At 32.5% G+C, this 72,089-nt stretch overlaps 7 protein-coding genes and 2 pseudogenes across 7 annotated transcripts in view; 5 read left to right on the plus strand and 4 right to left on the minus strand.

The window, feature by feature from the left end:
• Nucleotides 1-6,869: 6,869 nt before the first annotated feature.
• Nucleotides 6,870-9,857, minus strand: LOC123892984 (U-box domain-containing protein 15-like). Its single transcript, XM_045942896.1, has 4 exons — nt 9,540-9,857; nt 9,116-9,232; nt 8,039-8,473; nt 6,870-7,922 (listed from the first exon to the last, which is right to left on the minus strand). The coding sequence occupies exons 1-4, from the start codon at nt 9,855-9,857 to the stop codon at nt 6,870-6,872; spliced, it is 1,923 nt and encodes a 640-aa protein (XP_045798852.1).
• A 1,059-nt stretch (nt 9,858-10,916) lies between these two features.
• On the plus strand, nt 10,917-16,850 carry LOC123893301 (annotated as a pseudogene).
• Nucleotides 16,372-16,925, minus strand: LOC123893302 (annotated as a pseudogene).
• A 741-nt stretch (nt 16,926-17,666) lies between these two features.
• LOC123888401 (guanine nucleotide exchange factor subunit RIC1-like) lies at nt 17,667-29,047 on the minus strand. Its single transcript, XM_045937455.1, has 23 exons — nt 28,370-29,047; nt 27,556-27,663; nt 27,012-27,160; nt 26,173-26,254; nt 25,586-26,001; nt 24,990-25,422; nt 24,684-24,907; nt 24,201-24,396; nt 23,911-24,056; nt 23,588-23,762; nt 23,395-23,448; nt 22,865-23,044; nt 22,194-22,306; nt 21,573-21,749; nt 20,720-20,777; nt 20,519-20,578; nt 20,391-20,432; nt 20,147-20,283; nt 19,926-20,061; nt 19,762-19,839; nt 18,902-19,018; nt 18,295-18,357; nt 17,667-18,191 (listed from the first exon to the last, which is right to left on the minus strand). Exons 1-23 carry the CDS (start codon nt 28,514-28,516, stop codon nt 18,105-18,107), a joined length of 3,378 nt encoding a protein of 1,125 aa, XP_045793411.1. The 5' UTR covers nt 28,517-29,047; the 3' UTR covers nt 17,667-18,104.
• Nucleotides 29,048-32,023: 2,976 nt separating this feature from the next.
• LOC123891843 lies at nt 32,024-32,641 on the plus strand. Its single transcript, XM_045941725.1, has one exon. It carries the CDS (start codon nt 32,024-32,026, stop codon nt 32,639-32,641), a length of 618 nt encoding a protein of 205 aa, XP_045797681.1.
• A 5,391-nt stretch (nt 32,642-38,032) lies between these two features.
• Nucleotides 38,033-45,928, minus strand: LOC123891844. The gene is made up of 2 exons (XM_045941726.1): nt 44,987-45,928; nt 38,033-38,638 (listed from the first exon to the last, which is right to left on the minus strand). Exons 1-2 carry the CDS (start codon nt 45,926-45,928, stop codon nt 38,033-38,035), a joined length of 1,548 nt encoding a protein of 515 aa, XP_045797682.1.
• A 2,495-nt stretch (nt 45,929-48,423) lies between these two features.
• On the plus strand, nt 48,424-58,089 carry LOC123889235. The gene is made up of 14 exons (XM_045938476.1): nt 48,424-48,774; nt 49,697-49,755; nt 50,036-50,153; nt 50,564-50,637; nt 51,237-51,305; nt 51,931-52,524; nt 53,402-53,937; nt 54,164-54,228; nt 55,333-55,412; nt 55,543-55,647; nt 55,856-55,995; nt 56,092-56,220; nt 56,999-57,151; nt 57,249-58,089. The coding sequence occupies exons 1-14, from the start codon at nt 48,621-48,623 to the stop codon at nt 57,385-57,387; spliced, it is 2,415 nt and encodes an 804-aa protein (XP_045794432.1). The 5' UTR covers nt 48,424-48,620; the 3' UTR covers nt 57,388-58,089.
• A 5,493-nt stretch (nt 58,090-63,582) lies between these two features.
• On the plus strand, nt 63,583-66,931 carry LOC123893042 (probable E3 ubiquitin-protein ligase RHB1A). The gene is made up of 5 exons (XM_045942962.1): nt 63,583-63,728; nt 64,642-64,817; nt 65,297-65,657; nt 65,800-65,909; nt 66,496-66,931. The coding sequence occupies exons 2-5, from the start codon at nt 64,755-64,757 to the stop codon at nt 66,508-66,510; spliced, it is 549 nt and encodes a 182-aa protein (XP_045798918.1). The 5' UTR covers nt 63,583-63,728; nt 64,642-64,754; the 3' UTR covers nt 66,511-66,931.
• The window catches only part of LOC123891846 (protein DETOXIFICATION 34-like), a 13,025-nt gene continuing 7,496 nt past the window's right edge, over nt 66,561-72,089 (plus strand). The window contains exons 1-2 of the mRNA XM_045941727.1: nt 66,561-66,606; nt 71,547-71,644. Of these exons, the coding sequence (XP_045797683.1) occupies nt 66,561-66,606; nt 71,547-71,644 (144 nt within the window). The remainder of the gene's footprint in view (nt 66,607-71,546; nt 71,645-72,089) is intronic.

A 72,089-nucleotide genomic window follows, 5' to 3' on the forward strand; every position in this document is an offset into this window, starting at 1 on the left:
TCAATACTACTATAATAATACTAATAATTACTACGTATCCCATCTGATGATCCTATATGAGAAAATTTACTTTTTATAAAAAGTGCTTAATTTAAGGATACCCGGCTTGTCAAAAAGAATTTACTTTACCTCTATTCTGTTACCACATTACAAAAATTTAAAAAGTTAATAATTACTTGTAAAAAAAGAGTTAATAATTACATTAAATTTGTACTTCCTCGGATCATTTTTAAGTGTCGTTTGAGAATAGTGTGCATTATTTATATAATTTACTTTTATCGTAATTTTCAACTAATATATATATATATAAAATAAATATTAGTCTATAAGATTGTGTCAAAAAAATATATTAGCATAAAAGATGTTATTCAATTTGTTCCGACGAGTATTTTCAAAATATAAAATTTTAATAATTTGTCATAAAAGATAATTATATGAGTTTTTTTTTTTTTTCAATTTATACATTAGAAGATAAAATTAGATTTATATCAGTAAAAAAAAATATTAATTGAATTGAATATTCGTAAATAGTAAAAATTATAAACACATGATAAATTTTTTATAGAGATTCAACGGGAATGAATTCTCTCCCATTAATTTTCTCTCCCATTAAATTCTCACCATGCATTTTTTTTTTCAACAAGTTGGTCAACCAATAAAAAGTAATTGAGGGCAAAGATTAACACATAAGAAAATCCAATAAAAATTTAACCGGAGACAACATGCCCAGATTCAACGTATTTAGTGTGAAACTTTACAAAACAACAATAAATAAAGGAAAATTCTAACTAGTGTCCTTGGGACACTGGTTAAGGAGCTAAATAAAGTATGAATGTATTGGAAATTATGTAATCTACTTTTTTTTTATAGGTATGTAATCTACTTTTTATAAGTATAAAAAATATTTTTTTCAATGTAAAAATTACTCATTTTGGTATTAAATAAATAAATGAAGAATTGGCGGCTACAACATTTGTGGGCTGACAAAATAAATCTAAGTGGCAGTGGACCACGCGTGGTTACTGGTCGTAAGCATGGGCCATAGGAATATAATTGTGGGAGTTAGCATGTCGGGATAATGGGAAGAAAATCTAGGTCGGCCCCAACAACACTTTGTTTTTATTATTTTGTCATCATTGACGTGATCAATAACTTTATGTCTTTGATTTGTCTCTCATATTTCTTTCATACAGTTAGGGTCCGTTTGATTTGCTAAAAATAAGGGACTGGACAGGACAACTGTAGTTGTACTGTGTTTGATCGTAAAACTGTTTCAGGAACTGGACAAACTGGGAAGCAATGGACAGGACAAAAATAGAATTTTTTGTACCTCACTAAACCACAGCACAACTTTTTGTCCGCAGTACAAGTTGTCTAAAATGCCAAAATACCATTTTATTAACAAAATATTGTATAAGACAAAAAAATGTTCAATATCCCAAAAATTTGTTCTGTGCTGTTCTGTCATGTGTTGTGCTGTTCTGTCTTGTAATGTTCTGTCCAGTACTTACCCTTTAACAAATCAATCACACCCATACTTTTATTCTTTTTTCTAAAAGTCCATTGTTGTAACAAAAAAATATAAACTTGTTCTACTGTTTTTTTAAAAAAAAATCTAAAAGCCACGAATTGAATCCACGTGAATTTAGCTCGGTTGATACGGACATTACATTTTATATATAAAGATCGGGGTTCGAACTCCCAACACCTCCACTTATGCACCTTTTAACAGTGTGTTTGGTTCAATAGATTTAACAACGAGAGAGAATGAGAAGAGAGAAAGAGAGAGAAATGAGTCATTTCTACCGTTTGGAGTAGCAAAAACACTAAAGAAAGACATAATTGTGGCGGGTCTTACCACCTTTTTATTTCTTCGCTGATCTGGGAAAGAAAATGGCTTTCCAATTGTGCCCTATGTGCTTAAGTTGGTCCAGTGGTCGTGGTACCTTTTGTCTTTTGAGGTAGAAAGAGGTCATTGGTTCAACCAATGTTTTAAAAATCGGATCGAACCGGTCGGCCGGACCGGTCGAACCGCGAACCGGAGGTGTATCGGTCTGGTTCGACATCTAGACTGGGTATGCAATTGAACTAGTGTAAACCGGACAAAATCGGGAAAAACCGGCGAACCGGCTGTTTTGAAAACCGGCGGGTTGACTACTTGACTGTTTTTTTTTCTCTTCATCAGACGAACAGAAACATCAACAAACAAGTCCAGATCCAGACCTAACAAATTCATTATACATAAAATAAAAGTATCAATAAACAAGTCCAGATCCAGATCTAACAAATTCATTATACAAAAAAGTTTAATCCGATTTGTCCGGTTTTTAAAACACTGGGTTCAACCCTCTCTTATGTCATTTTTGCTATTTTTTATTTATTTATTGGGAAGTTGATCAAATAATTTCCAAAAAAAACTTTAGCATCTTATAACAAGCAGTCGAGAGGTTTGTTTAATTATTTATTATTATTATTATTATTATTATTATTATTATTATTATTTACAACAAAAAAAAGTGTTTGTATTTTAAGATTGTGCCATTATTTTGGTTTTATTATCTAAGTAAAACAAAAAAAAAATTAACAATTTCTCTATAAATACAACGTCAAAAAAAATTCTCTATAAATATGGACACATTAAAGGTAGAAAAAAAAAATACAAAAATTGTATTTTTATGAATAAAAATGCAAAGTAATAAATGATAAGTCAATTTTAAAAATTAGAGTGGTGCCTCCGAATTGCTTGTATTTTTTTTTTGTCAAAAAAAAAAATTGCTTGGACCAGGCCCTGATAATTGATGGGTATTATAATTAAAAACTTAAAAAAAAAAAAAATTACATCCCCTTCCACGTGCCCGTCGTCGTATCTCTCCATCAATACTTCTTTCAACGCTCCCAAGCTATGTTGCCCGAGTGTGGGTACGGTACCAGTACCCGGTACGGGGTACGTCATTTTTAGAAAAACTAAGGTACGGGTACATCCCTATAATTTAAATTGTTCGAAACATCAAAATATGAAATTAAAAAGGAATTAGCTCAAAAAAAAGTCAATTATTTTTCTCTCCATCATCACTAAAAAGAACGATCTCTAGTTAGGTTCACCACGAGAAAGACTAACAATTTCAAGAATATCAACTATATATTAAATAAATCTCATTCATCTCTACGAATATCCCACATTTTTGTTGCACTTTCATTATAAGTATTAATATTTCTCTTTCTCGAGAGAAGACGAAGATTGGTATGAATAAAAACTAAATCTTCATCTCTCTTTGAATTGAGTCTATTCATTTTCAATGAATGAGTGAATAATTTCGACGGCTACTTTGTTATTGTTTTTTAGCAATAGTTGTTACTTTTATATTATAAACAAATAAAAAACCTAAATCTTCCTATAAAAAAGCTAATAATAAAAGAAAAAGGAGAAAAAAAAAGTGTTGTTTTGGATTGGTGTACCACGCGCATACCACAGGTGTATCATGCACGTACCCATTGCAAAAACAAAAACGAACTAGGTACGACAGTTGTACCAGGGGAGTACCGTACGCGTACCGTTACCCGGTACTGGTGCTCTATCTAAAATAGAGTACCCATGCAACATAGCTCCCAAGTCAACATTTCATCATCCCTGAATAACGAATTGAAGAAATGAATTATTGAACCTTCCATACAAATCTGGGCCAAACTCACCTTCACTTCCGGTGACATTCCTTGGATGCGAAAACACATCTCAGCTCTCGATATCCACCAAACTGGGTCTTCTCCGTCAAACGAAGGGAGCTCCATCTTCTTGACAGATTGATGGAATTCCGTCATTGCATCCACTAGCGAACCATCAGAAATCTTCTTCTCTGATGCAACTGGTATCCCCGGTGTTGTTCTAACAACAACACTAGCGCTACCTTTATCTATCACCACTGATTTACCCATACACCTTTCCAACATCGCGACGAGACTCGCGTGATTCTCCTTCACCGTATTCTGAACGTCCGTCAACGTCGAACGAACTACAGAGATCTCACCCTCCAGAGCTTCAACCCTTGCTTCCATTTTCGTGAACGATGCAATTGTCACCTTCTGTGAAGGCATTCACTGGTGCCTCCATCGAACAATCCGGCAGGTCAGACCAAATTGATATGTACCAATATCAATATGATATTCAGCAATATAACAGTGAAAACAGAACAAAGAAAATAATAAATAGAGAGCTTTATTAATACTGAAAATGATGGGAACAAGTACAGAAAAAGGGTATTCTCAATCCCTAGACCTGACAAGAGTTGGGCTCTTAATAGGAAGTTAGTACCTCATATCCATTTTACAATAATACAATAATCCAAGATATCCCTTACAATTCCCCCACCTGCTCCTTATATCATGGAAAGGAATAACACGGTGCTCTCCTCACTCTTACGCCTTGTTTAGATAGATTTACAAAAAGAGAGAAATAAATAAAAAATATATAGTAAAAAAATTAGTTATTTATTTCTATAGTTTGAATGAGGAGAGAACTAAGGAAAAAGAAAAATATAATAGTTAGTAATCGTCAAAAATAAATCTCTTCATATTAGGCAAGATTTGTGTGTCAAGAAGTCAAATAAATAATTTTACAACAATACTGTCTCTCAACTAATTTATTTTCTGTGTAAAAAAAAAACTATTTTATTTCCTTGTAAATAAAAGGTAAATTTGTTATTTTCCGATTTTTATTAATTTCTCTTTTCTCACTTTTTATTCATTTAAACCAAATAAAATTTCTAACCAATTTCTCTTTTATCTCTCTTTTCTCTTAGAGCATCCACAATGGAACTCCCCAAATTTGAGTACTTAACTGGGTCTCACGTGTACACATCACTCATTTATTATTTTTTAATAATAGTACCTAATAAGTACTCAATCTCTCCAACTCAGCACCTGTTAAAAAGTTCTAAATCGGTCCCACTAATAACTTTATATCTCATCAATAACACTACATCTTTTTAAGTAGGTCCCACAAAAATATATTATAATCAGGAGAGAGAGGGTACCTATTTAAGAAGTATTACTCCGTCCCAAAATATAAGCAAAAGAAGGTCAACAAAAGTGAATGTATCTGGACTAAATTTTAAACCAAATACATCAACTTTCATTGACCATTTTATGCTTATATTTTGAGATGGAGGGAGTAGTACCTATTAGATACTCAATGAGTTTTGCTCCAATGATAGTACCTAATAAGTACCTACACTACAAGAAAAACGCCAATTATTGGCGGCCAAAAACCGCCAGAAACAGCCAAAAACCGCCAGAAACGGCCAAATTAGTGGCGGATTATTGGCGGCCACGATACGCCAGTAATTAAGGCGACGGTAACACTACTGGCGGCCAAAGCCGTCGAAAACTGAATTGACGAGACTTACTGGCGGCCCAGACCGCCACAAACTTGCAGATTGCGACAGAGCTACTGGCGGCCAGGACCGCCACTAATTTTGCCCAGATTTTGACCATTTAGCGACGGTTTGGACCGCCACTACAGCCTTTTCGAATTTTTAAAAAAATACGTTTTTAATTAATTATTTTGTTTTAAAAAAACCGTTTTTTTAAATATTAATTGCTTTAAAAAAACATTTTAATTTATTTAAATATAAAATTTAATAATTAATTATTTTGTTTTAAAAAAATATTTTTTTTAAATATTAAACACAATTTATCATATCAATATAAACATCAAATATTAAACTTGCATGAATATTAGAGAAATACTTACCAAAATGAAGAAAAACAAGAGTGAAATGATAAAAAGTTGGAGAATTTTTAGAGAGTGAAATGATAAAAGTTGAAATGATAAAGAGTTAAGAATTTTTAGAGAGATGTTGTAGAAATTTTAGATATAGAAAGGATTGTAGGAAATGAGAGTTGTGAAGTGAAGGAATATATATATATAGAGGGGGATGAAATTCGTAAAAATCTGGACTTGGAGCTTATTGGCGGTCAAACGCCGCCACTAAGCCCCAACGGTCATTTTTTTTTTCAAATTCCAACAACTTTGCGGCGGCCCAGGCCGCCATTAATGGCTGGGCAAGTTTCAAGAACATTATCGGCGGTCAAAACCGCCACTAAGTCCTCCAACGGCTACTTTTTTATATTCCCAAGATTTTGTGGCGGCTTAGGCCGCCAGAAAGGTCTGAAGGCGTCAGTTTTTTTTTTTTTATATTCTTGCTTAGGTAGTGGCGGCCTGACCGCCGGTAATTAAAAAGAAAATTACTGACGGCCAGGACCGCCAATAAATTTAAATTTTTTTATTTAAATATTATTTGATTAGTTTGTGGCGATTTTGTTTAATTACTGGGGGCTTAGGCCGCCAGTAAGCTACTGAGGGCCAAAACCGCCAGTAATTTTCGCCGGTAAATGAATATTTTCTTGTAGTGCTAATATGTACTACCATTGGAGATGTTGTTAGTTCTCTATTCACTATTTCTCTCTTCACAATCTCTTTGATAGCCAAACATAGTGTGAGACAGTTCTATCACCTCAATGTAACTAACCGGCCACTATTACCAATTTTACCCTTTCATCTAGAATACACCATCCAAGGCTTGGGTCCACTGGTTACATTGTGAATCAGCAGCTGTTGTGGCAATTCTTCAGTAAGCTGGGGCCTATTATTTCTTTCAGTAATCAAACTTTCATGTACTTTTATAGGATTTCAAATTATGAAAAGAACATTGATTGTAACTAATCATAAATAGGGATGAGATAACAAATTTAATTACACTTTTAACTATATACTTTGTACATGACAAGATGTGAAAGAATTAGTTGAGATAATTTTGTCAGAACAAATAGAAGTGTGCCTATATTAGAGAAGAAACAAATTAATATATAATTAATTAAATTTGCTCACTCTTGCTAATGAGATCTAAAATTGCATTTGCTTTCCTCTGTGCTCTATTTGTACCAGTTTGCTTCATCTGAATTAAATGGTCATAAACTCCAAACTGAAGTGCTGCCAAAGTGAAAGAAGAATTACTTGAACACAACTCAAGAAGAACAGAAGCTGCACATTCCTTATTCTTAGGAGTCCCTTCTCTAATAAAGCCAACAAGAATTTCAATGAAAGATAAGTGTCCAATCTCTTGTCTCCCTTCAGGATTCAACACAAGTAACAACAAAATTGAGAGTGCTTCATCAATCATTCCCAAGTTTGTGTCCTGTAACAGTTCAAGTAAAGGTGTAACAATTCCAGCTCTTATAGCTCTATCTTTATTTGCATTGTTTAATGATAAGCTAAAAAGTGCTGTAGCAGCATCTTTTTTCCCTCTAACTGTTCCATTTTGTAACAAGTTTACCAAAGGTTGAATCCCATTTGATATTCCTACAATCTCTTTATTTTCATCAATCATTGATAAGCTAAATAAAGCTGCTGCTGAGTTTTCTTTAGCTACAATACTTCCATTCTCCAACACTTCTATAATAGCTGGAATAGCACCTTCTTGTGATATAAGTTTCTTGTTATCTTCATCAATTGATAGATTCAAAAGTGCGGTAACAGCATGTTCTTTTATTTTTGAATCTGGATAGGATAGTAGTTGTACTAATGGTGGTATTCCTCCATGCTCGGCGACTAAAACTCTGTTCTCTGGATTTTCTTTTGATAACATGCGGATTCTTTCGACTGCCTTTCTCTGATGTTCTAAGTTGATAGACCCTAGGCTTTCAACCAAAGATGGAATTTCTTCTTGGTTTTCAGTTGAAGAGCCTTCTTGACATGATGAAGTGTAGATTTTTGGAAGTTTGAAGTTGTTGTTCTCACACCATTCAACAATTAAGTTTTTTAAGGCACAGTTTGGTGCTAATTGAAGATGTTCTAGAGGTTGCCTTGTCTTTGGACAGGTTTTATGATTGGATTTGAACCACTTCTCTATGCTTTCCCTTTCATATGTCTTTCATGGAAACACACACACACACACACAATGACAAGAAAAACAGGAAAATGAAGTTTTGTTAGCATCACATTTATAGAAAGAACTGAAATTCTTGGAAAGAACTATGTGATTACCTGTCCACTTGCAACAATAACAGGATCAGTCATGATTTCAAGTGTAATTGGACATAGAAACTCATGAGGGATGACCAAAGAAGTGCTTCTTCCAAGCATCTTATTAGGCATGGCAGGATCACCATCAAGGACGATAGCGGTTTCTTCCATACCTGCAACCCTTTTGAATCTGTTAAGAAGGCCAATTATTTTCTGTGTACTCTCAGCTTGTTGTCCTTTTCTTTCTCTAACAAGGTTTCCAACAGCCACTGTTTCTACCTCAAGATCCTCAAAACTGCGAAGCTCCAACTTTATTGCAAGCCTTTCGACAATAGCACTATCAGCATTACGGTCATGGTCATCGGAGAACACCACCATCATATCCATTGCTAGTTCTATGTCTTGTGTATCAGTTCTTCTCCTTGCCCTCCTGAGTTGCACGTGCATTAGCTCAAGCTGAATTAAGCCAAAGTATATAACATTATCTCAATATGTATATCATATCATTCAAAAGTACCTACCAACATATTCAGTCAACTCAATTTTCATCATTTTATCATCAATTGCAGGGTAATCACGAAAAATCATAACAAATTAAAGATCATGGCGAGGCGATCAAACACTATAGGTACACAAATCTCAATAAGGGAATACCCTAATTTTTAACTAGGAAATGCTAACAAGGAGCCAAAAGTCAAAAGTGAATTGAAATTGTTTAAAAACAGAGCTAATAAAAAAGAGAAGAAAAAAAAGAGAGCAGATTTGGATTTGCTAGAAACAATTTCCATGCATTCACCCAATCTTCACATTTTTATCTGTTGGATCAATATCTACTTGTTTCATCTGATCTCGATTGAACGGTCATTGATGTACTGACTATGTGAATTTCTGATTGTAGCATATACAATTTGCTAGTATGAACTATGAACTTAATTTTTAGTCATGACAAAAATAAGGGTTCCATAGATAATAATTACATATTGAACAAATCCTTTCAACATCAAAGTGTTTATTAAACTCAATTAATTAAAACGTAAGATGGATTAACATAACATACCCTTAATTAATTATATGAATATAATTAAAATTTAGAAATACCTGTTCCTTTACTTCATCAGAAATCCCCAATTCATCACAAGGCACACCATCAAAAGCTTGGCTTAATTTTTCATAAACCTTCTGAAATTTGATCATAACCGCCTCTCCCTCCAATGCCTATAAATCAAAAAAAAAAAAAAAAAATTAAAAATCAAATACAAAGTTATTATTTCTCACACCCTTAAAGAAGTGATCTCATAGAATTGATGAGTTATATTATTTAATCAGAAAATAAAAAAGAGGCATAAAAATTGAGAAAAAGTTGTTTGTTTTTATATCAAAAAAAGGACATTGAATTGAAGCACGAACACGGACACAGACACCACAACAAATGCAGTCTTTTCAATACCAATACACGCCTAATCAGAAGATAGTGTTTGTGTTTCATAAGATATACTAAATGAGTTTGTGGTTATTTATTTACCAGGTGAATTTTGCTTCCTTGGCTGCACAATTTCAACAATTCTTTTGCCAACAAAAGCGCATCCCTTAGGTTTCTCAACCAAACGACACCGTTTTGAGGAACAGGATTTTGAAGATCACGAAGGTCTTCCATAAGAGGTAAAATGTGTTTGAAACGACGAGCAAGAACGTGTGATTCTTTTCTCTGTGTTCTTCGATATTCGCCGACTTGAACCACCGATTCGATGACATGTTGGATATCCGCCACCACTGCAACAGCGTCGCATTCTTCTTCTTCTTCTTGTTCTGCATTTCCCTCCCTCTCCTCTGTTTCTTCCATTGACGATATCACCTGTGTCATGCACCATGCATATCTCTACGTACATTATTTTGTTTTTATCCAAAATCACAAAATCAAAATTAACTATTTGTTGTGTTGTTTTTATTTTTATTTTTTTAATAAAATAAATAGTTTTATTTTTTAATAATAGTTTTATTTTTTTTTTTTATACTTTATCTTTCTCCTCACACTCCTTCCTTTCTTTCACACTAGAAACTACCAAAACCACCTTCCACTTTTTTATTTATTTTTAGAAACAGCAAATTTTATTGATAACTCCCTTGACTATAAGTGGTACTCACAAGGAAAAAGTTAACCAAAACCTGCATACATAAAATGATACAGCAAAACGAAAACAAAAACTAAGCAAATTAAACTACACGCATTGAAACACTTGCAGTCTTTAAAAGCTTTTATTCACTATCAATAAGAGTGCATCAAAACACTGCTTTTGACCTTTTGTCATATATATATATATATATATATATATATATATATATATATATATATATATATATATATATATATATAAGACATATACATTAAGCAAAAGTTACTTTAATTCATTGCATATTTAATGTATCTAGTCTATATTATAAGACATATACATTAAATATACAATGAACTTAAAAAGTTAATTTTTGCTTATATATTCACGGAAGGGGTAATATATGTAACTCACTCGGTCTAGTGGTGTTGGCTTGGGTCATTGGAGTATACTCCTCTCAAGATCTCAGGTTCGATTACCTTTGGTGTCAATTTCGGTGGGCTATACCGAGTTTTCAAAATATATATATATATATATATATATATATATATATATATATATATATATATATATATATATATATATATTGAAACATTAAATAATGAAAAATTGTGACTGAAAGTAGAAGTTTCTTCTAAGTAGCTTCCCCTCTCTTTCCTTGATAGGTCATTGTAAAATAGTCTTTATTTTTTCTTATTCTATGTTAAAGAATATATTACATCATTCTCCTCATAGTCATTTCTTTCATAGAAGAAGATACCAAACCACCTTCCACTCAATTTCTTTTCCAACAAAGCCAACATTATTTTTATCCACATTTTCAGTCCTTAAAAACTTGTATTCACTACTAATAAGCTTAAATCAAAACACTGCTTTTGTTACAAGACGTGGAATAACACTGCACAATACAAGCTACAAGGTTGTAGCAATTGTTGAACAAATGGAAGCCTCTTCTTCTTCTTCTTCTTCTTCTTCTTCTTCTTCTTCTTCTTCTTCTTCTTCTTCTTCTTCTTCTTCTTCTTCTTCTTCTTCTTCTCCTAATTGCAGTTCAAGTTCAACCACAAGGTCATGTAGCTACCATGTGTTTTTGAGTTTTAGAGGAGAAGATACACGCAAAGGATTCACCGATCATTTGTGTGCTTCCCTTGAGAGAAAAGGGATCACAACTTTCAGAGATTCTATGTTTGCTATTACTATTCTCTCACCAGATTATGCTTCTTCCACTTGGTGTTTGGATGAGCTTCAAATGATCATGGAGTGCAGCAGCAATAACAATCTGCAAGTTTTGCCAGTCTTCTATGGTGTGGATCCATCTGATGTAAGACACCAAAGAGGTAGCTTTGAGGAAGCTTTCAGAAAACATCAAGAGAAATTTGGTCAGCACATAAGTGACAGGGTTGATAGATGGAGAGATGCACTGACACAAATTGCCAGTTACTCTGGATGGGATTCCAAGGGCCAGCAAGTCATTTATCTCTTCAATAGACATATTTGTTTTTCGGTTCTTGATCTTAGTGTTGAATTAGTTGACTGATATTCATTTGATTAATGAGATTGGAAAGTTCACTTAAACATTCAGAAAGTTCAATTTTCACATATTAATTATTAAAACCATTTCTGCCTGATATCAAATGTCAAGCATACTCATTTGCATTAGTTTTACTGTGTTAAAAATTCAAAATCATTAAAATAATTTTCATATTTTCATTTTATATGCTTATGGTTTGGTTGTTGGCTGCTTCACTCCTGTCTGAACAGGCATGAGGCATCACTAGTGGAAAACATTTCTCAACACATACATAGAAAGTTGGTTCCTAAATTTCCATCTTGTATAGAGAACCTTGTTGGGATTTCTTCAAAGTTGGAGGAAATGAACAAGCTCATAGGAATGCAGTTGAACGATGTTCGCTTTATAGGCATATGGGGTATGGGTGGCATAGGTAAGTCAACTATTGCTAGAGCTGTCTATGAAGCAATCCAATGTGAATTTCAACTTACTTGCTTTCTTGCAAATGTTGGAGAGTTATCAGAGACAAATGGTTTAGTTCACATACAAAGACAACTTCTTTCTCATCTGAATATAAGTAGGAATGATTTTCATAATTTGTATGATGGGAAAAATACAATACAGAACTCTTTATGCAGAAAAAAGGTTCTCCTTGTTCTTGATGATGTGAATGAATTAAACCAGTTGGAGAATTTGGCCGGGAAACAAGATTGGTTTGGTCCAGGAAGTAGAGTAATAATCACAACTAGAGATAAGCATTTTCTAATGACACATGGAGTACATAAAACTTATGAAGTAGGAATGTTATTCCCAAATGAAGCCCTTAAACTCTTTTGTTTGAAAGCCTTTAAAGGAGATCAACCACAAGAAGGGTATTTGGATTTGTCCAAAGAAGTGGTTGACTATGCTGGTGGTCTTCCATTGGCATTTGAGGTGTTAGGTTCCTATCTCTATGGAAGAAATGCTGATGTTTGGCATAGTGCTATTAAAAAAATAAAAATGGTTTCACACCCTAGAATCCAAGATAAACTGAAAATAAGTTATGAGAGTTTAGATCTCATGGAGAAGGATATTTTTCTCGATATTGCCTGTTTTTTCAATGGATTGGAAAGAGATAAAGTAGAAGATATATTAGAAAGTTGTGGTTATTACCCTCAAATTGGAATTGAAATTTTGATTGAAAGATCTTTGATAAGTGTAGATTCTGTGAGAAATAGACTGCGAATGCATGATTTGCTTCAAGAAATGGGCAGGGATATTGTATTTCAGGAATCTCCAAATGATCCTAGCAAACGTAGCAGGTTGTGGTCTCAAGAGGACATTGATCATGTGTTGACAAAGAACAAGGTAGGTGCTAATTTTTCTCACACTGTTGAATAATTGGTTTTACAGGAAATAAATATAGAGTTAACTGATATGCATTGTCGATGTAAATATCTTTTTCAATGTCAATTAATAACAAATAATTTAATGAGACTTGTGATTTGTGAACTCTAAATATTTTATCCACACAAGGCAATGCAACCATTTATTTGCCTAAGCCTTTGTTTCCCCATTCTATATGATTATGCATTTTGTTATTATGGTTTTGTAGGGAACTGAAGCAATTAACAGCATAGGTATGAAATTAGTTCAACCATATGAAGCACGTTGGAGCACCGAAGCATTTTTTAAGACAAGTCAGCTAAAATTTCTCAGTTTATGTGAGATGCAACTTCCCCTTGGCCTCAATAGCCTTCCTTGTTCATTAAAAGTTCTTCATTGGAGAGATTGTCCTCTGAAAACTCTGCCACTAACAACTCAACTGGATGAAGTTGTTGACATTAAATTATGTCATAGCAAAATTCAACAACTTTGGCAAGGAATAAAGGTAACACACTCTTTCATCAAAATCTATATTTTTTTTTAATCATCAAAATCTATATTAAGTTTCATCACAATGAAATTTAATGCTGATAACTTGTTCGCATTTTACAATATTGAGCAGTTTATGGAAAAGCTGAAGTACTTGGATATGGCTTTTTCCAAGAACCTAAATAGATTGCCTGATTTTTCTGGGGTTCCAAATCTTGAACAATTGATTCTTAAAGGCTGTGAAGGCCTGACTGAGGTTCATCCATCCCTTGTAAACCACAAAAAAGTTGTTTTGATTAATTTAGAAGACTGCAAAAGTCTTAAATCTCTTCCAGGGAAATTAGAAATGAGTTCCCTGGAGAAGTTAATTCTTTCTGGATGCTGTGAATTTAAATTCCTTCCAGAGTTTGGGGAAAGCATGGAAAGTCTATCAATGCTTGTTTTAGAAGGAACTGCTATAAGAAAACTACCTTCATCACTTGGAAGCCTAGTTGGACTTACAAATTTGAACTTAAAGGACTGCAAAAGTATTGTTTTTCTTCCAGATACCATTCATGGATTGAATTCCCTCATAATTCTGAACATTTCTGGATGCTCAAAACTCTCTAGATTGCCAGATGGTTTAAAGGAAATCAAGAGTTTGGAGGAACTGCATGCCAATGATACTGCTATTGATGAACTACCTTCCTCCATTTTTTATCTAGACAGTCTAAAAGTATTATCATTTGCTGGTTGCAAAGGGCCATTGATCAAGTCAATGAACTGGTTTCTTCCCTTCAATTCGATGTTTGGGAGTCGACCAGATTCCACTGGATTCCAGATTTCCAACTTCTGTTTGGAATCTACCCTCTTTGAGATATATAAATCTAAGTTACTGTAATCTTTCTGATGAGTCAATCCCAGATTATTTTCGCCACCTATCATCGTTGAATTCTTTGAATCTAACTGGTAACGATTTTGTTATCATCCCAAGCAGCATTTCTAAACTTTCAAGGCTGAGAGTTCTTACTCTAAACTGTTGCCAAAAGCTTCAATTGTTGCCAGAGCTTCCATCAAGTATGGAAGAGTTGGATGCAAGCAATTGTGGTTCACTGGAAACTACCAAATTTAATCCAGCAAAGCCATGCAGTCTCTTTGCATCACCAATGCAACTGTCTGAATTTGAAAAACATTTTAAGAGCTTTATGCAGGTAATGTATCCTAAATTTATCTCTAAGATTAACTTTGTAATAAAAATAGAAGTATATGGATGTATTATGCATTACTCATAGTACATAAGAATTTCATGTGTGTGTATACTTAAGGATGGCTAAGAGTCTATGACTTGATCTCTCATCTTGTAACACTTATTAAACTTCACAATTATGTGTTTCAGGGATCTTGTCTTCCCTCTGCAAGATTTGACATGCTTATCCCTGGGAATGAAATTCCATCTTGGTTTGTACCTCAAAGAACAGTTTCCTGGGCTAAAATACAGATCCCGAATAATTGTCCTCTAGATGAATGGGTAGGATTTTCTCTTTGTTTCCTATTAAAAAGTTATGCTGACCCTCCTGAACTGTGCCAGCATGAGATTGAATGTTATTTGTTTGCACGTAATGGTAAGCAATTGATCAGCAACAGAAACTTACCTCCTATGAATCCATGCTATCCTCACCTTTATATTCTCTACCTGTCAATTGATCAATTTCGCGACCAAATTCTCAAAGATGATTACTGGAGTGACATTGAATTTGCATTAAAATGTTATTGTTGTCGTTCACTGCAAATAGTGAGGTGTGGTTCCCGTCTGGTATGTAAGCAAGATGTTGAAGATTGGAACAAAGTGAAGAGTCAATTCAATGAGAGTTAAAGATATTCGGAGATCATATAGTTGGCCCTTGACAATAACTTCATTCCTTGAAGAACATGAAGCTGCAAGTAACATGATGTTACATATTTTGAGCAGCAATGCTGCACAAGCACAACCAAACAACCTTGAAGGAGTGTATCAGATGCAAACTCAATCTTAGATATTAAAAGTGTGAGAACAATGGACAAGTAGATTATTAAATTTAACTAGCAACTTAGTGTGCTTTAAGACTAAAGTGCAAACAACCATTTTGGTTCCTAAAAATGTAACTCGCTGTCACATAGCTCCTTGGATGTACGGAAATTGCAAATACATCGCTAGTATCGCATTTGATAGTAATTTTTTGGACTGAGTTAATCAACAAAGAACACATTCGAGGACTATATTTGAGGACCAAAATGACTAATAAAAGACATTTGTGGATCTGTTTGCAATTTTAATACATTCAGGGACTAATGTGACAGCGAGTTATACATTCGAAGACCAAGTAATTGCCTAATGTAAGTTCCTTAGGGTAATTCAAATAGATCTATAACAATTACAGCAAGTATACAAATATAAATATATTACACTATTACTTAGGGAAACATCATACACAGTCTGGCAAGTAAATGCACGAGATTCTTTTTTCTCACAAAAGGGAATGCTTTCGAAAGAAGGGAATATCGGGAGGACAAAGTATATTCCTATTTTATGAGACCATTTAGAGCATAATTGATTGCATTTGTTAGGATATACTGTTATAGTAGCATAGTTAACTAATAACCCATACCTAAACAACTAAATGTGTGCCGCAACAGAAAAAGTGGGTAGTATCACCACATAGTAGCATACAACTAAGACTTCAGGAAGTATTAATATTAAGGAAAGCTACACATTTTATGCATCATCAAACAAAGAGCGAAAACCGTAAAGCACAGTACTGACTCACAGCATGACCCTCAAGTTTGGCAATTACCTGTTTACATTTACAATGAAATGAACTTGATCATGTAAGTATATCTATATTTAGATTTTCACCAGTAGATGGATTTTACTGGTCCTTGGAATCCCATCCGGAGTAACTAGCAACTTGTGTCAATGCATCTCTCCATCTTTCAACCTTGTCACTCTGTTCACCGAATTTCTCTTGATGTTTTATAAAAGAATCCTCAAAGCAACCTCTTTGATGCCTTACATCAGATGGGTCCACACCATAGAAGACTGGCAAAACTTGCAGGTTGTTATTGCTGTTGCACTCCATAATCATTTGAAGCTCATCCAAACACCAAGTGGAAGAAGCATAGTCTGATGAGAGAATAGTAATAGCAAACATAGAATCTTGAATTGCATTGATTAGTTTTTGTGAAATGGCTTCTCCTCTCTCAAGATCTTTGTCATCTCTGAAAGTTGTGATCCCTTTTCTTTCAAGGGAAGTTCACAAATGATCAGTGAATCCTTTGCGTGTATCTTCTCCTCTAAAACTCAAAAACACATGGTAGCTGCATAACCTTGAGCTTGAACTGCAAGGAGAAGAAGATGAGGCTTCCATTTGTTCAACAATTGATTGCTACAATCTTGTAGCTTGTATTATGCAGTGTTATTCTATTTCTTGTAACAAAAGCAGTGTTTTGATGCAAGCTTATTGGTACTGGATAAAAGCTTTTAAAGACAAGCATCAACAATTTATTGGTAGTGAATAAAAGCTTTTAAAGACAAGCTTTTATAGGGTAGATAGTTTCATTATTCTCTGTTTCATAAATTATTTATTTTCTACATTTTTATCCAAGGATGTTCCAAAAGTAGTATTATGTTTACACCTGATACATGTTGGAAGGTGAATAAAGCAGCATCCATGTTAATTTTGCCCTGAAAGTCCTGTCATAAAAGTTTTTCAGGGTACTAAATATTTTCATTAATAAATATAGAATAATTACATATCAATGAAATGCAAACGGGCAATAAGCTGCACAAAATTATAAATATATATTAATTATAACACAAATATTCTACATAATGATTCAAAAAACAAATATACAACATTAAGCTATTACTTGGCATAAGTGTGCAAATTTGATAATCAGTGCAGATTCATCCTTCCTTTTATCAATCATGTAAACATATATTGATATACTTGTATCTTACATTTGTGTATCTGCATTTGAGCAAATATAAAGAAATTCCAAGAGTTTCAACAATACACTCTCCAACATAATATTCATTCATATCGTCATCATCACTTTGAAAATGAGTCCTATAAATAGGGAATAGTGTCTCATGATTTAGTGAAACTCACATTCATGGTAGACATGAAACATGAACAACTCTAGGGAGGAAAAATGAAGTACATATAAAATCCACTCTGAATGTTTTCTTATCAAAAGCATATAACCAATATATACAGATATATTTGTTCATGCTTGTACAAAAATCACATGTTACAAAATATGGATTAAATAGTGAAAAGAATAGTGAAATCCTCAGACATGAACAAGCCTCCCTACAAATATTTCTAACCTCTATCTACAAGTACTATTCCGGATTCATTGGATTAGAACACCACAAATATGGTGTTACCAAGATCATATTTTAATTTAACCAGCACATGAATGTATTTTCTGGTCCCCGCACGATAAAATCCAAGCGAAAGAATGTGTAGTCCTTTCAGTGTGAAATGATCCATCGAACTATGATGTGGACTCTGAAGAGGTTAAAAGCCTCCCAAGCAAACTACTTTGGCAGGAAACCATTGAGGACGACGGAACGGATGTGAAATCTACGTTGCATTCATTTTTCTTCCTCATTTGCAACAGATGAAAGTTTCTCTTCCAGGTCTTCCAATAAATCTTGATATTCAATGAATGCTGGGTGTGACTGTAGTGCATAGAAAACCAGCAGGAACCACAATTTTGTTCATTATTAAGTATACATTCTGCAATCACTATCATTTACATCAGAAAGACTAAACTAGATATACCTGCAGGGTGCTGCTGTAAGCTTTCCATAACCGAAAATCATGACGGAATAAGTCAAAAAGAACCTGTAAAAGCTCACCAGAGCAATATGCTGATCAATAAAGTGAACCCTTTCTTAAAATAGCTAAGATCCATGAGTGACATATATGAAAAAGTATGTCCCTTAGACACATTTGGCCATCTCTTCAAAAGGAAAAAGAGAAAAGTAGGAAAAAGTTTTTATACATATTGTGACATTTCCATCAAGACAGTCTAAAAAGTAAGCACGACTTATTTACTGGAAAATCTCAAGTTAAAATAGTTTCTTGCAGTAACTATGAATTTTTTGAACAATAGCTTTGAGTGTAAGTTAAAATAGATTTTGTATCTAAATTTTTATAGAAACCCTCTTTTTCATCAACTTGATAAACTTATAAATTTAAAAGTTTTAAAGACTTCTTTTTGGCAAGTGAAGAACCATAAAATTGTTTTAATTGAGAAGCTTCAATAAGCTTATTCTCTCATTCCCATCTTTCCCGTATATAATCTTAACACTGCTGTTGTTGGAGTTGTGTCCTGTAATTTCATTTCGCAAAGTCAACTTCTAGTACAAAATGAACCTAAACATACCTCGGAGCGTCTTAAGAGAGTAGCCAGGACAACTATCCATTCCTTAAATTTGACAGAGCACATATGAGCCAGGAGAAAGTCGGCATCCAATCGGCTCTGTAATGTTTCCATTTGAAGCTAATAACACAAAGCAGTGTTAGTTAATGGAGCGAACAAATAAAGCAAGAGAAAAATATTATGATAAATCTACACAAGCTTCTGGCAAATGAACAGAATGCATCATTGCAGTATTCATGATTGGCTTCGGCAGTGAATAATCGGGAGAAACTTTAACTACCCCACATTTCTAAAAAACAACACATGATTCCAAAAGTGTACTTCCGGACAGGACAAAAATCAAAAACTTTTTTCTGAAACATGTACATCCGAAGTGATTTAGGGTGGGAAAAGTTCCTCCCGAATAATCAGTGTTTGCTGAGATCTTAATCATGATATATGGTATATTTCAATGTAACGAGATTTTTTTTTCTCACAAAAAGGAATGCTTTCGAAAGAAGGGAATATCGGGAAGATAAAGTATCCTCCTATTTTATGAGACCATTTAGAGCATAATTGATTGCATTTGTTAGGATATAATGTTATAGTAGCATAGTTAACTAATAAACCCATACCTAAACAACTAAATGTGTACCGCAACAGAAAAAGTGGGTAGTATCACCAGATAGCATACAACTAAGACTTCAGGAAATAAAATATTAAGGAAAGCTACACATTTTATGCATCATCAAACAACCCCCGAAGAGAGGCTGAAAAGAGCGAAAGCAATATATTATTGGGCCAGCGAAATTTACAACCAATGAAATGAAGTATAGGGAACGGTCAGAAAATAAGTTTTGTTTTTGACATGTAAAAATTTAAACCTTTTGGCTTATGAGTTCAAGCCCTGCAGCGAAATTCTCCAGCCTAGCACTGCCATTTCTTTCGCGTTGTAGATATTCCTGTAATTGGTTATCAATGAACAATCTACACACTTTAATATAAAGGAAAATCATCTTGAACAAGTCAATCAGTAAGATCTTCTTACCACTAAATCAAACTGAGTGCCTTTTACAAATGCAACAAGCTTAGAGAGCTCTTTCCCAGCCATCAAGTAACTAGCATGGTTTTCTAAAATATTCTTAACTGAGGTGACATGGGCACTTTGTTCCTTGAATGAGGCGCTGCTCCAAAGAAAATTACTTTTTGGTATGATTGTTAACTATGATGCTAAGACTACAGAAAAACTTCATTAAATTGTACACGAACCTTTTATCCAATGCTTGTTTGCGCTCAGTAGAACGAAAAAGAAAATAGCCTAAAAATCTGGGAGACATTTTATCTGAATTATCTGAATCAGCTGATGCTTGGTCATACTCCCTTCCTGATCTTAACAAGAATCTCACCTAAGGATCCAAAATCAAATATTTATGTAAAAGGTCATGATCTCTTGTTTGATATATATTAATTGACCAGCTAAAGTGAATAAGCTGATAGTGTTTTAAGAAAATACCAGCTCCCCAGCAAGCTCATATAAAGAATCAACGAGTGTTGCCTGCATAAATTTGATAATTGACATCATCGATGTGAATTGAGACTTAAAATGAGGAAATAAAAGGCTTGAAGCAGTGAAACCCAAACCTGTAATAACCGTAAAGCACAGTACTGACTCACAGCAGGACCCTCAAGTTTGGCAATAACCTGTTTACATTTACGACGAAATGAACTTGATCATGTAAGTATATCTATATTTAGATTCTCACCACTAGATGGCTTTCAGATAGATAATCTTTCTACTTTCTACAGATAAAGAACTTATTGAGAAAGGCAAGTGATTCTCACAAGTATATAGCAAGCTGCAGTTCGGTACCATCTACGTTGAAAACATTCCTCAAACAACCTATATAGAAGTAAAAAAAAAATCATTCAGACATTATAATACAGCAACGGAAAAAACATTATACTTCGTATCAAGTGTTAACAAGCCAAAAAGGAAACAAACTTCAGATGACTTTGCAGGGGGGAAACAGCATAGCAATCTTGTTCGCAATAAAGGCAAGACTATACATAAATATTAAACTTTGTACAGATCTTTTCTTTGTTTCTTTAGGTTAAGTCTTAAAACAGAACAATTGAAAAAAGTTGAAATTTCTCAATTATTATACATATCAAATTTTTCTTTTGATCCTATTCATGCAAGAAAATATGTCCCATTCACATCAATGGAAATAAAATATATGAAGCATCAGAAAAAAGATATGAAGCATTTAGTAGCACAAATTGTTGAAATTTAATAACTGAAATGATGCAACATTACTATGATATTCTTGAAAAGCCATACAAAAATGGAATCTCGCATATATGATATTCTTGAAAAGCCGAATGGTATTACCAGTTCACCCATAAAGGATTTTCCAAGCTAATAATATCTCTTCAAATGAATGTCATGGCAACTATGTAAAAGCCATACAAAAATGGAATCTAGCACAAATGCCGAATGGTATTACGAAGTTCACCCATAAAGAATTTTTCCAAGTTAATAATAGCTTCTTCAAATGAATGTCATGTCAACTATGTAAAAAATTGTGTTTTCTTTATTTCTACGTTATTCAAAATTTTGAAAGATTTAAGTGCATTTCCAATATTGATCAATGATGAAATCAAAATGGAAAGTATAGATGTTTGGAAGACATACTCTGTTGATCTTCCAGCAGCAGAGAACAAATCTGCCCAATGACGACCATCTGTTTTTCTTGCAACACTTACAACAACATCTAGGTACTCTGGAAAATTTCGGATAAGATCACAGGTCTTCTCCAAAAGAGTTTTTGAAGGTTTAAGAACTGAGGTCTGGTTCTTATTTACGTTTGGCCTGGAATAGTTGGCATGAAAATCAAACAATCAATACTTAAAAGTAAAAACAATAGGCAATTAAGTTTTGTATCGAGAAATTTCTACACTGATGCTTAAGCAAAGAAAAATGGCAAGAAACTATAACCAGCTACCAGATTGCCTTAGCATCACCGTAATACTGTGTTTCAGATCCCCCTACCCTTTACTTCTTCCAATATTTTCCCAAAATGCCCCCATTTTAAGCCATATCAAGGTAGAACGGAACCCAGTACGCTTTATAGCTGTCCAACTTTAAGAGCAGCCTACCAACACTTATCATGTGCCAAGAGTTTGTTAAATTCCCCTTATAATATTTGGCAGAAACGTTCCTAGTAGTGACGTATCCTCATATGCACAAGCATGGGTTGAAACTCACATATTTGACTCAATGTCTGAAATTATTAACGTTTCCAAATTAAAGTACCTGGATATATCTGCTTCAAATACTGTAAACAGAAGCCACTCTAGACAATGCGAAAAATGAGGCTTTTCTGCTGATAGTTCTGCCAGCCTTAAAGCTTCCTCAATTTTGTCCCTCTGGCAGACACAAATAATACAAAAGAATCCCACATGTTATCACATTTAAGGTTTAGGAAAGCTAAACTAAAAACACACACACAACACAAAGTACGCCTCAACATTACTGGCCCCCAGTGTCATTATGAAAACAAGGACTTGCATTTCACACATCCTCTGTTACCAAAAACAATGACGAATTCAATAAAAGACCACTCCTTATTCATTGCATGACAAAAAAAAATCAACTACACTCATCAATTCCTTAAAGATCACATCATCAACAACGAATGTTAAAATTTCCCTTGCAAGTTCATAGTACTGAAGTTCATAAGATACCCAATAAAAATACATCAGTGACTTCTTTCCTATTGGTATAATATTTTTTTTGACTCTGAATATGCTGCATATATGAAATCTATTGGACCATATATAGCATCCATGCCACACTGATAAGATATCAGTTTTAAGCATTAAATGCAAAAGCAAACAAAGAGATCAACAATGTCTCAGAAATGAAATATGGATTAAGAGTTCAGGCAATTCTAATAATCAATTCAATTTTACTCGATGTATTACCTGAAGAAGATGGCGGAGTAGGCAGTGCAGTATAGTTTGCGCTTGAGGAGATGGCTCAAAACATGGGAACTCTGCACTTGATGGAAATGACATTCTCTGGGAAACACCAACAACTACACCAGCATTCGGAAGAAGTCCCAATGGGTATACTTCACGATCGAACTCCAGCTCCGGATCCAACTAAAAATCAATTAAATACCAAATCAACAAACTAACAGATTCCAGAAAAAGGAATGATTGAATTTATTGAAGTAGCTTCAAATAGTCTAAAATATTCTTTTTATTGACAATTTCTATATGCCTAGCAGATAAGAATACAATTATGCAACAATATGAAGCCTATCAACAATATAAGGACCTAAAGTTGCATGTGATTCTTTTTAATAATATTAACAGAAAGTATTGAAGGAATGAATACAAAATTTAATGCTAAGGAAAGAAAGTTTTATAACAATGAACTAGGAAATAAATTGTGTTATGCTCAATGCAGCCTACAACATCATAAACATCCTCCTAATAAATATCCAGACCTGCAAGAAATCCTCCTGCTTAAAAGAATTAGGACCTGGAGATGGATACCAAACCTGCAACAATGAACTTCCATGTAAAAACTATCAGAGAAGTAAAAAGAAAATGCACTAGAGGGTGGATCAGAAGTCATTTAACCTAATAAAATTTAAGGACGTACATAAGGGAGTTAGAAAGATCTTAACAGCTAATTACCTGCATGCCCCGATGACCATAATCTAACCATGAAACTTCCTCAATCAAATTTGTTTTATCCTCAGACTGGCCACAAGTGACCCAAAAAAGCTCAACTGAATCGGTAAGATTTCTTTCCCGCCCATCATCCAAATCAAGAAGTGAAAGCTCCCCATTTGATCTCAATATCAAACATCTAGAACAAATCATTTTCATGAGTAATAAGATACAAAGAATACAGCATTCATAATTTAAAGATTGTGACATTTTACCTTGGATCATTTCAACTAGAGAAGTGGTAAAATAAACTGGAGAAAGAGATTGCATGTTCAAAATGACATTACCTTGCTGGTTCTCCTGTTAATGAATCTGATGAAGATGAAATGTAATTTTTTGAAATAGGTTCTCGTGGGAGTTGATCGGGAATGAATCGCATTGCTGCAGGATGGCTCTTGGCAGTCATAATTGAAAGTTCTCGTACTGCAGAAAGCTGTTTGTCATGTTATCACTTAAAAATGTATAACAAAAAAGGTTTTATAGAAGAAAATTCGGGAAAATAAATGAGAGCATATAATAAGAGCATCACTGAAAAAACATAAAAAGGAGGAAATGAATTTTATAAGTGTGCATTTACCTGTAAATCTGGATTTCCTGCAGGAGTTAATTCACCAAATAACTTCACATGAAATATATGGACATCAAATGGTCTATATGTAACCAGTATATAATCTTGGTACACATCCATCACGATCGGTTTCGCAAGCAATGATTTTCGACAAAGCAATGAGCTTTGATCAAGGTGATACCTTGGGTAAAAGAGCAATTCATACCTGAGATAAATAAAGAGATCTAAGAGACCATTGAATGTAGAATAAAATGTTATGTATGTTTTGTAATGCTACAGTTAATGATAAAAAAGGTATAGTTTTGGGTTCAATCCGACCTAGACTTTAAAAAGCAAATTAAGTGGGTAAAAAATCTAACATCCTTTAAATTCAGGCTTTTCCAGGCATGTACACTGTTAAACAAGAATCAGCTAAAAGATATATTTTTGACAAACACTGAAATTTGCAAATACCAACCACATGAAATACATAGGCAAATAAAAGCATCTCACGTGTTGGAAGAATCAATATAGTTGCAGACAACGACAATCTTTCCCAGCCATAGCAAGCCCTTACACTGAATCTTTTGTTCCTGGGTAACATCTCCAAATACTCTCCATCTTTTCAGTCGTATATCATACAATATCAAACCATGAAGACCAGCAACAGCTAAGTACATTCCATCTTGACTAGCTGCCACATGTTGAACAGGCCAGTTTTGGGAAATATAAGAAACCTGTGCAAATTTTTAAACTTTAGAAGTGATGTTCATTCATTTAAGACTACAATGTTCAAAGTTTGACAATCAAACACGTAACTGGAAGCTTAAGATGCAGCATTTTAAGCTCGTCAATTTCTTCTGACTGCACAATGAGCAACCGGTCTTCCCCATAAATCACTTGCCGGATGAATGCAGTGCTAGAAACACCTCTGCTAAGACAGCATTTTCCAAAAGAGAATGAAAGAATTCTCTCTGAAGATCTCTCCTCGATAGCATAAAGTCGATATCCGTGTTCATCCCACTGCATCAGTGAGGTACCACCCATCAATGGCTCATACTTACAATCGTGGTTTGGCTTAGCAATTGGAGAAGATACAGAACTTAAACCTATTTGTCGGATTGTTGACATCAAACGACACCCAGAAACAGACCAAACTGTAAGCCCCCTTAATTTCCACCCAACTGCAAAAGCAGAATTATCAGGTGTCCATGCAATGCAACTAACAGGGCCAGTGTCTTCCATTGAATATCTGCAAAAAGTAGCATACTTCATGACATAGAACCGAAGTCCATCAACATAACAATTGAGACAATCTGCTGCAGAAAATTTGAGCATCAAGCTTGGAGAAGTAAATGACAAAACGCTTCAATTTGTCACCAATTAGCCAGACACATATATTTAATAAAACTTACCCCCAGTCATACAAAGAAACCGAGCGTATAAGCACTGTTGATTCGGCCAAATCATACAACTCCACTATTCCTCTTCTGGTACCAACAGCAAGAATTTCCTGCTCAAGAGCTACCGAAGCACATACAGCATCCCCACAAGCCAACCTCTTTTCTGCTTTAATACCGTCAACTTGCTTTAAACCTTTCTTACTTATGGAACATGAGACAAGTTGCCCATCAGAATACAAGACAAATAGCAACCTCAATGGAAGGCAAAGTTCCAGCTGTTTGATTTCAGAATTTCTGGGAAATATGTGATTGGACATAGGAACTTTTGGGAGGCCTTTAGGAGAAAGACCATTCTCTAAAGAATGTGGTAAATGAGAATCGTCAAAGCTATCAGGAGGATGTGGATCAAATTGAAAAGCTCCATAAAACTGTGTAGGAGATCATAAAATGGTAGAAATATTGTTATACATCAAAATAAAAGAGAATGCTGTAAACTTCTGTAAATAAGTAACCAATTGACCACAGAAAAGAAGTAAATTAGGAGGCAATGTCGAAAAGAAAAACAAAAACAAAAAACTAGCGCTCTATGTTTAAATTACCTCCCCCTTCCAAGACATACTGTACAAAGTTCCATCGGAAAGTCCAAGCAGCATGTGCCTGTTATCACTAACAATATTGCTCCTGGCAAAACAGTAGCATAAAGAGTAGCGTCAATATCACACAGCAAATGGCTTCAACTATTGACTATAATATACAGAGTGAACTATATCATATAATTTTAGATAATGCCAATGGGTTAAAAAAATCATGTAGACACTCAATTGTCACAATAATTAATGTACTATATAATGATAAATATCGATAACACAATGTACAACGTTAGCATCTTGGCACATAACCAAATGAATGTAGACTTCGGAGCTTATATATAATTTCTTCGACTTATCAGCAATCTTCGACTTACGTGTAGTGTTTTGGTTTATAAATTCTGTTTTCACATAACAGTTAAAGGTTTTGGGTAGTTTATCTATAACATGTTATCAAAACTTCTATGAACAACTAAGAGTTCAATCCTTTCCACCCTCATTCCGCTAATTAAAAGTTTCCTTTCAGCACAAGGTAGGCAGGTATAAGCATTGTCCATGCTTTGAGCTCTAAGGACGCTTGCGTGAGGGGGCATGTTGGAGATATATAACATAAAAATTCATGTCTTCATCTAAAAGCAAGGATAGTTGATTCATGACAGTAACCAAGAAATCAACATATCTTTCATCAAATGAATATATTATCTTGTGTATACCATACTTCTTATTACAAAATGCTAATCCACTATAGGACTCCAATTCATATTCCACAAATACCAATAGTAGCTTTGTTCAATTGCACTAATTCACTTGGACAAAGGAAGTTATAAAATCAATACAACCAAGACACTTACACTGACAAATCCTTTGTTGCGAAAGGAACTTGCTCAGTGAGAAGAAGAGATATAGTAGCTAGGCACAACGCTGAAGGTTGTTTCCCACCAATGTGTATTTTTTTGTCCAAGAATTGGACCTTGAAAATGTGAAGATACGAAGAAGATGTCTGCAAATAGAAAATATAGATGAATTAGGAATAAAGATACTTAAAACACAGTATCAACTTCAAGTAATGAGTTAATTGAGCATGACCAAACTAAAGGCACAATATGAAATTGAAAGTAGAATATCTTACAAATAACAGGATATAATTATAAACATAATAAACTAATATTTTGTCAGAGTTTAGAAATATCGAAGTAAAATGTTTCAACAGTCCTAAATGTGCACATAACAAAGCTAATTTGAATCAAAAAAAACATCTAAGAATAATTTGAATGGAGTAATCAAGCACGCCTACAAACTCAAGTATATTAAAAATGTTACCGGAAGAATCAGAATACAAAGAAGTTGGTTTCCATCTGATAGAACACATTGTAAATCACACATCATTACACTTACAAGAATAGCAATTAATTTAGCATCAGGACTCCACACAGCCTGCAAGTTTTCTCCTTCTCTCTGCAATGAATCTGAATCCCTCTTGTACTTCCCCAATCTCACTCTATGCTGAATGAACCAACACAAAAATCAAAAAACACTGTTAAGCCCTGTTTAAATCAATTAGAGATCCAATGTTATGATTTGCTACTTGTCGTATCAATTATGTTTAATTAGCATAAATTGTAATTGATATCTATTTCTATTATAATTACAAACAAGGTAACCAAGTGTTTAATGAGCTCCCTAAGGACGAACCATTCAGGAAAACTCGAGTTTAATTCTTGGTCAGATTTTACTTATCTACCGTCCAAATTCCAGATTACTAGGGAGTTTGTTTCCCCCCGGGAAACCGGAGGGTTAACACCAAAAAGAAAATACAAGACACACAAACATTACACGTAAATACAAATTCTACAAGCCCAAAATATATAGCCACATTACATCAAATGCACCCCCATCAAAACCATTTCAATATTTTCCAAGTAAACAAATTATAAGAACCCGTTACACACAAATTCAAATACAAACTCCAAAATCCCACATTATAAAAACTCTACTCCTCATCAAAATCAAGCTCACATTTTCCACCGCAAAAGAAAACATACATTTTCATACACATACACAAACTCCTACAATTGAATTGAATATAGATACAAATTATTCCCAATACCCACATCACAGGAACTCAAACCCATTTCAAAATTGTCCTAAAAAACATAAATTTAAACAAAAAAACAAAAATTGAAAAAATGAACGGATCCAATCCAAGTACCTGGGAAGAGCTCCATAGTTCAAAGTGAGTGGGGGAAACAATTAACAAGAAACGATTGATGAGTTTGAAATAAACAATCTTCTGTTCAGAAGGACACAGTCCTTGCTCTAAAGGGATGACCTGAGGCCATCCATATGTCATATACATCTTCTTCTTTTTCTTGTTAGATTTGTTTGAGATTACTGCAATTGATCGATCATAGATCTAGAAGAATATGCAAAGGATGATTAGATGTGAGGGAAGAAGATTGATGAAAATGTTAGATTGAGGATTGGTCCGAGATTTGGATTTGGGAATTGGGATTGAGAATTGGGAAGAACCAAGTTCAACTACAAGGCCCCAACCAAAAACAACAACATCACACTGGAAATTAAAATTAAAATTTTGTTTGTGCAAAATAAATTAATAATAAAAAAAATCAGAGTAAGTTCTTAAAACATATTTATATTTTGAGTAAACAAATGTAAATGTATATCATTAAGTAAAAAAATAATAATAATCTAGATCATATTTTTTATCAAAAAAAAAATGTAGATCATATTATTAGATCAAAAAATGTGTTCATATTTTGAGTTTATATATTTATTTAAATTTTTCGATTGGCAAAGTCAGGACACTTGTTCAAGGGGTGCAAAGTGCAAACTTATATAAATTATCAATTTTTATGTCAAATAGTTTAATAGTTTAGTGGCTGGAATCACTTCTATAAGTGTGAAAAGCAGAAACAAAACAAATAATGATGTACTCTGATCATTAAAATTAAGTTATAAGCTACCTGATAGTGATAAGATAGGTGATGGCTGAAAAATTAGCTAATTGAAATTAAAGTGTTTGGTAAAATTAACTTTTAAATTTGTTGATAAATATAAAGTGGTTGAATCGTTAATTTTACCAAACACTTCAATTATCTTATCAGCTATAAGCTATCGGCCATCAGTCACCCGCTATTTTTACCAAACAGAGCCATAGCGAATAGTTTATAAGCTAACTTTTAACTTATGGCAAAAAAGCTAGCCGATTGAATTTGTAGTGTTTGGTAAAATTAACGATTGAACTAACTTAGTGTTTGGTAAGTGTGAAATGACATAAAAAAATATATGTTTAATTAATATTTAATTTTTTTCTAGTAAGATGGCAAGGATAAAATTGGAAGAAAAAATGGCAAGTTATAAGCTCATAAGCTACTTGAAATAGCATTTGGAAAATAAGCTACAAACTAGTAAAATAGTTATAAGCTCTTTTTGAAAAACATTTACCAAAGGGAGGTCGACACTTAGGCACTATTTGGTAAGTTTAATAAGCTAGCTTATAGCTTATTGAACTAGCTTATAAGCTTGTTTGAAAAAAATGTGAAGTGTTTGGTAAGGAGCATCTCTAACTAGCTTATAGCGTTTTTTGATATGCTATTTCAAGTAGCGTATGAGCTTATAGCTTATAGCTTTTTCATTTTATTCCATATTTACCCTCATTATTAATTTTTTTAAAATTATAATAACTACCCACTAACACTTACCAAAAAAAAACTACCCACTAATAATGTATTTTTATGTCATTTTGTACTTACAACAGCTAAATTTGTCAAACACTTTAATTTTATTCTACTAGCTTTTCAGCTATAAGCTATCAGCCATCAGCTATCAGCTATAAGCTAGCTTTTCAGCTATAAGCTAGCTTATAGCTTATTTTTACCAAACAGAGCCTTAGCCCCGCAGATGTTCTTGTGTATGGTTGGATAGGTGAGAAGCATGTTTGTTTGTGTGGACTTTATTGGAATTTTCCCACCTGTGGGACTGAGGACAATGGATTTTATTATGGGACAAGCGGCCTTCAAAGTTGCTTCAAGCAAAGTTGGCAAACATGAAAAAGCGTGTTTTGACAATCAACATGTTTTTATATCATTCGCGTTTGACACTTTTGGTTTCCATGTGAAATTATCAAACATGTCTAATTTTATCATATGACTTTATAAGGGAAATGGATTCCATGTGAATCTAAATCATCCATTTTGTTTATGTCTTTTATTTATTTGACGAACTTTGAATCTGAACTAGGGGTGATCGTATCCGAACCAATCCAAAAGTAAAACCGCAAATCGAACCAAACCAAACCGAAAACCGCAAAAACCGCATTTGGTTTGGATGTATTTGGATGGCTTTCTTACTGAACCGCAAACCGCAAAACCGCAAACCGCAAAAACCGCAAAAACCGCGGATAACCGCAAAAACCGCATTAAGTTACTATTATATATTTATATTCCAATATCGTAAAAGAAAATATATTTATATTCCAATATACATGCCCAATTACCAAGTCAGTCGACCAAATTAATCGAACTTCAAGTTGTTTTTATTTTTTGTACTGAAATTTTATTTTGGTGTTGTAATGTTATTTTAAATAAACAAATTTTATCGGTACCGTGATGTTATTTTGAAAATTCAATTTTTTTATATATTTAAAATTGTAAGTTACTATAATGTTATTTTGGATAAATAATTTTTGTTGGTACTACAATGTTATTTTGGAACTTCAATTTTTTATTTTTTTTTATGCTTAAAATTGTTCGGTACAATCGTTATGTTTTAAACCGCACCAACCGAACCGATCCAAACCGCATTGGTTTGGTTTGGTTTGGTTTAGATGACTTTTTAAAAATCAACCGAACCAAACCGAACCGCATGCATTTTTATCTCGCGGTTAGGATGATTTTTATGCTCAAAACCGAACCAAACCGCACCGCGATCACCCCTAATCTGAACCATCAAAACAATGTGACTGCATGACTGCAGGATATATGTGATTGTAGGGAATCCAAATCCCTTTATAAGCTATAAGTTCAAAATCTAATCCTACCAAACAGAACCACAATCTACTTGAAAAATTCATCCTTATTAGAAACCATTGTCGTAAAATTTGTCTTTGAAGTTTCAAACCTAATCATTCTCATCTTTTTTTTGAAGTTTTTTTTTTGGTAGATTATTATTTTGAAGTTTTATCCTATATAATTAATATATATTTTTGGTCAAGTTATCTAGTAGCTTAAATTTTATCTTTTAAGATGAATAAATGAATGTACCAAAATTCTCAATTTCTACATCACTACACCAAAAAATGGCTGCCAAAAATCTTTGTTATCTATAAGAACTCCATCTATCAATCCACCACACAAGGTATATATATTAGTTATTGTATCCATTATCATTGGCTTGTATGAGAAGCCCCATGAAGGAGTGGTTTTGGACTGGAACTTGGAGCGTTTGGGCCATGCATATTGGACCTTGACCCAGTCTAACACAAAATTTATATTAAAGTGTAAAATGAATAATATCCATCAATATATTTAAAGTTGGTTATTATAGGTAAATTTTTTTATAAACCAAAATGAATATATTAAAAAAAAGTTAAGTATAATTGCTTCAAACAAAACAAGTTTACAGGAATCTAAAATAGCCAAAAACACCCAATAAAGCATAGCCTGAGTGTTACCTTAGTCGCATCCCTAAACATGTTAGGGGGTGCAACCACCACACATTCAAAGAATAACAAAAGTCGTTCGTGCGGGTCTTTAACCACCATCAAACAAAAAATTTGACCTTAGCAAGTAGCACTCGTCACCATTTTCTGGGAGAACACCATGTTATTTATTTCTTTTCAAATATGCCAACAACACTGGCATGGCTAAAGTCTTGTTATTTTAGTCTTCTAGAGACAAGGCAGGCGGAGTATGTCGAAGAAAATGTTCTAGAAGTCATCAAAAGGTTATGGAAAACGGATGTTCCTTCCAAAATTAATGTTTTTGGCTGGCGGCTTTTGCTAAACAAACTTCCAACAAGGACGGCTCTTAACCGTAGAGGTATTCTGACTAATTCTCATGATTTACCGTGTGTTTGTTGTTTCAAGCAACTTGAGGATAGCGCACACCTATTTTTTTCATGTTCCTTTAGTAAGGAAGTTTGGAGCAATGTTCTTAATTGGTTAGGGAAGACTTTACCATTGGGAGCTGAAGGATGGTATCATTTTATTCTATTTGGTGATCAGTTTAATGTGAAAGACAAAGGACGCGTCCGTTATTTGGTTTGGTTGGCAACCACTTGGAACATATGGAAGCTCCGTAATCTAGTTATTTTCAAAGGAGTAATTCCGGATGCATTGTCGGTTGTGGATGCAATCAAACTTTTTTCTTGGGTGTGGTTTACTAATCCTTATGGTCGTAAAGCTTGTTATCCATTTTCTAGTTGGTGTTTAGATTCTTTATCTTGTATTCAAAACTCATGATTTTTTGTGTTTTATTGTAAGAGTTTGAATACCCTTATACTCCCTATAATATATTTTGCTTATAAAAAAAAAATCCAAATAAGTAATTTTGTTCGAAATAACAAAAATTACATTTTAAATTTATCTAAATTAAGTATATCAATTATTCTACAAATGTATAAAAAATAATTTTTACACATTTATATTCAAAATTATTTACATGTCCCATGATTTTCTTCTTACATTATATTGTTTCATTGCACCGGCCGGCCGGCCACTTAACCCCTCACAACATCTTCAATTAGTCTTTCTCCATTACCCACATCACAGGCAGTTACTTTATCACCTCATTTTTCATCACCATTATATATATCCATTCCCCAACACCACACCAAAACCTTCCCTTTCATATCATTTCTCTCTCTCTCTCTCTCTCTCTCTCTCTCTCTCTCTCTCTCTCTAAAATGGGATTCCCCGTAGGGTACCCTGAAGTATCCGTCTCCAACCTCTTCCTCTACACACTCCCTCTCCTTGCCTTTCTAAGATCCATAGCCATAACCTTCCTTTCTCTCCTCCATCTCTCCGACATTCTCGACACCGATTTCTCCGTCATATCTTCATCTGAATCTCACCTCCACCGTCCTACTCTCTCTGCAATCCTCATCCGTCAATTCCTACCTGTAATCAATTTCAGTGTCATCGCCGGAGACTCGCCGCCAGCAGCGGGGTGTGCGGTGTGTTTAAACGAATTCGTCGGAGAAGAAGAGATTAGGTGTATGGCGAACTGTAGACATATTTTTCATCGGACGTGTGTTGACCGTTGGATTGATCATGATCAGAAGACGTGTCCACTTTGTAGAACTCATTTCGTACCTTATCATAAAATGGAAGATTATAATCAACGGTTGTGGGCTGCTTCTGCATCTGATGATGATGATTATGATGTTTCTCTTTTTTCTCTACATGATGACCACATTGCTACTTCTTCATTCTGAGTTCTTTTTTTAACCTTTTTCTTTCTCCTTATATTTTTTTGGAGTCTTTCTTTCTTTTTTCGGGTGGTGAATTTGTATATAAATTAAACCAAAAATATAATTTTTTGGATAAAAAGAGAGAAATTATAATTTTAGATCAAAGTATTGGAACCTTGACTCTTCGTACTTACCAATTGAGTTATTATTTGCAGATATATTAACATGTACTTTCATCTGTCTTAAAATAAATGTTACCATTTGACTATATTTTTCTTCTGCTAGTATAATATATTAAAACAAATATTAATATATATAATAAAATGTTAGATTTGTCTCAATGACGACTTTCTTAATTATTAAATTTAAATAATCTTTAATAGTATATAATAATTAAAAATATTAACAATCAAAATTATATATTAGTATATGCTCGACGGTCAATATAATATTTATTTTGTGGCGGATGGAGGATGATTTTATTTAGCTTATGTTTGAGTGACTATGAAGCTTGAGGATTTCATAAAAGGGTCTTGCTAATATGTGTCGGCACATGTTAAGAATCTAAAATTAGTTTAGGCACTGTTTGGTAAGTCCAATAAGTTAGCTTATAACTTATTGAACTAGCTTATAAGCTTGTTTGAAAAAAATGTGAAGTGTTTGGTAACGAGCTTCTCTAACTAGCTTATAGCGTTTTTTGAGATGCTATTTCAAGTAGCGTATGAGTTTATAACTTATAGCTTTTTCATTTTATTCCATATTTACCTCATTAATTTTATTTATTTATTTTTTTAAAATTATAACAACTACCCACTAACACTTACCCAAAAAAAAAAAATACCCACTAACCATGTATTTTTATGTCATTTTGTACTTACAACAGCTAAATTTGCCAAACACTTTAATTTTATTCCACTACTTCATCACCTATCAGCTATAAGCTAGCTTATCAGCTAGCTTATAGTTATAAGCTAGCTTATCAGCTAGCTTATAGTTATAAGCTAGCTTATCAGCTAGCTTATAGCTTATTTTTACCAAACAGAGCCTTAATATTTTTTTTTTTAATCAAAGAGTTAGTAAATTATAAAGAATAGAAAGGAGAAAAAATTAACCATTAAATTAAGAAAAAATAAGAGAAAACATGAGAAAAAATTTGAGAAATCCAAATATGTGTCATCATATATAATGAACATTCACTATGGTTAATATCCACTATGCCAAGTGTCACTTCTTCAATGACAATAAAGTATTAGGAACATTGTTTATAGGAGGTATTCTTCTATAAACACAAAAGTATTAGACACAAACTTAGGCACACACATCAATTAAAAAAATTAAAAGAAAAATAAAATTGTTACATCAATAAATATCAATTTAATTATTTTATCTTTAATTTTTAATTTTAATTTTGAGTGTGCCTAAACTAAATTTATTTAGGCTTGTGCCCTTAATAAAATTTCCCTGTTTATAGAGCAATTCTCCGGAGACACAAACATAAATAGTATTATTTGTTAGGCACATTTAAATGAAACATAAAAAAAATAATGAAAAAATATTAATTTTTTTATAAGAAATCCATCACTTAACTACTAGCATTACTGATGCTCTAAAAAAAGACCAAACTATACTTCAAAAATAAATTAAGGGGACCATAAAGATATTTTAAGCAATTTTTTTTCTTCTTTTGAAGTACATGTCTGAACTGCATAAGATTGTACCAAAAAAAAAAAAACTAGCTCTAAAGTATATGTACATGTTTATTTTGCTGGTCATCCCAATTCAATCAATTGAAATACGGAACTTTCACAAAAATAAATAAATTGAAATACGGAACAATATGAACTGTTACGGTTCATGTACCTTTTCCACCGTCCAGATAGTCTAAATTAGAGCAGTACTGTTGAAGAAGATTCGTGTATAATTTGGTAGTAAGTTGGTCATTAGTCACACCACCGGTAGGTACCTCGACTTTTTAAAATCTTAAATTAAAATTTGAAATAGTACAATACAGTACTTGGTTTATGAAAGTAGTTATTGTATTAAGGAGGGTGTATTGGATTGAGATTTCATGGGATTTTAAAAGACTTTTTTATGACAAAAAAATCTTGAGGTATTCAATCAAGACTTTTACAAAAGTTAAATAAATCTTGTGGTATTCAATTAAGACAAACATGATTTTTTTTTCAGGGCAATAAAATCCGTTGGTATTCAATTGAGATTTGGTACTACTTTTAAAATGTCTACTGGTATTCAAAAGTCTACCGATTTTGATGGATTCTTCTATGGAATGGATTTTGAGAGACTTTTTAGTTGAAAATACACTTGATAGACTTTTTCAACAATCTCACCAAAAGCCTTGAGACTTTTTTGAAATCTCCAAGACTTTTTATTTTCATCATCACTGTATCAATTTTTTTTTTCTTTATTTTTTCATAGTTCATCATCACTGCACTCTCCTTCTTCTTTTCTTTGTTCACTTGTTCAAGAATCTCACCAAAAGACTTGAGACTTTTTCAAACTCTCCAAGATTTTTTACTTTCATCATCATTATATCAGTTGTTCTTCTTCTTCTTCTTCTTCTTCTTCTATCAAATATGTTTTTTTGCAAAAAAATATTTTAACAAATTCTACATCTTTTTTACAAACTTTTGATTCAATACAACTTTTTACGGCAAATTTTTTTTCGTTACCTTCATCTGCTTCTTTTCCCATCAATGGTGATAATGGTTTTTATTTGTGATTAGAACATATACGTGAAAAAAATGTAAGGCTTTTTTTTTTTGTTTAAAAATTTGGATTCCCAAAAAAATATAATTTCTTTTATTAAAATTTATTGATTCTTTTAAAATTTGCCTAATATACAAAAGTTTCTTAATATATAAAGTATTATGAAATCTTGATTGTAAAAAGTTTTTTGAAAAAAATCTCTCAAAATCCATTCAAATCATGTGTTAAAAATCTTGATTGTAAAAAAGTCTCTGTAAAAAAGTCTTTAAAATCTCACAAAATCAATATAGTCCAACAAAATCTCATAAAATCATCAAGACTTTTTTTGCCAAAATTGTCTCATGAAATCCCAATCCAATACACCCCCCTAAATCGGTTTTTTTATTATAAGCAAACTTTGTATTAATGAGGAGTATAAGGAGAAGTTCAAAAAAAAAAAAAATTAGTATAAGGAGTATTCAAATCCTTATAAATACAATAAAATCTCTTAATTGTTCAGGAAACATACTAAGGGATTCACAGACCAATCATAATAAAAATAATTACAAAATTTTCTCGAACACCCAATAAACCATAACCATGAAATGAATTTGATTTGATCAACCAATTAAACGTGGTTAGCAATAGCTCCCCGAAACACAATGTTATTACGAAGTCTCCAAATGCACCAAATTGTAGCAAGTCAAATCAAGTGTCTTACCTTTACTCCCTTTTTGTCTTTCAAAATGTCTCCAAAAAAATTAAAATGCTTCCACATTTCACCCTCGTAACTATACTCATAGCCCAACCAACGGGAAATGGAGCTCCACACATGTCTAGTGAAATGGCAATTGTAAAAGGGATGTTTGCAATCCTCTAAATCAGTAAAACAAAAAACACATGTTACATTTCATGAGAATTGTTTAATATACCTCTATATGCTAACAGTGGAGTCTCCGAGTTTTAGGGGCTCTGTGCAAAATATAAAAATGGCCCCTTAATAAAAAAAAATTCTTTTTAAAAAAAAAAATTGTCGATTTAAATTGTATATAATACAAAAAAAAAAAATCACTCTTGTTCTTGTAAACATATAAATTACCAATATTAAATCAAATGGGACAAAGAATACAAAACAATTATCTTTGTATATAACGTCAAAAAGGAACATCATAATCTAAGATTAAATTTTATGCAAAGATTAAAATGGACTAGAACTATATTTATGAGTATAAATAACTAATCTATCGATACTCATATGATATTTTATGAACATTAACAATATATAGCTATTACTTTAGGGCCTAAAAATTAATCAATTAATACACCTCTGATATTTTGTAGGTATAAATAATATATAACTAATATTATAGGACCTCAATTTTGAGTTGAGGCCTTCAAAATTTTGAGGCTTGATACCGTCGCACATGCCGCACATGTGTGCAGGCCGCCTCTGTATGCTAAATACACCTCGATCATAGGTCAGCCCCTATCCAATTTTCTTTCCAAAAGCCAATTCTTTTCCCATCTCCTAGAATGCTACTGACATGTTTTGGAAACCAAACCCCGCCTTCTATTTCGCCCACCTTCACCATATCCCTCCACCAAAACGAATCCTTACCACTAGGAAATACACCACCCCGACTCAACAAATTACCGAAATGATTCCCATAACGAAATTTCAATAAATCATATCACATCACTTCCGTATCCACCACACACCTCCACTTCCACTTGCTCATAAAGATTGGTTAAAAGTTTTCAAATTTTTCACCCCTAAGCCACCCTTATCTTTTGGTAAACAAATATGTTCCCATCTAACCCAACATAATTTTTTTTCATCCATTCCTCCACCCCACATAAAATTGCGTTGTAGTTTTATAAGATCATTGATAACTCCTTTAGGAGCCTTAAAAAAGGAAAAGAAATAAAGCGGCAAACTAGAAAGGACCGAATTTATCAAAGTAACTCTACCTCCAATTGATAGATGACGTCCATTCCAACAACTTAGTCTTTTTCTCATCGACTCTACTACCGGCTTCCACGTGATCAACCTTCTCGGATTGGCTCCCAACGGCAATCCCAAAAATTTAAAAGGAACTGTTTCTGCCCTACAAAGCAAAAAGTTGGCTGCAGCCTCCAAGAAATACTCATCAACATTGATCCCATAAAGCTTACTCTCCACAAAGTTGATCTTCATTCCGGAAACTAGTTCAAAGCCTCTTAAAATTGATTTGATAGTCCATACATTAGCCCACGATCTTTCACCTACTAACACTGTGTCGTCTGCAAACTGAAGAATTGGAAAGTGAATTGTATTAAATCGATTTAGATTAATCCTTAACTACAAATACACATCGATCATAGTTCAGCTTTAAATATTACTTTAGTAATGGATATTTTTTTATGCAAAACTTTGATTCTTAAATATAATAAATTAATCACTTCAAAATTATTTAATAGAGTAATAGCTTAAAAAAATAGTACTTGTTTGTTGAGATTGAGATGGTAGTATATGTTTGAATCAATGTGAAAGCAAATAAATTTATATATAAGATGGAGTATAAATTGGAATCTAGTTGTTTAGTTGACTAAAGAGACCAAGTAAGGCCTGCACTCTACAGGCTTAGAGTAAGAGAGCCATATGTTATAGAGGACCATGATGATGACGATGCAAACATATTACCTACCTTCAAGAATAGACTATCACGACGACAAATATAAGTTTTATACCAAAAAAAAAAGGTTATATGCATTCTTATTTTATCATTTTGTAACAACACTACAAAAAATATTGGGAACTTGCGACAGATCAGTAGCGGTCGTTTGATAAAAAGTTGCGGCCATTCAACTCAAACCGTCATGACTTCTTAAATAATCCGCGACTTATTTTACTCTTATTCCCTCTTTTTTTCTTAAATCCCTAACTCTCGCAGATCCTCTCACATTCAGATTCATCTTCAACTTCGCTCAAACTCAGATTCGTCTTCTTCAAACTCATATTTCATCTTCGTTTCAGATTCATCTTCGTCTTTAGATTGTTCTTCTTTGAGATACTCGTGCGTTCAACCTAAGCTTCAAATTCGTTCAACCTTCAATCAAGCTTCGAGATTAGGTATTTGAAATTAGTTTATATAATTTGGTAATTAGGTATTTGGTTTATTGTATGTTTTGATTCATTTGTTTGAAGAAATTGGTAATTAGGTGTGAATTATTTGTCAAACAACTTGATTCCAAAATTAGTAACAATGTCATTCAAACAACTAGTAGTAACAATGCCGCAGTTGGTAAAAACTTAATTAAGCGCTTATTGATAAAATCTATGGTATAATAAGTGATTATGTACTAACTATTTTTCATGTTTAAAGTGAAATTATGACTGAACTATTTTTCATTTATGTTATAAGTTGTTTTTATAAGCTATTATGGAGCATTTAGTGAAATAAGTTGAAAACAAATTCTGGACCTGTCATAAGCTAATCATATAAGCTGATACACGTAAGTCCAAATAAGTTGTTTATAAGTCAAACCGTACAAATTGTGAATCAATATAAAAAAGGCCATTAATTTTTTTTATAAAAAAGGAAGCTGCGACAGTTTCAAACCGTCGGTAAATCAATATTAAACATACTGGTGACGGTTCTAAACTGCCGCAAAAGGTGCAAAAATTCGCCAACACCTTCGATTTCCTGACGGTTTAAACTATTGTTGCGACGGTTTACAACTAACGGTAAACACATTGCGATGGTTTGTGCGGAGTTCCTAAAATCGTCGCTATATAGTACTAGCGACGCCAGGATTCACGACCTTTCACCAACCGTCGTAATATTATCTTACAAAGATGAAAACCTCAAACGAACTCAAGAATATGTGAAAATCACTTATTTAAATAAAAACGTAATTAAAAAAAAAAGATTAAGTCTAATGGATGAACAAGAAGAAAAAACAGGAAAATTAGGTTTTCTTTTTCTTTAAAGCGGCTCTTTTATAAATCGATTTCTCCATAAAAAGTTGAAGAACATAATTCTAAATTTTATGTCCAAATTTTTTATCACTTAAATTAATTATTTATATTCTACCAAAAATAAAAATAAAAATTAATTAACTTTTTAAAATTTCACTAGCAAGTGGCCACATGACCCTTTTATATATGTGGTGGTCCATGTGGAAGGAAAAATAAAAAGTTAAATATATTTTTTGTTCCTACAAAATTATCGTATTTTATTTTTAGTCCTTATAAAAAAAAAGTGACATGGTTAAGTCCCTACTAAAATTTTAAGTATGCAGTTTTAGTCTCCGTTAATTTTCAAAATTTTAAAAATTGTTTAATCATCATTAAATTTTTTATTTTTGAATAATTGTTTTCACATATTTATAGCACTATAAAGAGTTTCTTTTTAAAATTTTAGAATTTTTTAAAATGAGAAGAATTAATTATAAATTTTTTAAATTTCAAAAGATAAAGGTGACAAAAATCTCGACATAGAAATTAATTTTTAAACACGTCTACGAAATAATCATTTAAAAATACACAATGATTTAACCGTAAGAATTAAAACTACGTGCATAATAATTTTTTACGGATTAAAATATGTTAATTAAAATATGATAAGCCACTAAATTTAATCTAATGATAAAAATTTGGGTAGTATATATGAGGTCATCGGATCGATCCTCGTTACCAGCATTGTAAAAAAAAATAATAATAATAATTTTGTAGGGACCAAACAAAGCTCGTTCACATTGTTGTTGAGTTGCCACAGCCCACACGTTTAGTAGATGATTGGCATTTGCTTTCAATTGTTTTGCGTTACTTTGAAAAATGTTGATATGTCTTTTTCCACTTTTCCTATTTTTTCTAAGTAAAATACTTGCATGATATTCACAAGGCTAAAAGCGTATATAAGTAAGATCAGATGATCTAAAAATTCAAGCTTAAATTTCATCTTATCTAAAATTTAAGTTTGAATTTTTTTATATATAAAAAATTAAAATTAAAATTGTCAAATCTTGATCGGACGGTCCAGATGCTAAGGAATCAATATGAAACTAATAAATAAGTTAAAAGACTAATTTTTAATACTAATTACTTAAGGGAGCAATATAAAACTAATAAATATGCTAAGAAACCAAATTTTCAATTTAGCCTTTAATTTATAGGAACTTTTATGTATAAAAAAATTAAACAAAAAATGTTAATTCATTTGTTTTTTTTCCAGTATGTTAATTCATTTGTTAGCTAGAGTATCACTGTCTTTTACTAGTCACCAAAAGTTTAATTACATATCATCATGTATTGCGAATATTTTGATGAATAAAATGAGTTAATTTTTTTATGGTCAAAAATAAATAAATTGCCAAAATGTTATGTTATGTAAGCCATAAAATAAAAATGACCATCCTTTAAAAAAAAAAGACTAATTTATTAAATTAGTCCAAGTGTTAAAGTTTTAGTTTTCTTAATCATATGTCATCAATGATTTAATTTATAGGTACTACTTTTTATGTATAAACAAAATAAAAAAAATGGACTTTTTGGTGGGCAAATAAAAAAATGGATTAACAATTTATTTCAATATAAATATCCAGCACCTAAGTGAATATCTTTGAAACAGAAAATGGGGTTCCCTGGAGAATACCCTGAAGTCCATGTCCCTAACATATTCATTTACATTCTCTCATTCATTGCCTTCTTAAGATCCATCGCTATCTTGTTCATTTCCATCCTTGACAACTATTTCTCCTCCGCCTCTTCACCGGAATCACAGCTTCACCGTCCCACTCTCTCTGAAATCCTCATCAGTGAATTTCTCCCTGTCGTCAGTTTCAGTGACCTCGACGGAGACTCGCCGGCGGCGGCTGTGGGGTGTGCGTTGTGTTTAAACGATTTCGCCGGAGAAGAAGAGATCAGGTGTATGGCGAATTGTAGACACATATTTCACCGGACGTGTGTGGACCGTTGGATTAATCGTGATCAGAAGACGTGTCCACTTTGTAGGACCCACTTTGTACCTTATCATAAAATGGAAGACTATAATCAACGCGTATGTATTGCTTCTCAATCTCAAGAATAGATGATCATGTTTCACTTTTTTGTTTCTCAACGCTAGCAAACATCTACTATGTTGTTGAAAACTAATTTTAAATTACGAACAAACTATTTTTGTTCATTATTTTACTTTGTATGACTAATTACTTAATGATAAATGTTTTTATTTTGTGTATGTATTTTATAATAAATTTAAATTAATATATTTTAGTTGTTGTCATTTTTATTTTTTAATTCAAATTGTTGTCATTTAGAAGATATTAAAAAAAAATTAAATTTAATGATTATGTCAAACATGAGTCTCGTATATGAATTGGACATCTCAACAAATGATACCGAAGTGGTATGATCATTACATGAGTCTCGTATATGAATTGGACATCTCAACAAATGATACCAAACTGTTATGATTATTGGAGCAAAATATATATGAATTGTATAAATATTACATAGTATTATAGGATCACTTGTTAATAATGAGTAATACTTATGATATGCAAAATAGTATCACCATCGTAAATGACAAGAAATTTTGGAATAAGTCAAGTTAGTACAACTTATAACAAATGGCCAAGTGGGCTTAAAAAAAATGTATAACAAGTGGGATGACAAACTATAGCAAATTAATTAGAAAGACAATGATAGATTAAAAGGCAATTGGGATAAAGGAGGACACAAAGGTATTAGGACATTATTGCATGGTAATTTACTAGGGTAAATTAGAAATTGAGTCAATCAAGCACAAAAGGGTTTTTTAGCGCTAACAAAATAAATACTTGCATATTTGGTATCTAATGTTTATTTTATGTTTTAAGTTGGTCTTTTATGTTTTAAATGTTTCAAGTTGGTCCCTCAAGTTTCAAAAATTTGAATTAGTAAGTCCCTATTTAATCATCTTTATAGGACTAACTAATTCAAATTTTAGAAACTTAAGGGACCAACTTGAAACTTTTAAAAACTTGATTGACCAACTTGAAACTTTTAAAATATAAGGGACCAATTTGAAACAAAATAAACATAAAAGACCAACTTAAAACCTAAAATAAACATAATGGACCAAATGTGCAATTAAGTTGGCCCACCAAAGAGGAAAACTATGTCTTCAATTAGGCCCATCAAAGTGTTTTTGATTGAGATCTTCTTTTTGCCGCCCTACCTTTTTCGCGCGCTCTACGCGATTCCATTTTTGCTTTTGTGCTACTTAAGTAGTGAATGTTATAAAAATGAAGAATTTTAGAAAAATGTCACCCGCTAGTTACTTAAGTAGTTGACATTATAAAAAACAAATATGGTAGGGTGTTTTTGGGGTGTATCTATTACTTTAAGTAACAAACATGAATATTTTGATAAATTCGTAGCGCGAGAAAAGGGGTAGGGTGGCAAAAAAAATCTCTTTTTGCTTTTGTGTAAGCTAAATGAAGATAATTTTTGGCCTAATCGTTGTATTGTATCTTTGATTTGATTCCTCATTGTACCGATAACTATTTGATCAATGAAATAAGTTAAGTTTGTTGTTAATAAAAAAAAGAAAATAATTCCAAATAATGATTTTCAAGATCCTTTGATACACCCATACTAGTATTAAACTATAAACCGCTCTAACATACACCAAACAAACTTAACTTAGCGCTTATAACAATCTCAAAGGAGTAATCCCATGCATTACACAATTATTACCACTTACGAGTGAAAGAACAAGACAGAGTTAGTGAGTCAAATACAAAGAACACTCAAATTCAACAACTGCCACTGAATTGCCTAGAGCAAGCAGCTGCAGTGATACCAATGTGAGTATGAGATACACGCATTTTTTCCTCAGCGGAAATCATTATTTTTAGTCCATTGATGAACCTATATTGTCAACTACAGAGAACATTGTCTGTCTTGGCAATTTCATCAGTGGGAGCAATTGCTGCTGGTGCAATTTATGGCAAGAAAATATGTAGCAAGAAAAAAAGATATTCAGATAAATCTCATCAACTGTCTAAAATTAAGACTTAAGGAGTACTTCTGGATGATGACGATGACAACGATGATGATGAAAAAGACAATGGAAATCATAGCATGATATCTGAAAGGGTTCACGGTGATACATATTTTGTCTTTCGAACTACATAAGCTTGTCTTGCCTCAAATATGATGCGCTTCCGTAGACGTTCTTTTTAGCATTAGAAATAACCTTTGAACAATTAAGCCTAGTTGAATTAATTGAAAACTGTTTCTTTCATGACAAATGAAAGCCAGAAGAAAACCAAACATACAAGACCAAGAAGCCTAAATTGGCCACCCAAGCGTCACTATTGATATAAATGGTGGGTGGCCCAAGTCGATAGACTTTGGTACCAGTACTGATGCATAAGATCATCGGTCACCAAAAAAACATTTCATCTATATATACCTAAACCTCACATTACTGTAGGTATTATTCTTAAACTACAAATACCAATAGACCATAAAGACATCCTGATATGAATGTAACAAGATTGAAAATGCCGCAATTCTTATCATATAATGTAACTTATTAGTTATATAACAAAACTTATATCCTCAGATACTTTCACAAAACTGAAGTAGCTCCATAAGAGTCTTTGTTTGCAGTCCAAGGTATTTGATCTTCCTTTACCATGCCCCAGGAGTAGGTACCTTGTCCACATAAGTAAAATTCCTTGTCCTTCCACCACCTCCTCCTCCTTGGTTTCTTCTTCCTCGATTCATCTGATACTCATTACCATGACGATATCCAGGGTTCTTAGACCATGACATGTTTTCTCTCTTTTTGTAATATCCATTCCAATTTCCCCAATTTCTGTTCCCACCATTTCTTCCTTGTTGGTACTTGTTACACAAGTCACCGCCATATTGCTCCCTCTGGTTCCATCCCTGAGAAATGTTGTGACCATTTTGCCATCCATATTCTTTTGCATGCTCATCAACAGGAGAACGATACCGTTCCCAAGAGTTTGTTTCATTATTTTCATGTTGGTTTGATTCCCATCCATTAGCCGCATTATTTGAAACAACTATGCGGCTCAAAGATGGGAATTGATCCTGAGAAACATTTTGACTATTTTTCCAGTCATATTCTTCTTTTTCTTCTTCGTCCCCCCATCCCGGACCTGAAAAGGATTGATCAAAGAGTAAAGAAATCCCAAGAATCACAGCATCCTCACCTTTTTCTTCCTTGTTTTGGCATACCTCTTCTTCTCTTTCCAACTCCAGAAAAAGTTTGTGATCAACACTTGCATTCCAATCTACATTGTCAATATAAATGTTAGGATCAGGCAACGGTATATCGTAGGGAAAGCCGTTGATCTCAGCCCAAAACCTGTATTTTGCTTTGTCAAATGCCTCTTTGACAGCAGAGTCATCCCAATTTACCACATTGTCATACAGATACATATACCTCTTGCCTTCTATCAGCTTTCGCCATGAGACTGAACCAATCGATGCGCAAAACTTCTTTTCCCACAAAGGTACTGACGAAAACTTATCATCCACAGGTGGTTTTCTGTTGTAAGATGAGAATTGCAAGTGATCATGAAACACTTGATAATCACTCATCCCTTGTTTTTTCCAATTACCCATTTCAAGAAGCAAAAATGAGAGACACGTAAGAGGTTATTGGGTAACTTTTATCGCAAACAGAGCAGAAGCAGGATTGGAAAACTATCAAAGTATTATTACTTTTATGTAAATTATTAAATGAAAATAATTGCAAAAAATGATTTAAATGATTATGTTTGATAGTGTTATTGAAAGTACTCGGATATGTTAAGCTTATACAGTAGCATAAACGGTAAGTAGTTTATACAATTGCCACAAAAGCAATAGTAGAAAATGAAACATTTTAAAGATCCTTTGGTAGCAATCCGATTTGGAATCAGATTTCTCACTGTTATAGCAGGTGCTGTAATTGATTTTGACCGATCAATCTCCGATTGACGGCTGAGATCATTTTACTTTGTAAAACTGTATTTTAAATATGAACCGTCCAATCTCAAATCAACGGTCAAAATTGATTACCATGTGAAACTGCGTCATTATTTGACAGTGGTAAACCCGGATCCCAATGATTTCTTTTAAATAACAATAATTTTTTTTGACTAAATAACTTTTTGTATAAGCTAAAATTAGACTTTGCATCTTGAATTTATTACTTCCTTAGTCCCCAAAAGTCCCTATCGACATTTTCATGCATATTAGGAAAAGTAGATAGTGTTATTAATATGTATTTTTCGTGTATTATAATTATTATATTGTCTTTTATGAAAAAATGTACTTATAGTTGATTTTTCATATTTCAATGCAAATTAGTAGTGAAAATGAATTGAACACGTACTTGAAACCAAGAGTATGTGGTTCGACTCACACGGAAGGCAAAAACCCTAATAGAGAAGTAGAGTAGAGAAGATCATGAGGTGACAACCTACTAAACACGTAGAAAATGGACCCCAACTGTAAATATCATATTAATGTGAGTCTTGTGACAATAATAAATATCATATATAAACACATTTATATATGTATTGTGTGATAATATAGTTAAGATAATATAGTTAATAATAATATATAAAGTACTTAAATATACATTTATAGATGTCAAAAAAAAAAAAAGCATTTATAGATGTTATTTTAATAAAATTTTCGGAGATGGATTTTTAGGGCGGTGGATAAAATCTCGTCCACATCTCCAAACCTCTCTCAAGAGACTTTTTCCTCTATCTCCATCCCCACAAGAAAAAAAATTCTCATCTTTAGTTCATAAACGGAGTAATTTCACTTGCATATCCATTTACCGATCAAATTAACATCTAAATTGACTCTATTAATAATAATAAAAAAATAATGTAGTGATAGTATCTCTGTCACTTTTATTTTTTGACATATAGTATCTCTCTCACTTTAATATAGAGAAAGAAAAGAAATACGTATATATATTGCTTTGTTTTTTCTAAAAAATAAATATATATTTTACTATAAAATACTTGAGGTTGGTACCATTCCATCTTTGCAGTGCTACCGAACTTTTATTTTCAGAAGGTGATAACTGATAATGACTTTTGTTGATTTTCTTTCATCATAATTCATAAGTAACTACATCACGACAATATGATTTTTGTCAAAAAAAAAAAGGTAACTACATTACTACAGTATGAATTTTATATTAACATATAATCAAATTGAAAAAGTTATTTAAAGACCAAAAAAAAAGTATTGGAAAAGTCAACATAAGGCCTTTTAAATTAAAATGATATGCTACATAAGGTCTTATGGCTTTTGTGTTTAAATTTGCTAGTATCCTAAAAAAGAAATAAATATAAATATTTTTACAAACATTGTTTGAGGCTTTGAGCCATAAAATCATCTCTATTTTAAACTGAATTAGCATTACAATAAGTCATTAAATTTGATTCAATGGTGAGAAATTTAAATAATATACTAAAAATTTTAAGTTCGTGCTCCATTGTAACAAAAACTTAGCGCTATAATCTTATATTAAATTTTTCTACATAGAAAAATTATTTTCCCCCTCTTATATATATATTTTTTTTTTGAAGAAGCCCCCTCTCATATTATTAACATTATCATTAGTCTTAGTCCACAATCTGATGTTATTGGTAGAAAATAAAATAATCTTGGAGGTGTACCTCACTAGACTAGAGTCAACCCAAAATGATTCTTGACTCTTGAGAGCTCCAAACAAAACATCCATTCATCTTCCTAACATAGATTTCGTGGATTTTGTTTTTGCTTATGTTTTTATTTTATTTATTTATATGGAAAATACTAAATTCACGGGAGACTAATTAAGCATATCAATATAAAAATTTTATCTTATAATATATTAAAGACATAAAAAGTCATACTCACTCTGATCCTATATAAACATTTTACTTTTAGATTTATTATATAATTAATGTATTTAAACTATATTATTATATAAATACATCAATTCTACGATAAATTTAAAAAGTTAACTTTTTTCTTATACTTCCTCTAGTCCTTGTTTATCGTCCGGATACATTAATTTTACTCTTACAGACAAGGAGTATATAAGACGGAAAGGGAGTATTGCTATTACTGACATTGACCTTAGTTAATGACTCAAATCATCAATTTATACTACATTTGTTTCCCACATTGTCAGTGACAAACATTTTTTCAGTTTAATTATTTAATTAATTACTAGTAATTAATCCAGTAATCCCATTTGCTTCACTCACTCCTCAACAATTCATCGCTATGATCTGAGTCCTGTCTCAAAATTGACAGAAAGATGACTTTTTTCAATTTGATTCTCAGTGTTATGCTTCTCTTTATCCTACTCTCTTCAAATGGCGAACCCATTACTAAAGGTGAAACCTTTATTGTTTCAAGCTTCAGTTACCCTCACACTAGGCTCAGACCCTTTGATCTGCGTTATATCAGAGGTTTGTAACCCCAATTCCCAATCACCCTTTTCTTTTTACTCATTATTATTATTTGCTTTATTATTGCTATTATTGTTGTTGTCTTGTGAAGAACCATTAGTGTGAATTTTAATTGGTTGCAATTCAATTTGATCTTACTTGCTTCATCTGTTGAGTTTGTGCACGAGGATTATAGAATTTGTCTGTTCTTATGTACTCCCTCCGGCCACATGTATCTGACCTATAATATAGCCGAGATACATGAGTTATTCAATGAACTTTTTTTATTTTTATTTTTAGCAAAATTGGTTAGCATGGCATCATAGTATAGTAATTCATCGACATCCCACCAACTATGTTGACACCTCAACGAACCTAAAAAGTAAACTTTTGCTTATAATTGTGGCCGGAAGGAGTATTAGGGGGAATCTAAGAGACTGGCTACAGTATAGTGCTGTTTTTGTTGATGTTGTGCATGTGATTATTATTATCTGGCCATGAATTCTGTTTTTAATGTTAATTATTCTTTTATAGGAATTTCTGAGATGAATAAACAGGTTACTTTGCTATAGTTTACTATTGCTGTCACTAATCATAACACTGTAAGAACCTTAGAACCATATATTGACTTGAAACGTAGGATGCAATCTTATTTGATTGGTGTTTGTTTGATGTGTTAATTTGTTACATTTAACTAATATGATTAGAATCATTATATATGCAAGAAAGGGATAATAATCAGCTTTGTGTTTTAAAAAAATCAATGGGAAACAAATGTCAGATTGTATCTTAATAATCAGCTTTTGTGATTCGGCTGCGATTATGAGTACTTTTATTATGAAAAATTGTTAAAGATACGTTTTCACAAAAAAAAACCCTCATTTTAAGACTTTTGGAGTTGTGGATAATCTTACTTGTCTCTTAATGTTTTCTATTGCTTCAGTTGACTTGCCACCATGGTTTTCTGCAATGTCTATTGCACTGAACTCAGATGTAGACCTTGTAAGTATATCATATTCTTCTATTTTCATATCACTTGTTTTAAAATTCCTCATATTACATAAGGTATACATGCAAATGATATAGTTCTCTACCTCTTTGAGAAAAAAGTATTGTTCATACTTCATACGTCCTTTTAAAAATTCCTTCCCTTATGTAAGCATTAAAACTGTTTTTGTCGATTATGCTACATAAAAATTCCATGGCATGCCAATCAGGATGTTATCTTTCTGTACTCTATTAGCCACCTTTTTGTCATACTTCATATATACATTGTTTTCAGGATGTGTCTAGAATTGAAAGGGTTCCGATGAGCACACTGCCAATAATATGCTTTAGAGATGGAGGTCCTCCACAGCCAGATGCCTTAAACATAACATTGAAAGACTCAGCCGTCTCAGGTAGGAGAACAAATATGCACAGACGCTATGAAATAGTAGCCATGCTATTCTATATCTGTGTTGGACTTGTATTTATGTTGGATACCACTCGAAAATTATTGTTTTATCATAATTGTTTTTTTATTTTTTATTTTTATGTTACTACATGTGGGAATACCACAAAAATTGGATAACTAGTAGCATTTTATGATGTCTGCAGTGCCACACACTAACTTTAGAGTATCCACTCATTCCCCTAATTTAATATTTGTGCTTTCAATAATTTATACAATACTGTTTTTAATGTTTGCCGTCTAAGATTCTTATCCATCATCCGCTTGTTCTCCTTCTCATTATTATCTATCTCCCTTCTTTACAATAAAGAAGAGGCAAGATTTATTTTTTAACCTTTTGTCCCCCATTTTCTTCAGGGATAAATGGTTTAGATGTGGAGCAGTGCTTTCCTATGCAGAAAAATATCACTATGAAACTGACAAACAACCAGGTATTGTTTTTTAGGTCTTTTTTGTACTTGAAGGTTGAAGTGTTATCTTTTACTCAGTGTTGTTAAATAGAGGTTATAACAGCGCTATAACGCTATAACATACCAGAATTTGGACAAATCACTATTGTTCCGCTATATGTTTAGTACAAAGTGTTGTCAAATGGTGGCTATAGTGACGCAGGTGCAGACGCTACAGCATATCAGATTTTGAACAAACTGTTATTTTCTGCAATCCGCTATAGTCAACGTTGTTTTTTATTTGTTTATACTGGCATTGTTTCATCTAGCTCAATGTCTTCTTATGCTTATAATGACATAGATAAATTTTATATCTTTAAGCCTATTAGACGTGAACTTCGTGAAGCATAAACAAAGCAAAAGTCCATGCTGCCGCGTGTTGAAGTTCAACTTTAGTTATAAAGAATGGAGACAGGATGATTAAAACTCCTACCTACTTGGTCATAGGGGTTCATGTCAAGGGCAAACCTGGTTTTATATAACTAACATCTATGTTGCTTGGGGATCAGTTAATTTCAAGTAATTTTTGTTTTGATCTTTTGTAATTTCTTGGACGGAAAACATAACAAATTATTGTTCAGATATCTCCAGGTGTTTGGTTCATTGGTCTTTTCAATGGTATTGGACCTACAAGGACACAGTCAAAGATGGTAAGCTTTATTATGCAAGTGTTATATTTACCCAAAATAATTCTGAATTTTCCTAGTATGCATCACTTATTGGAACAATTTATTATCTGTGTTCTGTCTTTTAATGCATTTGTATGCCAGAATGGCTGCCTTTGTGTTGGTGTAGTTATTACTTAGGGTTAGATACTTTTTTCGTCCCTACAAAAATAGAGAATTTTGATTTTAGTCCCTAAAAATAAAAATGGGACGTTTTCATCCTCACATAATTTTGTTTTATTTTTGGATATTCATAATACTAGGACTAGGATTTTCAGCAAATTATTTCTAGTCAACAAACCAGTGTATGCTCCTTGGGGTATAATTATTTCTATTCTTCAATATGAGCTTATGCTTTCATAAGTGGTTTTCCTTGTCTTATATACAGAGGGCTTGGCATTTGAACCAAATTCATTGTGCCATTGAGATAAGAAACTGTTCGGCATATCTATTTTCAAACATCGTTTCTATATGCTACTCACCCACTTTCACTTAAAGCTAGTAGAAATAGTTAATTTTGAAAACTTAGAAAGCGGAGTAATCGCCATAAGAGACTGCTATTTCTAGAAATGTATGTAGCTTATAAATAATAATATTTCCACCTCCGCAGATTATCCGAGGTCCAGCATACTCCTTCGCTGCCAATATAACTGTGGAAGCATGTACAAATTCAATGATGATGGGAGATTTCTGTAATAGTCCTGTTTATCCATTTTCATGCACAACTTCTGATGTCAATAATGCTTTGAAAGCTACGACGGTGATCAAGCCAGTGTTGGAAAATTTGATGACCTGCAAAAGTAATTTTAAAACTTCCTGTGCTCATGAAGGTGTACCAAACGTCTTCTCCTTGGATATAATAAATGTGGCAGAAGCATTTACTGTTACAGCAAGTGATATCAAATTCAATATTACGCCTTCAAACAATACATCTGGTGCAAATGATGTTAGTTTAATGTGTTTTGTTCGCCATGGTTCAATGCCTTCAGTGACTTCGTATGATTACTCCAGTGATTTAAATAAAGTGCCGTTGGTTATTCATTCACCATTAATTGGTCGTTGGTACATTACTATCGTACCAATCAATCTTATAAAGATGCAGGATAGTAATGTAACAGTTTGCTATTCAGTCAAATCTCACGTGCTTCAATGCCCACTTGGGAAGACAGGACCAAATTGTACAATGGATATCTACATGCTTCAGGTAGCACTCTTTTCAAGATTTATTCTGCCTATATTTTTTCTTTAAGGTGTCACGTTAAAAATTTATTTATAATATTATGGAATGGACTCTAAAATTTCTAAATGTGATAATCCTTGGACTACAAAATAACATTTAAGATTACAAGTAGAATGGGTAGAATCAGGATATGATCAGATGTAGTCTTGTCTTGTGCAGTACAAAATAGAACATAAGATATTAGAGTATCAGTATTAACTTTCTGTCTGAAAATTATAGACGCTAATAACATCTAAAGAATGCAACTCAGCAGATCATCGGCAATAGTGCATTTCTTGACTCCTTTGTTGGGCTAAACTGAGATTCTTTTTAATATATTTGAGATTTGAACTATTTTATGCCAATGCTGAAAAATAAGGCTTAAAGAAATTGTTCAAGTTATTAATATTACTCAGATATTAAAGTCTGGCTGTTTTTTACTAAGTGCTGTGTGTGTGTAATACTCCCTCTGATCCAAAATTATATGAAGGAAAAGAAAAATCAAAACCAATGAAGTTATTTATTGATGTAACCTTTTGAATATTTTTCCAAATATACCCTCATAAAAAATTATGAGACATTTAAATACAAAGGTTTTAAATGAGGCTAAAAAAGTTATTTAAGCAATAAATACATCTTAGAAGTTGTAATTTTTTCTTATAGATAAGACTTAAAAAATCTTCAAAAACTCTCTTATAACTAGGACCAGAAGAGGTAGTAGGATTCTAGAATATTATTTTTTCTTTATTTGTTGGCATTGATTTAATAGCACCCTGGGGTAAAATCAGTATGGCATCTTGATGCTAGAAGGTATTTACACACTGGAATAAATTATTCACAAAACAAGAATGGTTTTCTGCAGACATATGTACGGAGAGGTCCAACTCCCTTTGAATCATACTATTTACCGGTCGGTGCTGGAACATCTTATGCTTCTGCCAATTTCCCTCTTGAACCACTTTTGAGTAACTCGTCATACAATGGAGAACCTGGTAACATTTGGACTTACTTACTTTTAGACATTCCTCGTGGTGCAGCCGGAGGAAATATTCACGTACAACTATCCTCGGATGTGAAGATCGATTATGAAGTTTACGCTAGATTTGGTGGATTACCATCACTTATTAGCCGGGACTATTATTATGCTAACAAGACAATGAGAAGCAATACATCTATGTTTTTCATGCTATACGATTCAAGTGATGACAAGATCAATTTCTATATTATGTATGCTAGAGAAGGAACATGGGGTTTTGGTCTTAGACATCTCAATACCAGCATCGTTCCTGCTAAAGGCCCAACTGTCATGTCTCTTTCGCTTGAACGGTGCCCTAAACATTGTTCCTCTCACGGGGACTGTAAATTTTCTTTTGATGCAAGTGGCTTGACATCATACAGGTTTATTTTAAACCCTTTGCTTGTTCATAATTTATCAATTATGTTTGCATTTCATCGGTTTCCCTTCCTGTAAATTGCTAGACAAGAGCCGTAAGGTAACATTTGATAGACAAGAAAATAACAGAACATGAGTGTTTTTTTGGAGATAAGATTATATATGTTTTCCATTTGTTCCCCTATGTATTAAGGAATTCACTATTTTAAGTGTTTACTTTGTTGTCCTCAGCTTTTGTTCTTGTGATCGAAACCATGGAGGCATCGACTGTAGCGTTGAAATTGTAACACATCAAGGTGCTTGTTCATTTTTTAGATTGATGAAGTTAGTGATTTTATTGCCTTGTAGTGTTTAATATTTACTCATATAACAAACCAATTTTATTATTCTTGTTGTGTAACTTATTAGGCAAAATTGTCTTTTGGTCCTTTATTATTGTCGTTTTTTTTTTGTCTAGTTAGTCCTTTATGCTCTTAAATGTTTACACCGATAGACCTAAGCTTACTTTAAAAAAACTTTTCAAATTCAAACACAATTCTCCAAGTTTTCTCAAAGGAATCATTTAAGAAATCATGTAATTATTGATGGGTTTTGATCGCAATGATCATAAGGATAGAAACCTCTCAATTTATAGAAAATAGTTCAACTAGAAAGGATTTTTAGTGAGACATTACAGGGTTCTTGAAATTAAGCACAAGATTCATTCTCTTAATTCAGGTCATGAAAACTCAATATATTCTTGGTAGCAGAATTTAAAAAATCATTGGCAAAAAATATTGAAAGGGCAGTTAGATCCAACCGTGTAAACATTTACAAACATAAAGGATTAATTTGACCCAACAAAGATAAAAGACTAAAGTGATAAAATAAATTAAGATAAAGGACCAAAAGTGCAACTTTTCCTATGTATCTTTTATGGATGTAGGTATGTCCAAGTCATGCACGAACTTTTTTCACCATTGGATCAATAAGTCTCACCATTGGAACAATATGTCACATCACATCTCATTTGATCCAATGGTGAAAACAGCTTGTGCATGGTGCAAGAATTGTCTCACTTGTGCACATTAGACAAAGCCCGTATGTATTATTAGTTTGTTCGATTATTTGTCCACTATTATACATTTGTAGTAATTAATTTTACAAATGCATATGTGTGTGTGTGTGTTTATTAGCTATTTAGTAATTACTTAATAACTCGTACTTATAAGTTAAATTCAACCCTTCAAGAGAGTTTGAAAATTTAATTCTAGATATATACAGTTAATATCCAAAGATGCTGCACTCCTCTTTGTCTATTCATTTGTCAAATATATGTATTTGCTATTGAATATGTATTCACAATATGGCATGGAAGACATATTTTTATTCTCAAATCTAGTTACTGAATATTGGTGCAGGGCACGTACGACAATCTTTTTTTCTCATTGTCTCCAATGCTGCGGCCATACTTCCTGCCTATTGGGCCCTTCGGCAGAAGGTGGTTCTTTTTCTTTACCTTTTTTACTCTTGGTAACTCTTTTTTTTTTTGACAAATACTCTTGGTAACTCTTATCATCTGGTTATGTAGATTTTTGTATGCAAAATCCACAATATCTTTTATTATGCAGGCATTAGCAGAATGGGTTTTATTCACATCCAGTGGAATTGCTAGCGGACTATATCATGCTTGTGACGTAGGTGCCTGGTGTGCATTGAGCTTTAATGTCTTGCAGGTTTGAGCTTTCCCCCTGTATTATCTCTTTCTGAAAATATATAAAAAGCGAAGATTTTGGAACTAAATGTTTTATAAGTGGTGTAGCTATTACAAGCTTCAACAATCATTTGTAATTTGCTTGTCAATTGGAATTTGTGTTCTTAAAAGCATGAATTATATATTTTTGCTTCTGGGAATTTACAATAGCTACATATCAATGTTTTCAGTTCATGGATTTCTGGCTCTCTTTCATGGCTGTGATTAGCACTTTTCTTTATCTAGCTACCATTGATGAAGTATTGAAGAGAGCAATCCACACAGCTGTAGCTATCCTTACTGCCCTAATGGCCGTAACAAATGCAACTCGGTAAATGAACTAATAGACTCAATATGAACAGACATATACTCACACCATAAAAAATGTTATAGTCTTGTTCATATTTATTCATGGTGAATTATGCAGGTCTTCGAATGTTGTTCTTGTGATGGTGATTGGTGCTCTTGGTCTCCTTATTGGATGGGTTATAGAGATGTCAACAAAGTATAGGTCCCTTTCCTTTTCAGTTAGATTCTCCTTTGATTTCTCTCATAGGTAAGTTCTCTATATGAATGGTAAATTTGTTTTGAGTACAACATTATATTATATTGGTTTACATCCAATCCAACATAGTAGCAATCGATGGCACTGCTTTATTTTCATACTTTGTATTCTTCATTCACGGCCTATTCGTGTTTAGCCATTGTTGTCAATCAACTCTCACCCCCTCCGACCCCCACAAGTTTAGTGGCTGATCACAGCATGATCTATCTTAATACTTATGATAATGGTTAGAGCTGAAAAGTAAGCAATGCTAGCTTTAATTTTAATAAAAATAAAAAGTTTAAAGGAACAAGGAATGTGGTATTGGAAGTTGAAGATTAAATAGTTGAATGGTTTCCTTCCTTACTACCTTAAATCTCATCTGGGTTAATCCTGTCAACCACCAAGTGTCTTCAAGAGTAATTGTCAAATGCTGAGTGATGGTGTTGAGTATGGTTCATAGTTGTTACAGATAAGTGGGCGGGGTAATGTTGTAAATCTAGACCGTAGTATTTAAATGCAAGTTGTACATTGTAAACTCTAAGCTTGAAATAATAGAAAAGAGTTGCAGCTGTTCTGCAGTCGGAGATGTGGACACAATTAGCCAAACTTCGTTATCAAACATTATGTGGTCATTGCTTGCTTTTTTTTGTATCTTTATTCTTTTGAACCGGGGTTGCTGTTCTAACAAAAAAATTTGCTTATGTTAAACTACAATGTGCTCGAAGATGGTCTTGGAACACTGCTGGGTTCCTTAATATAACTTATAAGCGATGAATTTTACTTGCAGTTTGCACGTGATAAAGCGATGGCTATGTAATCTTGTTGGGTCACTTCTAAGACGGTACCACTGGCCTTTTGCCTTAGCTGGTTTTTCTGCACTGTCAATGGCAATAGTGAGCTGGACACTCGAAACCAGTGAAAGTTACTGGTTTTGGCATAGGTATTACTACAGTATTACTATTGTTATTTCCCTCTCTTAATTTTTACTTTATTACTTTATCTCTCATGTTGCTTTCTTTTGAAATGTTTTTTTACAGCTTTTGGCATATTACAATATACACATCTTCTTTCTTCTTCCTTTGTTCAAAAGCAAATATTGTGGATAGTGAGAATCAACTACCCGCAAATGGAAACTATGAACTGACCCATCAGGATTCACTTCCAAGAAATGGTTAAAAATAGAACAATAATATATATGGAATAGGTTGGTGTAAAAAGGGGGACAGAGGTGAATAATTTTTGGTTTTTAGATTTCTTGTGTTTAAGGCGAGTTCATGCGAAGGTTGCACAAAAATGTGTGACCACCGGTACTGGATACGAATTTGTGTATGTTCGGTTTATTTATGGTTGAGAAACCGTGAAGGTACATTTACTCTCAAAGTATCTATGGAGTTCATCAAAGAAAAGACGTACATTCGCAATGGAAATCGATGTATAGTGCCTCTGCTGACTTGGATAAGAAGTCATCCTAGGAGTCATTTGTGAGGCTGATAAGAGTGATGAAGCAAAGCAGTCTCTTGTAAATTCTTTTCAGCATAAGGTTTGTTTATGCCATTCTTTATAGAATATTTTACCCTCACAAGAATCAAATTAGGGATAATTTTTGGTCATGGGATAAAGAGGATTATCTTATGTAAGCTGTAACTATAGTTTAGAACAAGACTTACCTTTGAACTGTATCATATTAAGAGAGAAGAGATAGTGTAGTGTGATAAAAGGTACTCCTCCCCCATAATGTATATTATCTACTTCAGAAGTTTTTACAACTTACTCAAGATGGCTATTTTATAACAATGTAAACAATGAAGGACATTAATAAGGTTGACATGAAAACATCAAATAAAGATGTCTACTAAGTGAGAGTGATGTTACTAGTAACAATGATGTGCTGTTAGTTTTTTTTTTTTTACAATCGAGCTGAAGATCGAACTAGGATCTCATGCATACTATCCAAGTCTTTCACCACTTGACCAAATCTAGTAACTTAATGATAAAGGTACACCGTGGCCCAGCTTTTTTTAGGTGTAAAAACTATTTTAACCATAAAGCTAGAAATAATAACTTTAAAACTAAAATTAAAGTTGTTTGGTAAATCTTATTTTTTTTTTTAAAAAAAAGGTTAAAATTTGTTTTTATTTATTATTATAATAAGGTTAAAAAATATGTTTGACAATATATTATAATTTGTCTTAAAACATAGAAGCTGTTTTCTTCTTACTAAAGTTTTTAAAAATTGTTGTTTGGCATAACTTCTACAAGAAGAGGAAAAAAGCTAGGTCAAACGATAACAAAGTGTTGTTATTGTGTGGAATGTAGTTAAATAAATAACCAAACATTAATGTCAATGCATCATACAAATTTTTATTTTATTCTATTTTAGGGTATTTGGATGAGTTTGTTTAGAGTTTATTTTTGTCCATTATAAAAAAAAAGTTTATTTTTGTCCCTATCTTGCAAAATAAATATCTATATCAATATTTAAAAGATGTTTCCAAAATAATTTTTGAAATATCCTTAAATTATTTCTTTTTAATAATTATTTTTTAATTGACCTTATAAAATAGTAATGTTTTGGATAATTCCAAAACATTCTTATTACACTAATTTCTTTGAGGTAATTAAGATTTATTTAAGGGGTTGTCCTCTCCCAACAAATGCTTCTTCATACGTACATGTTGGGATCGAATTCATGACCAAATGGTTAAGGGTTCCATGTATCTACCACTTTTGCCACACTATGTTGGTAATAGTGTGGTAGCTTTACACTTGCACTTTATTATTTATTTAAGGGTAAAGAAGTGAATAATTTTAGGTTCAAATTCATATCACTGCAAATTAATATTTCTGACAACTACTAACTGAGTTTTATTTATGGAATGATAAAATTATTAATACCTCCAATCTTAAATGTAAGAAAAAAGTTAGTTCAATAAAAGTTAATAAAAGTTGATGCATCTAATTTAAGACATTAATTAGGAATCTTCAATCCAATAATAACAGGGTTGAGCGAAAAGCTAGCTTATAGCTGGTAGCTTATAGTTGAAAAACTAATAGAATAAAATTAAATTGTTTGACAAATTTAGCTATTGTAAGTACAAAATAACATAAAAGTATATAATTAGTGGGTAGTTTTATTTTTTTGGTAAGTGTTAGTGGGTTAGTTTTTATAATTTTTTAAAAATAATAATAAAAAAATTAATAAGGGTAAATATGTAATAAAATGTAAAAAGCTAAAAGCTATAAGCTCATACGCTACTTGAAATCAATGAGATGAGGGGCCGAATGGGCCGGGCTTTTTTAATAACAAACAATACATATAAAATAAAATCACTATAGTTTTTTTTTTACAAACATTGTATCACCTAAAACAAAATAAAATTTTGTGATAAAATAAATGAAAATGCTAACATGTTAAAAATCAGATATGGTAATTTTGACTAAAAAATCGTGTAATCAATTTTTTAAAATTACAAAAAAAAAATGCTCTTATCAATACAAAATTTCTATCTTTAAATTCATTATCATTAGCAAAACTCTAAAATAGAATAGACAAACATATGGTATTAGATTAGATACTGTATAAAAAGAAGTAGCTAGAAAATATGATGTGTCATTAGCAACCCATAGACATTAAACGATCATCTATTTGAACCACTAGTATACAAAAAGACAACAACTAAAACACTCACTCTCTCCATTCACTTATAGGATATACATACACATATGCCCAACTTAACAACTTATAGATTATAATATATATATAGGGGGCTGCTAACTTAGACCCAACTACTTAGACCCAGTTGGGTCTAAGTTAGCAAGGTGCACCTTTTCAGTTGGACAAAAATACTCATTTTTTTAATTTTTGAAAGAATAGAGCAACAAGGGCATTTCTGTAATTTACCCAATAATACACGCGCCCCCAATTTCTTTTCCCACCCCCCAGGACACGTGGCAGCGTGTGATTGCACAAAATCCGCGCGCGTGCATCACACGCGCCGACAGGAGCGCGTGGGTGAAGGATGACCCTGGAGAGAGAAAACTTTTTGAAATGGCAGGACACGTGTCGCTGTCTGATTGGCTGGGCGTGATTTTTTTCCATTTAATACTTTGAACTCAATTATTTCGTTGTAAATTAATTTTTTATTTTTTATACCAAAATTCATAATTTTTTTTTCTCTACAAATAGAGACTTGGTTCGTTTGATTTGGACACAGAAAAAAAAACCCAATTTTTCACTACCTTAATCTCATTTTTCACTACCTTACATCAACTCACTGAAACCATTCTACCAGGAAAATGGTTTCAGAGTACAAATCTCTGAAACCATTCTACCAGCTAAATGGTTTCAGAAGCAAATAACTAATAATCAACTTACTGAAACCATTCTACCAGCAAAATGGTTTCAGATTACAACTCTCTGAAACCATTGTACCAGATAAATGGTTTCAGAAGCAAACACAATTAATAAATTACTCACTGAAACCATTCTACCAGTAAAATGGTTTCAGAATACAACTATGTGCAACCATTCTACAAGCTAAATGGTTTCAAAAGCAAATAATTAATAATCAACTTACTGAAACCATTCTACCAGCAAAATGGTTTCAGATTACAACTCTCTGAAACCATTGTACCAGATAAATGGTTTCAGAAGCAAACACAATTAATAAATTACTCATTGAAACCATTCTACCAGTAAAATGGTTTCAGAATACAACTATGTGCAACCATTCTACCAGTAAAATGGTTTCAGAAGCAAACATTAGTTTTTAATTACCGTTTTATCTCATTTAATTAACTAAAAATAGTTTCAGGTCTCCAAAAATTTCATAAAATATACCAAAAGTTCCAGAATATTATCTACTATTTTCCTGGTATAATGGTTTCAGTGAGTTGGTTGAGTGGTGCGTGTTAAATTACAACACACAAGTAACGTATTTAGTAGACAAAAAATGAGATTAAGGTAGTGAAAAATTGCGTTTTTTTTTCGGTGTCCAAATCAAACGAACCAAGTCTCTATTTGTAGACAAAAAAAAATTATGAATTTTGGTATAAAAATAAAAAAATAAAAAATTAATTTACAATGAAATAATTGAGTTCAAAGTATTAAATGAACAAAAATGACGCCCAGCCAACCATTGTGTGACACGTGTCCTACTTTTAAAAAGCAAATTTTTCTCTCTCCAGGTTGTAATCCAGTGTGGTGGAATCTGATGGATCAGGATGATCTGGGCTGTCTGATTGATCAGACAGTCTTGATGAGATCAGATCTTGGCTGTCTGATGGAAATCAACGGTCTGTAACCATGGTCCTTCGGTACGCGCGCGACACTGGATCCGCGTCTGTTAATGGTTACAGAAGGTTGGGCGCGTGTACTGTTGGGTAAAATTACAGAAATGCCCCTATTGCTCTATTCTTTCAAAAATTAAAAGAATGGGTATTTTGGTCCAATTGAAAAGGTGCACCTTGCTAACTTAGACCTAACTAGGGTCTAAGTTAGAAAACCCCATATATATATATATATATATATATATATATATATATATATATATATATATATATAACATAGTATACATATTTAGGGAGGGATTGGAGCAGCTGCTTGTCCCCCCTCCAGTCCGTCCCTGGTTACCAAACACTCCCATTTTTATCAAACAAACTTATAAGCTAGTCCAATTTATAGCTTATTGGACTTACCAAACACACTTAAAATCAAAAGTTTTAAGTAGAAAATTTTCTTTTTTAAAATTTCAAGGCACAAATACATAACTTTCAATATTATATTACCATTTTTATTTCCTTAACTATTGCTCCTTTGATGCATTGTTTATTATTTTCCTATTTTTTATAGCATGAACTACTAGTATCAATTAGAAGATTTTGAATTTGTTGTAATATGTATTCCCTCCCGTTTCACATGTAAACAAAATTTGAACGAAGACATTGAGCCCAGGTAATTAATAAACTTTCCCTAATATGAATTGTTTGGGAGAACTTGAATTCAATTCCTAATACATTTTTTTTTTACTTATTAGATTTATGAAAAAAAAATAATGTATTTAATTAATAATATAAACTCGATATATTTATTTCTAATGAATCTAAAATGTCAAATTTTATTTATACGTAAAATCAGAGAGAATATTCCACGTCCACTTCTTTGTCATTGACCTCTTCTAGCAGCCCTGGCCCAAAGGCTTAAGTTTTTTTTTTGACAACTTCCAAAGGCTTTAAATTAGAAACAGTTTGATTTGACTTTCAATTTTTGTGGTAATTTCTTAACTGGCATGGAAGAAAAGCGAGGTAAAAATAAAATACAAAGGCAGCACAGAGAATATCATGCACCATTAATGTTCACCTTAGTGGAGAACCTAAAATATAATAGGAGAATATTTTTGACAAAGTATGAGGAATCAAAGTCATAATAATAGGATTAAAGTGTTACGTAATGGAGAAAAAAAATTGAAAGATGAGTCATAAAATTTCCTAAAAGCTTCACACTACACGTCTAAGCAAATCATATTTTTTTAAGTTAATTATATAAGTAAATTGGTTTTAAAAAAGCCTAACCACCTAAGTCATTTTCATGCATTATTATTTTGATATACACGTTGGAAGAAGACAAAATAAACAGAAATACAATACAACCCTACATCCTCCAATATTTTTTTTTGGTTACCTACATCCTCCAATTAAGAAGCAAGACATTTTTAAACATTATTGATTCATTATATTGAAAATTAATGCATTCTTATCATCTCCTATAACTCAACACCTATTAATATTAAATAAAAAATGAATGAATATAATAAACATCATCAAATTAAATTTTACTTTTAATAATATTCTTCTTATTCTATAATACTAATTTTAAAATATACATTTATTACATTTTTAAAAAATAGTTTAAGAATTTAAAGGATACACACAAACAAAATTAGTGTAAAGTAGTTTTACACAGACATCTAATAACATAGTAGTAATTTTTCATTGGATATCAATGTAAAATTGTTTTACATCGACGACATATACCAAATTTTCCTTAGTTATATCTTAATTAAATATATCAAATTTTTCTTTTTTAATAATTTTTTTGTCAAGTATCTTAATAGCAAGACTCACACATTTAAATTTAGAGAAAGATGAAATTCGGGGTTCGAATCCGACCACTTCAATATTTTTTTAATATTTTTTTAAGACGAGATATTAAATCCTACTTGACAAAATATCTTTACACCACTCACCTTTTATTTAATTATCGTTATCCATAATAAATTTTAATGTAACACTAATTATGTGTACATTATGTTTTTGTGTTTATTGAACTAAAATTGTGAAGAATGAAAATTTTACAATATTATATTTTTAATTTTTATAATAATAATAATAATAATAATATAAAGAAAGAAAGATACAAAGTCATAGCCATAACCATAGCCACCTTCAAGCAACCAAATTCCACAACAAACCAACAATTTCCCACCTTTCTCTTCATCTCTTCTATTGCTTCCATAAAGGTATGTTTTTTGTGTTCTCCATTTTTGCAACTGTTATAGCTTTATCAGTTTTCATGGATTGTAACTGGTCACCAACATGTGTTTTTTTGCCACCCTTTTGAGCCTTGCACATAGGGTTTTGTGCTGTGAATTTGATTGTGTTGGTTTTGGCTTCATGACCCAATTTTTGTTCTCTCAAAAGGGTTTTTGTTTTTGGTTGTTGGGGTGTTTTGGGTCAAAGTGTTTTCCTCTGTTTTGCTTTGTCTTGTAGTGGTGAGTTAGGGTGGCTCTTGTTCTTTCTCTAGTTTGATGTTGTTGGTTTTGTTGATTTTTTCTGTTTGTAAAGTTTCATTTTTGTGGAAATTAAATTGCTAACTAGTATTATTTAAATAACTGGGATGTTAATGATTTTTGTTGTTGAAATTTAGTCATCATAGATATGAATTAAGGCATTTTGTGTCTATTGCAACTTCTATAATCTATAAATTATGTGACTTTGCTATGTTCTTATTAATAATTTGATTCAAATATATGAAACACTAACACTTCGACACCAGTAATAATTGAGAAAGACGAATAGTTAGTTGAATGAAACTACCCGTGGTGTCAGACACTGACGCATGTCGGACATTGGATACATCTTTAATTTGAAGTGTCAATGTTTCATTGATTGAAATCCTTTGATTGTCTAATTTGGTAATGATTTTTTGAGACAAATAACATTGTAGGGATGACTGATATAGAAAGGATGTTTAAATAATTGAATCAAGGTGAAGTTCAAAGCAGTGAATAATAATGAAGTTTCTCAAACCCAAATTTACCTAGGAATTAATTAACTCTTTTTCCTGATTTTTTCCTCTAATATAAAAACATGTAGATATTCAAGTTTGTTTCTTATGTGAAATTGTGAATTAATCATCAATGTTATTTTTAGGCCTGTGATAGAAGAATGGACAAATAAAACCTGGTGGCCTTTGATCTGATCCCCTTTCTTATGTAAATTAATCGTCAGAGTTTTGATTAAGTAACAAAAAGAACTGGTAGAAAATGGGAGGTTGCTGTTGTTCCGCCAGAAAACATCATTTGCAAGGAACACCAGTGTATTACTATGTAAGTAATCTCACTCCATTATTTTCATTTTCACCTTTCTATTCTTTTAATCATTATCATTAGCATGATTGTATGAGGAACTATTTCGACTATTGTATATTTGTATTAAAAGCATTACAGTGGTTGCTATCAATGATCGACTACGTTAACAAGATGAAGAATGACGACAGATTGTATTTTTTGTTTTAGATCATATTTTAGGGCCTGTTTAGATGACTTATTTGAGCCTGTCTAATGGCATAATCATTTGTGAGAGGTTTGTGAAAACTTATGAAAACAACTTATGACATGTATATAAGATGTTTACGGAGTGTTTCCATAAACTCCCCAAGACAACTTATGAAAATAGTTTGACTTTTCTTTATCTTTTGTTATATGATAAGTGTTTGTGCTATAAGTCTGTAAGCGCTTAATTAAGACTGTTTATTTAAAATTTGTTATGTGCTTATGTTTTAAAACCTGAAAAACTCCGATTTCAGTGCCCACCAACTTTTGAAGAGCGCGAGTCTTTAACCTCTAATGACGGTACCGCTGCTGGATATCTGGTTGGGTTGAACCTAGAAGCATCCATACCTGATACTTTCCGCTCACCTCCTGTTCCACTTCCTTACGACATTGTCTTCGGAGGTTCTGCGTCAACTGATTCTGAGTCTGGCAGAGAAACAGTTAGTGTTAGTAGTTTTGAAACTTCAATTACACACGATGATATTGAAGAATCGGATTGTAAAGCTCAAACCAAATGTGCACCTATATCTCCAAGGAAGGTAGAACTATCAAAATCAAATGGAACTGAAGTTTTGGTAACCGAAGAAGAGGATGTCTGCCCAATTTGTCTTGAAGGTACAGTTGCTCGTGTAATTAAAAGATGAATATCAAGTGTTAGAGTTTTATTTTTATGTTTCAGTCTGTTACACAAGGAGGAGTAAGTTTTCTCTCCTAGTATATTGAACAAATTCATTGAGATTTTTCATTTTTAATGCAGAATATGATGACGAGAATCCTAAAAATCTGACAAAATGTGAACATCATTTTCATCTATCTTGCATTCTTGAGTGGATGGAAAGAAGTGACTCCTGTCCTATATGTGACCAGGTTTGGCTTTTACATTAATTCCATATTAACTTATAATAAGAATCTGTTTAGATTGACTTATTTGAGTTTACGGTATAAACACTTGTGAGACTGGGATATCGTATAGAAACAGCTTATGACACGTGCATAAGCCTCTTTCAGCTAATTTTCATAAGCTCTTCAAGATAGCTTATGAAAGAAGCTTATAGCTTATATATGAAAATAGTTTCACTTTATTTAATCTTTTGTTATATAAATAGCTTATACATAAGCACTTATATGATAAAAGGTTATGCTATAAAAACTTAATTTAGTTGTTTGTCCAAATAGAACCTAACTGGAAAAGGGGAGCCTTAGACTCTAGAGCACAATAATCTTGCTAAGTGCTAACTGCACTCCTATGTGGAATGTTCACCAAATATAATGTAGGGAAGAGGGACTAAAACAATTAGAACACATTAATCTTCCCTATATCCATATACCCTTTTGTCCTAACTAACTAACTAACTAACTAACTGACAAACTAACTACACTTACCATATTATCTTTTAACTTGATTATGCTGAGTTTTAATGAAATGTTTATAAATTTTCCTTTGATATTACAGGAGATGATATTTTGACCAGAAAATGAATTAGTTTGATTGTTTTGAAATCAAAGTTTGGTAGATATATGGAAGATAGATGGTGTTCAATGTCTGATTACTGCTTAGATGATGGTAGCTGCAGATTCATATTCAATTCGTGATACATCGACAAATCATTATTTTAGTAAGGTTCAATTATTGGTATATCTCTGAGAAGAAGAATGAAAATTTGAAAGAATGTTATACCATATAGCTTATTCTCTAGATGCCACAATTCATGCTCAGAGATGGCCTTTTACCCTTTTCCTTGTTTTGATTTTCTGCTTTTCATTTTTTTTCCCAAAAGTTTATCAATAATTTTTTTTTGTTTGGGGGTGGAAATGGGAGTGGTGGGAGTATACTGTACTTGTAAATACTATAATGCTTTATGCTTTATATATCTTAGACATTTCAAGAATATGATGAAGTTCATCAAACTAGTAGCTATTTCTTATTTCTATCTTCTAAAAGGGCCTGCGCCAGTGGTTACGACTCCTCCACGCCGTCTTTACTCTTTAGACTTGTCTACAACCACTTGTTCTTGCTCTTGCAGGTTTTGATGGCGATGTAATTCGGCCATTGTGGCCTAGATGATGTTAAGTGTGTTAGAATCAAAGATACAAACTAAGAGAATAACAAAGGAGGCAACTAGGGTTACATAATATTAGAATTGCATTAGCTTGATAAAATAGAGTTACAAGAGATTATATAGCAAAACTTAATGGACTATAAACCTAATGGACCAATAATATAAAGCCCAACAACTTATTATCTTAACACCTACCCTCAAACTCACGATGCGTTCACAAGAAGCATTGTGAGTTTGTCAAATAAAACAAAATATGAAAAACATACTAAATAATATAAAACTCAAAACATTTTATCTTAATACTACCCCTCAAGCTAAAACTTACTAAGCTTTTAAGCTTGTTACAAGTTAACCCAGAAAATAAATCAACCAACTACTAGCGTAACCAACCGAGCTAATAACTAACCAAATGAGAGAAACAACCAAAGTGAGCAATCATCTGAGAGACAAGTAGCCTCCAAAGAGAGAAACCATCCGATAGAATAACCAATCTCAAACCAATCCAACATCCAATTCATTCTAAGCTTACCAAATCCAAACCAATCCAACATATCCAAACTTTACCAAATCAAATTGTTCCAATCCAAACTACTAAATCACCAAACAGAAGAATTGGTCAATAGAAAGAGAAGCAACCAAAAATAGAAGAACAGACAAAGGGGAGCAATCCAACAGAAGAGAATTCATCGGAGAGAAGCAATCAGACATAAGAAAATCAGCAGGGAGAAGCAATCAAACAGAATCCAGACAAAAACATCATCAATGAGAAGCGAAATCATTAGAAAGAAACAATCAAACAGAAGAATTGACAGAGAGAAGTGCAATCAAACAAAAGATCCAATAAGGAGAAACCAATAGGGAGATAAGCTCAATCAAACAGAACCAATAGACAGAAACCAAATCAAACCAAAGAAGCAACATTAGAAGAAAGAAACCAAAAGATAGACGAACCAAATAGAAGAAATCAATAGAGAGAAGTAATCAAACAAAAGAATTGACAGGTATATGGTCAACCAAACAATCAAATAGAAGAATCAAAAGGGGAGAGACAATCAAACAAGAGAGACCAATAGAGAGACAGTCAATCAGAAGAAATCAAATTGTGAGCACTTGACTCACCAAATGTGAGCATTTAACTCACCAAACAACCAAATTTTGAGCACTATTGTGACTCAACAAACCGATCCATTCAAACAAATCTCCAGATTAATGGAACCAAACCAAGGAAACTAAATCAAACTGAACCAAAATAAGTCAAGCCAAACCACTATAATAAGGTGGAATCAAACCAAATGAAACATAACCAACCAACATAAGGACAACTTCTCAAACTATGAGAGAACGAGAGAATAACCAAAATACTCAACGAATGATCACATCTACAAATGCCCTACCAAAATACTTGTTTCCAATAAACATATCTAATGATAAAAGAAAGGCTTAAATGCAGTTTTGGCCCCTCAAGTTTCACAATTGCTTGATTTTGGCCCCCCACATTTCAATTGCTTGATTTTAACCCTCTAAGTTTCACAATTGCTTGATTTTAGTCCTCCAAGTTTCAATTGCTCGATTTTGGCCCTCCAAGTTTACCCCCTTTTGCATTTGCTAGCCCCCCGTTGACTTTTTTGACTATAAATTGCTTATGTGACATTTTAAAAAAAATTAAAAATATGTTTAAATTAAAAAATAATAATATTTGCTTTTATAAAAATGTATTAAAAATTGTTTTTTTAATAAAAAGTTTAATAATTATTTTTTATTTAAAAAAAAGTTTACAAAGTTTTTAAAAAATAATTCATAAAATGTTTTTTTTACTTTTTTATATAACAAAATTATTTTACAAACTACATATAATAAAATAAAAATTATAATTTAGTTTGTAAAAAACAATTTGTAATTTATTTATTTATTTTTAAATACTTATTTAATTTTAAAATGCCACATAACCAATTTTTAATCAAAATATTCAACGGGGGGCTAGAAAATGCAAAAGGGGGTAAACTTGGGGGGCTAAAATCGAGCAATTGAAACTTGGAGGGCTAAAATCAAGCAATTGTGAAACTTAGGGGGTTAAAATCAAGCAATTAAAATGTGGGGGACGAAAATCAAGCAATTGTGAAACATGGGGGGCCAAAACTGCATTTAAGCCTAAAAGAAACTATCAGACTCTTCAAGTTAACTTACGTGAGGCACTTTGCATTATGTAATGTACCGGGCAATAACAATTATCACAAACCAAACAATAACAACTTACGTGAGGCACATAACAAACAGAACAAAACTAATCAAACCAAACAGAGTCAAACCAATCAGAACCGAATAGACCAAAACCAAATCAAACAAAATAAAACAAATCAATTGAAATAGCACTAGAGACACAAACCATAAGAAGCTCAAATACTGAATTCAATTCACTGCAAAAGTGCACACACGATACAATAACACTTGATCCTAGTTTCATCTTCATAAACCAATTACAAATACCGTAACCCAAAATTCACAAACTCGATTCACGATTTCGTTCTCAAATTTTTGAGAACACAAGCGGCGGAAGCAACAGACAGTTCAAGGTGGATCGAACCTTGCTCTAGATACCATGTTAGAATCAAAGATACAAACTAAGAGAATAACAAAGGAGGCAACTAGGGTTACATAATATTAGAATTGCATTAGCTTGATAAAATAGAGTTACAAGAGATTATATAGCAAAACTTAATGGACTATAAACCTAATGGACCAATAATATAAAGCCCAACAACTTATTATCTTAACAAAGTGGACCGTTGTCGTTATGGGATGTGGCTGAGAATAGCTTTGTCGCGGTCTCATGGTAGGCGCCAAAATGTTCTTGCAAACACCGTTTTAGGTTGACACTTGATCAGAAATACTCTGAAATCAAGTCTTAGATGTATAGTGAATATGTAAAAAGTGATGATCTGACCCATCGACACTAGGGTCCTATATATAGGCCTTTGGCTAACGGATATGCTATAATCCCGCCTAATGGGCGAGGAGCAGTTAGCTCTGCTCTGCCCCTTCAACGTGTCCCGATTTGCCCTATTGTTACGAGCCTATCCGCTTCTCCACGGCTTAGTTCGTCCTTATCTAGTTGATTACCTGTAGAAACAACATAGGCTAGTCATTTGGGTGTATTTGAACCTCTTGTTGTAGAGGAGGGTCCAACCCAACCGAATATTTAGGTCTCGCCGAGTCCAATTAAATATTGATATTTTTTCGTTATTTGAAAAGACACTACAAGAAACATGGTAGTTTGATAGGAGTTAAGATCCTCTCCATTTCTTATTATTTCTATTTCTTTCATTATCAAAGTTTTTAAATATTTTGGGGTGTATAAAAAATATTTGGACCCACTAATTATTTCCATTTCTTCCACTTAATGTCACACTTTTGCATTTGCATTCCCAAAACTATATAATAATGGAGGAAGTGGAAAAAATTGAAAATGGAGAGGATGCTAACTTGTTTGAGAGGGCCTTTTTGACGGGGGGGTAGTCCATGTGAAATGTATTCAATTTGTGAGGGATTATTCCCTAGGAAAACGAATTTCAAATTTTTGAAATTTTGACAAGGGCTTTGCTCCTCGGATATGTCAAAGTAGGAAATAAATAATAATAATAATAATATACTGAATAAAAATATACCGAAGAGGAAACATATATGCAGTTTAAAAATTAAAATCTGACGAATCATGTTAGCCTATTTGTTACCATTACAGTTTGCCAGGGGTTAAACCTCTATCAAACGAATTTATATCCTCATATAGTGCAGTCTCCCTGACATCAAATGTGACCGTTTTGGTTGTCACAATGAAAAACGTTTGTGAGGGGTATAACCCTTGTCAAACACGTTTTATCCATGTCAAACATTTATGACAGTTCTGTTTGGAGTTTAGATCACCTCAATTTTCTTATGCTCCATTTATTGTCAGCAATCTGGTAACCGTCGGAAAGAGAGATTGACTATAATATTGGGTAACCGTCGGAGATTATTATTAGTACTATTTATTATCAGCAATCTTTCATTTCCTTTCCCAAACCACGGCAACAATTTCATCATAATATCTCTTATCGTGGAGAAAATTTCTTCATGATTTCTCTACACCATCAACAAAAGTTTCTTCTTATTCTCTCTACACCATCACTGAAAACTACATAAACCTCATTTAAACCTTTCATTCAAACTTTCAATTCAACTATTTCATTTCTAAATCATCATTCACAACACTTCCAACTCTTTCAGTCAAAATATTTTCATCACTCATAAACAACAAAAGTAAACAAATTCTCCCCTCAAATTCCATATTTCCCCAATTTTAAAAATGGTAATTTATCTCTTTTCATCACTTTTTTTAGTGTATCATTCTACACTCTCTCATTGATTCCTCTTTACGATCTCTTCTTAACATTGTCCTTTTAATTTGCAGCACCATTTTACTGTAAAGCTTGCCGCCGCGTGAATCGTCTCCTCAACATCTTGTCGCAGCCCCAGATTTATTTTTCACTCCCTTTTAAAATCAAACAAGTTAGTAATTTTTATCCGGACAAAACTTATATGCATTGCTGTTCCACTCACAAAGTGGTGGTTATTTGTGTTTTTCAATTTTTTAAAAAATAAAAACTTTTTAATTTAAAAACTACCTCTTTAAGAGAGAAAAAGTAAGAAATCAACGTAAGTTTTGTCCTTTTTATCCTTCAAAATTTTGTTGTAATTGTTATGTGTTGTGGTGTTTTTATTGTTAATTGTTAAAAAAAATCAATTTTTTTTTTTAAATTATAAGTTTTTTATTTTAAAAAAACAGTTTAAAAAATCAATACTATAAATGTTTTTTTAAAAACCTAATTTTTTGTGAATAATAACTTTAACATTGATTAATACTCCGCATAAGTTATGAGAAGATTAACATTGTCAGATTAATCTGAAAGTATGCGGAAAGGTCCTGATTAATTTTTTGTTTTAATAATGTTTT

Source organism: Trifolium pratense, linkage group LG6 (assembly GCF_020283565.1).
Source record: "Trifolium pratense cultivar HEN17-A07 linkage group LG6, ARS_RC_1.1, whole genome shotgun sequence".
Lineage (NCBI taxonomy): Eukaryota > Viridiplantae > Streptophyta > Magnoliopsida > Fabales > Fabaceae > Trifolium > Trifolium pratense.

Coding starts and splice junctions, on each gene's coding strand:
- LOC123893042 (XM_045942962.1), top strand. CDS start 64,755: ATGGGAGGTTGCTGTTGTTCCGCCAGAAAACATCATTTGCAAGGAACA. Junction 64,818..65,296: donor GAACACCAGTGTATTACTAT/GTAAGTAATCTC, acceptor CTCCGATTTCAG/TGCCCACCAACTTTTGAAGA. Junction 65,658..65,799: donor CTGCCCAATTTGTCTTGAAG/GTACAGTTGCTC, acceptor TTTTTAATGCAG/AATATGATGACGAGAATCCT.
- LOC123888401 (XM_045937455.1), bottom strand. CDS start 28,516: ATGTATATGACATATGGATGGCCTCAGGTCATCCCTTTAGAGCAAGGA. Junction 20,778..21,572: donor GCTGCTGGAAGATCAACAGA/GTATGTCTTCCA, acceptor ACTTCTATATAG/GTTGTTTGAGGAATGTTTTC. Junction 18,358..18,901: donor CTCTCTTAAGACGCTCCGAG/GTATGTTTAGGT, acceptor GAGCTTTTACAG/GTTCTTTTTGACTTATTCCG.
- LOC123891844 (XM_045941726.1), bottom strand. CDS start 45,928: ATGGGTAATTGGAAAAAACAAGGGATGAGTGATTATCAAGTGTTTCAT. Junction 38,639..44,986: donor ATTTTACTTATGTGGACAAG/GTACCTACTCCT, acceptor GTGTATTTGTAG/TTAAGGATTAATCTAAATCG.
- LOC123891843 (XM_045941725.1), top strand. CDS start 32,024: ATGCCAACAACACTGGCATGGCTAAAGTCTTGTTATTTTAGTCTTCTA.
- LOC123892984 (XM_045942896.1), bottom strand. CDS start 9,857: ATGGAAGAAACAGAGGAGAGGGAGGGAAATGCAGAACAAGAAGAAGAA. Junction 9,233..9,539: donor AAGGAAGCAAAATTCACCTG/GTAAATAAATAA, acceptor TTTGATTTATAG/GCATTGGAGGGAGAGGCGGT. Junction 7,923..8,038: donor TTATTGTTGCAAGTGGACAG/GTAATCACATAG, acceptor TTTCCATGAAAG/ACATATGAAAGGGAAAGCAT.
- LOC123889235 (XM_045938476.1), top strand. CDS start 48,621: ATGACTTTTTTCAATTTGATTCTCAGTGTTATGCTTCTCTTTATCCTA. Junction 49,756..50,035: donor TGAACTCAGATGTAGACCTT/GTAAGTATATCA, acceptor CATTGTTTTCAG/GATGTGTCTAGAATTGAAAG. Junction 51,306..51,930: donor CAAGGACACAGTCAAAGATG/GTAAGCTTTATT, acceptor CCACCTCCGCAG/ATTATCCGAGGTCCAGCATA.